The following is a 71,347-nucleotide window of genomic DNA, read 5'->3' as shown; positions in this document are numbered from 1 at the left end:
CTTAATATTGTACTAGACGTCCTTCTCTTTGTAAATTACGATATTACTATAATAAGGATGGGTTTTACAATCTCCTGGAACATAAGTATCCAAAATAGAGTAATACGAGACCTTAATATTGTAAACATCCATGTTTACAATACTAAGGACCCAATTTACATTTCGAAAGTTCTCATTTACCCTAATATTGTACTACATGTCTTTATCTTTGTAAATTACGATATTACAAGATTAATGATGCATTTTACAATCATATGGAACATAACTGTCCAAAACCAAGTAAAACAAGACCTTAATATAGTAAACGTTTGTGTTTACACGTATAAGGACTCAATTTACTTTCCTAATGTCCCTAGTTACCTTAATATTGTACTACACATCCTTCTCTTTGTAAATTACGATATTACTATAATAAGGATGAGTTTTACAATCTCCTGGAACATAAGTATCCAAAATAGAGTAATGCAAGACCTTAATATTGTAAACATTCATGTTTACAATACTAAGGACCCAATTTACCTTCCGAATGTTCCCCTTTACCCTAATATTGTACTACATGTCTTTATCTTTGTAAATTACGATATTACAAGATTAATGATGCATTTTACAATCATATGGAACATAACTGTCCAAAACCGAGTAAAACAAGACCTTAATATAGTAAACGTTTGTGTTTACACGTATAAGGACTCAATTTACTTTCCTAATGTCCCTAGTTATCTTAATATTGTACTAGACGTCCTTCTCTTTGTAAATTACGATATTACTATAATAAGGATGGGTTTTACAATCTCCTGGAACATAAGTATCCAAAATAGAGTAATACGAGACCTTAATATTGTAAACATCCATGTTTACAATACTAAGGACCCAATTTACCTTTCGAATGTTCCCATTTACCCTAATATTGTACTACATGTCTTTATCTTTGTAAATTACGATATTACAAGATTAAGGATGCATTTTACAATCTTCTGTCACATACCTGTCCTAAACAGAGTAATACGATACATTAATAATGTAATTATTTGTGTTTACACCTATAAGGACCCAATTTACTTTACTAATGTCCCTAGTTACCTTAATATTGTACTAGATGTCTTTATCCTTGTAAATTACGATATTACAAGTTTACGGATGGGTTTTACAATTCTATGGAACACAGCATGCACGTTTGCAATTTCAAACTTACGGATTGTCAATTGCATTATTCTTGTTCAATTGTCAACTCACTGTTTGTCTATTGTATTATTCTTTTTCAATTGCCCACTTACTGTTTGTTGATTGCATTATTTCCTTTTCCTCTTAGGTGAGCCAATCTATCAATCCCCTTTCCATCTTATGGTCACTTCCTTTCAAATTAACTCATTCAATCCATTCACAGAGACCAATAGACAATCATATTTGACATCATTATATAATAAGTTTGTAGCATGAAACAAGTTACATAACCTACCAGTTAACATCTACCACAAAATATCACGCAATCTCACTTATGTAATATATATATTTTCCTTTTACTCTTTTAAAAATTGCCCCTTTGTTGAAGAATTATTGGATCCGCCATTGTAGGTATATATATATACATATATTACATATATGTGTATATATGTGTATATATGTACATTATAGTACATGTGTATGTAAGTATAATATAATGTAATAAATAAATATAGGTATATAATAATAATAATAATAATAATAATAATAATAATAATAATAATAATAATAATATAATATATGCATTTTATACATTGGTGAGCATGGGATAAGTTAATCGTCCCTTTTCACATGGGTTTAGTAGTCCCTTCCTAAAGAGGTGCCCGGTATTAGCAATCTCATCTAAGACTAGAATTACATGAAATAAACATGGTACTAAATTTAGTCTAGGCCAAGCCAAGCCAACCGTGTGTAACAAACGACACTTACTCCTCTCACATTCCAAATTAATCTGGTGAGTCGGACATAATGTAAGGTAGTCATGAGCTTTATTTATATTTATATTTTTTTATATCATATTTAAAGCCACATTGTAATAACTTTATGACCTACCATAAATCGACTACCGTAGTAAATCTATATAAACAATACAAATTGATATTTAAAGAATTTTGTGCGAAAATATTTGTTTCAACCTAATTAATAGATTCAAATTATTCAAAGTTAAACGTGCAAGTGCACATTGTGAACAATAGGGCACATATTGAAAAATAGTAAAGGGTGCAAGTAAAGGATCTTGCCCACAAAGATTGGTTGTTAACTATGTCAAATTTGTAGTTTAACAAACACTAAGAATGACTATATCTGACTAACTCAATTAAGAATTTGTACTTTCATGTATCCACCTGCTTGGTCAACCATATAGTCGTATGTCCGATTGGTTTTAATAGAGGCTTTTCTCATAAACATAGATTGTGCTATGTTAGATTCCGTAACACACCTGTGTGAACGAAGAAAAGGCACCTCACGTGAGTTAGCAAGTCAGTGGCTGTGCTCCGTTACAAATTTAGTCACAATATAAGCATCCCGTTTAGGACAATACTTCACAGCAAATGTAGCGTGACAATTCTCTCTAGTCTGTTTCCTTGGTGTACGAACCATATTATCTCTATTCGTCCATTTCTTTGATCTACTCCCTTCTTTTGAGCACACCCATTGTCTTCCCATCACAACCCCACCCTCGCTACGTCTGAAACGACTTCTTCTTATGCTAAAACCAATTGCAAGAGCATAGTTGCAGTAAAATCTTTCTGCTTCCTCAAATTTTGCAAACTCTCTCTCTGCTAAATCAGCAATGCTCATATTTTGGAAGTTTAACCCATCATACTCAAACTGTCCGCTTTTCTCAGTAATTTCTTCTGTTCTACTGTCCAAAATCTGTAAAGATGGGGCATTTTCAGTTTCTTCAAGTGACTCAGCCTCTGCAAAATAAGCTTCACTGTTAGGTACAGAGTTTTGGCCCTGAATTCCATTCGTTTTACTTGCTTCTGCATCCATTTCCTGAAAATAGGCAACATGTCTTCCATGGCATAATTAATATGAACATAAATGGATACACATCAATTGCATTTAGTAGAAATATAAACATACAATTAAATTATGAAGGATTAGTCCTTACTGAGAGATTCTACATTTCATACTTGTGCACATATAATGGCAATTGCGCGACAAGAATGCAAAGAGACTATTCTGTTTGTCAGTTGCAAGACTATAATGCAATTAGACCTAACTGTTTGTCAATTGCAAGACTATAATGCAATTAGACGTAACTGTTTGTCAATTGCATTCACAAATCACATATGTTCTCAAAATGTAAGAGGCTACCAATAACATGGCAATATGGATACAATCATTGCAAAATAGGACTAACCAATTGGTAATTGGATTCAAAATGACATATTGAAGTACCTCTTACATTTCCATTACCAAAATGCAAGGCTACAAATATCATGCCATTTGCATTACAATTAATAAATTATATCTAATGTTTTTCAAATGAGTCACAAACTTTTCAACATCAACAATATGCCCAACATTAAAGAAGAGAAAGATATTGACATTGATCATATTGTGTTTCTTGTCTGTGAAATAACTCAAATTACAATGGTTTTCTTTTCAGCAAATCAAAAACCCATTTACTTCTGCTTAGTTGCTTCCTGGGCTGCATTAATTTCTGCTTAGTTTTTCTGGTTTTCTTTTCATAACATAATTACTTGATTTCATAGAGGGAAAATTACCCATAGAAATAGCTGGTTTTCTTTGAGCAGATCAATATAGCAAAATGTTATATTGCTGGTCTTTGGGAACTCAAGTGTGGACAAGGATAATAAAGCTATTAATTTTACCTTTGCAATGGCCACTTAAATACGTTTTAGCAACAACAACTCGTTTCCATTGGTTTTTTGTGAACCATGCAAAATGCCCAGCCACCGAGATTTAAGATCTTCTCAATTCATCTCCAGAATCAAGCGATTCACATGTAGGGGAAGAGAGGGAGAGATGAAAGAGAGAGTGCCGTTCTTGGAGAAGCCTCAGCAGCAGTTCACGATCTTCCCTTCTCCCTTTCTGTTTCTGTTTTTCTTTTCTTGTTTTCTTTTTCTTTTTCTGTTTAATTTTTATTTTATTCACTTTTACCTACACCAACCCTTTTAATAGGTTACCAGCATTCAATGGTGTGGATTTAACCCTCATCTCCACTTACTCATCCAATGGCTGATATTTTGGGCGCATGGATACACCACGCCCATTGTAGAATTTTCCCTAGTTAACCTACCAAAATTCTTCCGTGGGCTTAAGGATGACGTGGCAAAATCAGGCCAGGATTTTGATGCTCCAGCCCACTGGGGCCCACAGGGACCCACTTACTTTACTTTTGATGAGAAAGTACCTTAGCATTTGTGCAAGCAGATAAGACCTCAAAACTCCAAAGATCCAATAATACGAATTTAAGAATAAATAAATAAACTGGTATTGAACAAGTTCTCTCTACAACTACAATACACTAACATACTCTGTATCTCTCTCGGTCTCTCTTTTCTCTCCGGCTAATTGGTGAGTCAGCTAATACTCTCTCTCTCCTCATATTGATGTGCATACGCTGGGTTTTGTTCTTCCTCCTCTTTAGGGTTTCTTCAATTTCGCGGAAAATATTCTTAGTTCCAGAAACTGAATGGAAAAAGGCAAGAAAATAGTAAGAAAGTAAAACCCATGTAGCCAAACGTGTTTCTTGCTGAACAAGGAGCTGGAAGACGGCGACTTTACCTCATTTTTCTGAATTTTAAGTTGGAACTCTGCGTCTTTGCGTGGTCTTTCTTTAATTTCGCATTTATCTTTCGTTTTAATAGTTTCCTTCGTATATTTGAATGGGTTATTATATTCTCTGCTAATCATTTGGGGTTATTAATCATTGTACCAACACCACATCTCTGTGTTGTAACTGTGAATTCAGCCGAAATTTCCATGAAGTACGCATGTTGTATATCTGCTGTCAATTCAGGCTGCTTTAATTTTCTTAAGTTGTATCCAGTTTGTTAACTCATGGGTTTTCTCTTTGGAAGACCTTTGAACTCTCTGCTTGCGGTGTTTTGCAGTTAAATGCTTTAAAGTGGAGACTGATAGTTCCAGCTCCATTTGTTTCTTGAAGAGTACGTGCCAGTTATTTAAATTTTGACATTATGGCATCTTCTCATGGTAATTCCCACTCTGAAGCAGCAAAAATGGAACAAATAATCACTGAATTCTATGCCAAAAGTCTCCACATCATCCTTGAATCTAGGACTCCATACATGTCCTCGCGTAATTTTAGTGGTGAACAAGCCCTATCATCGCCATCATCATCCTCATCATCCTCATCGAGTGTGAGGCCGAGGGATAAGTGGTTTAATTTAGCTCTAAGGGAATGTCCTGCTGCACTGGAGAATCTTGATCTCTGGCGCCAGAGCCATCTTGAACCTATGGTGGTTGATGTGATTTTGGTCCAGAGACCACTTGATTGTGAGCCCTTGAAGTGTTCACCTAAAAGGGATCTTGTTAGGAACTTTTCATTGAAAGAGCGGTATCCATACTGTTGGAATTATGAGCAGGAGGAATTTGGGTGTGAGGCAAAGAGTGAAAAGATTATAGAGAGATGGGTAGTGCAGTATGACAGTCGGAAGATTAGAGATACAAATTCAGGGAGCAGGAGGTCGAGCAGTAATACTTTACATTCATTGTATAAGAAGTCGATGTTACTTTTGAGGTCTTTGTATGTCACTGTTAGGCTTTTACCTGCTTACAAAGTTTATCGCGACCTCAATTCGTCGGGCCAAATTCGGCCATTTGCTCTTACTCACCGAGTAGCCTCTTTTGCTGAGCCCTTCACTTGTAGAGAAGAGGCAGCAATGCAGCGGTTTGGGTTCACCCCTGTGGATACGGCTTGTGGCAGGCTTTGCCTTTCAGTGTTGTATTGTTCATCACTTTCAGATGTAAGCTCTGAATCATCAACTCCTATGTCTCCACAATTTATTCCGGACTATGTTGGCAGCCCATTGACAGACCCACTTAAAAGGTTCCCATCACTTCCTGTGACAGGATCAGTAGCACATGCCTTTCCACCATCTTCCTCATTCTCAAGGCGACATAGTTGGAGTTTTGACCATTATAGAGCTTCACCACCTTCAGTTTCCTTCTCACCTTCACCTACATATTCAGAACCACATGCTTTAATTTCTAACCAAAGTTCTCGTTTCCCACCTACAATCATGCCACCTTATCCACCTGAAACATCTCTTGTTTATAAGAAGGATACAAGCTTTGATGAGTATTCGCCTGCCTTTTCACCCTCACCATCGTCTGCCTCTCCATCATTGCCAATCTTTATTCCTGGGAGTCATCATTCAAAGCCTCTTTTACAATCTGAGAGCGCATCATTCAGTGAACAGATGGCTAAACTTGCTAATTCCCCTGCATTCTGCAACAAGCTAAATTTGCCTCTTAGAGGTATTGGATCTGGCAGTTCTAAGACTGATAAAACTAGGGGTTTTATGGAGGCTGGTACTGCGGTTGAGAAGGTATTGTATTTGCTCATCATGGTGAGATTTTCATTTGAATTTTCATTTTCTTTATTTAAGGTTTTTTCTTTTTCCAATTTTGAACTGTAGTTTTCCTCCCTTGGGAAAGATGATGCTAGACAATACTCTGAGGTTAAAATATCATCCAGCAGCTCCAGTAGGTCTTTCCCTGACGATTTGGATGATTCTGACTTTCCGTGCCCATTTGATGTGGATGATGAGGATGTGACAGATCCAGGTAGCAGGTAAGATGCAAAGTTCATCAAGTGAATCTAGTATATGTAAATTACTTTTGTTTCTGCGAGTATTTTGCATAAGCTGTTCTACTTGCTTTCTCCTACTTGTTAGTATCTCTGTGCAGTTAGTGTTGTTTTTTGTTTTTAGAAATAATTTGTAAGTGAAGCAAAGGGTTGGTTGTTATGTGAAATATACTCCAAAATTGTAAGGGAGCAAGGAAGGGTAGGGTAGTTGCGCTGTCAACATGTTTTGTACAGGCAAAGTAATGTGAGATTGATTAGTCAGAAATAACAAAGGAACATTCTACAAGATGTATTATTTCTTTTCTTTTGGTTAGTTGGTTTTAAACTTAACAGATGAGTAACTCACAGTTGACACACAGCATCTAATGTGCTCTACCATGCTTAGTAGATGCCGGGGCACCCATGTTAGTAGATGTCCATGAGGTGATTTGGGCCATATGAGCAATAAATACAATATGCTTTCTCAATGCAGGAGGGATCCACCTTAATTGTTGTGCATTACACTCCTTTTCACCCAGAGGGCTTGATATTGCCGTTTGCAGTAGAAATGTGTGCTATGGAGTACAAAACATGATTTGTTGTTAGCTATTTGTTAACTGAACTTATAAGATTTAGCCATAGGACTTCATTCTGTTTTGCAAATTCAATTTTCTGAAAACCGGCATCCTATGTTGGGCACAGGTTAGAAACACTGAATACTAAAAATCTTCTTTCCATAAATTATATGTGGATTAACTGATTTCTGTTACACTATTGTGTAAGATATTTGCTCCAAATGGGTGAGATAGAGAAACATTTAGAAACCACCTAATAGCGCTGACCTTCCCTACGTCTTCTGAAATATTTCCATGCCCTTCGATGATTTGAGATGAGCACCACAAAACCGCCGCTTCTGAAAATTAAATGATCGTTTACGATTGAAATGACTTAGGAATAGCCTAAATAGGTGACCTGTTGGCGATTGGTTGCATAATGGGCATCTTTTTCTTCTTCTTTTTTCTGCGAAAGTAAAACATATATAGAGGGTATTGTTTAGTTCAAAATTCAAATTTTAGGGATGGGATAAGGTTGAAGACCTGAAGTTGTACTCATACAACACTCATTAAGAAGACAGACTGATTCTGTAGATTGTGGTATTATATATACAACCAATGGTAAGTGATAGTATTGGAAACTCAGAATTAGTTTCTTGTAAGTGCATGAGCTTAGGAATTTTGGTTGAATTTTAATATCATTAATATCATTAAAAGTAAACTCTCGCTATGTAAAAATATTAATTACATCCTAAACCGATTCACTCCGATCCATATACCACACTTTCTCTGTGCATGACAGTTTTAGTATATTAAACCAAATGAAAAAGAAAAACGACTTAAACTCTCTCTCTCTCTCTCTCTCTCTCTCTCTCTCTCTCTCTCTCTCTCTCCATGTACATATATTTGTGAGATATTCCTAACTAATTGATGCAACTGTTGGAAATAATGTTGTTTTTGTTCGGGAAGGATGTGATCTATGTAGGATTTTCCTTCCCCTTATCAGTAGAAAGCTTTTTCCATAAATTCAAGTGTTATTCTTTATGCATGGAACTACAAGGAGTCATCTTTTGTATACTCATCAATTCATAAGAGCATGTGAATATTAGTCATGGAGCTACAAGTAGTCAATCTCAAGCTTCAAAATCATCATGCACATTAAACCATTTGTAAGGTTATTTTTGCTGAAATAAGGTTTCTTTAGGTTATGTGTGAGCCACTTTGTTCTCTGCTTCTGGTGTCTTTGTGATCATAGAGTTAATGTGGGGCATTCTTTTAGATTCTCTTGTTTTGCTAATGATATCCATTTGCTGCTTTCAAATCTATTAATTTGGTTTGCTAATGTGATGTGACCTTATCTTTGTGCTGCATCTCAGACCTGAATCTTTTGACAAAAATGTACCTCTGTGTGAGCCACATGTGCCTGGAGGGTTGTTTCCAATTAAAAAATCCCAAGATGCTGCTGTTGGTGCGCTTGTACGAATGTTAAGAAAAGCTCCACCTCTCCGCCAGGATAACTCAAATTCAGTAAAATTTTCACAGGCCTGCAGGCCCGAAATCTGGAGCAACAGTAGCCAAGAGCCTAATCAGCCTTCTAAGGGACAGGCTTCAGTTCAGCGTGATGATTCTTCAAGCGTCATTTCCTCAGGGCTCATTACATCAAAAACTACCACTGTTGCATTAGAAGAGCTCCAAAGTTACAGGGAGATGAAAAATTTGTTACTAGGGCAAGGTAGTAAGTCTCACATGTAGTCCAAAAATGCATCTGCTGTCTTTCTGGATATATGTACAGCATTTTGGTTTTCGAGCGATCATGGTTTCATGTGATATGGCTGAAAGAATTAACTTTTTGGCGTCCACTCTCCTTTTGTACATATATTTGAGAAAATTTGATAATATAAGTTACAAAGATAATGTATATAATCCATTGCAGGTTTTCCTCACTAACTTCTATGTTGCCTTTTATCTTAGTTGTGTAATAATTCTGAACTTTGGCTTAGCTGCGAAGTGGTAATTTTCTTCTGTTTTGATATGCTTACTTTTTTCACAGGATAAGGATACACTTTTCTTTTTAATCAATGATAGGGGGATTTGAGAAATATTTCATTCAACATTGGAAAGAAAATTTTATTACATATAGTTGGTGATATACTTGCTTATTCGTTGATAAGTATTTGTGTACGTAGCACGTAACAGCAGGTTAGCAGTTCACCGAGCATGGATTCCCAACCTCTGAATTAGTTAACCGTATTTCTTTTTTCCTTTTGTAACATAGGATTTTTGACCTAATCATTTTCAGGATTGGAATTCAAAGACGGTCGTCATGTTAATGCACCTCTTAATTTTTTTTCTTTTTTTTAGTCTCATTTTATAGGGAATAGTTTATGGGAAAATAGGGGCTAGACCCAAGGCTCAACCACCATGGGGCTGGACAAAATAGAGGCAGGCAAAAAAATTCAAGGTAATTCTATAGCGAAGGCCTTATAGCTTGACAAAGTAGCTGAGATGTGGCTGAATAGACATAAAGACGAAGCTTATTTGTGTTTTGCGTTAATGTTATTAAATAAAATGTGTTAGGAATCTTGTCCAAATTTTAATTTTTCAGGTTAAAATGTTCATAAAAAAACTAACATAACATAAACCCAAAAAAACAAAAAAAGGGTAAACCAAATTACATCATAAAAAAAGAGATTTTCTATTTAAACACTGCACTTCTCTTTGTTCACTCCAATACTTAAATCATTAAGTTGTAAGTTTTATTATTGTGTAAAAAGACAAAAAAGGTCATCCAACTTAATAATTAACCCTAGTACATTTATACACACACCCCACCACTCTTCATATCAAGTTTTAGAAAAATACAAACTCCTCTACATCCTATTGACAGATTACTCTTCTCTTTTTAAAGACATAGAAAATTGACGAGCCTACCTCTTTAAATATGCGTGGGAGTTGATGGAAAGGCTTGTTGATTATCAACTCAACAATACCCAAGTGTTGGAATTCCAGTTACAGTTCTTGAAGAGAGGTAAAGTTGTTCTCTTTCACTAGAAAGTATTAAATTTCGAGTTTATGGTTCTATTTGTTTGTGTTTTTTTTGTTGGGAACAAAGAAAATTGTGGGGTTTAAATAGAAAATCTCTTTTATTTCTTATTTTTTCAGTTTGGAGTGTATTTAAGGGTAGTTTGGGAAGATAGTGGGGTTTTCTTAGAAATTGTGAAAATTTAAATTAAAGGGTTATTCGCAGCAATGGTCCCTCAACTATACCCATATTTACACTTTGGTCCCTCAATTCAATTATTAGTTGCATGGGTCACTCAACTAGGTGTTATGTTGCACCAGTAGTCCCTCCGTCAAACTCTGTTAAATTTTCTGTCAAAAGTGAGGGTAAATTCAGAAATTTATCCACAACCCTCCATTTTTGAGCTCTGAACAGACCATCAATTGATTCTACTCCATGGAATTGTTCTGCCCTTCAAGGTGCAGCCATCTCCATTGTCGGGCCCAAGCATCCAGATTTACAGGCTCATTGGAGAACCCCAAATCAAAGTTGAAAAACCCTATTCGTGATTACAAATATAAACGAACCTACATAAAAAACCCAAAAGCAATCACAAAATTGAAGAAACCAATACGGGAAAAAAAAAACCCTAATTGGAGTAAACCCAAATCAGAAACTTCATTGACAACACAAATCCGCCATAGCCACCACCAAAACAACCACGTTTGCCACGTCTCCCGCGAACCACCACTCAGCCACCACCCTTCTCACTCTCATCCACCCAACCCAAATCCGCCATAGCCACTGCCCAAATCCACCTTCTCTCTCTATCTCTATCAATCCAAAAACCTCTTCCCAGAACAACCAGATTCATCCTCAGCACAACCCCTCTCTCTCTTCGGCCCTACCAATGGTTAGCCCATCTTTTCTTTGTTTTTTTTTTGTTTTTAATTTAATAACTGTTTATATGTTGTTGGAGTTCCAATTGATCCTACACGCACGCATCACCTGCGTCTTAACTGATGAAATGGGTCATTTGGACTTGATTTGCTGACAATGGAGGGTTGTGGATAAATTTCCGAATTTACCCTTACTTTTGACAGAAAATTTAACAGAGTTTGACGGAGGGACTACTGGTGCAACATAGCACCTAGTTGAGTGACCCCTACAACTAATAATTGAATTGAGGGACCAAAGTGTAAATACAGGTATAGTTGAGGGACCATTGCTACGAATAACCCTAAAATAAAAGATGGGGTGAACTTAGAACATGGGGTGAACTAAGAGAAGTGTGGGGTTTAAATAGAAAATCTCTATAAAAAAATGGGTATACTAGTGATTTACCCCCTGAACTTGCACCTAACTTTCGATTTGCCCCCTATACTTATTTTTTAGAAAATTAAGGATATGAACCTTTTTTTTCGCCAATTTCCCCCCTACCATCTAAATCCTCAACATTTCATCCAATTTGCCGTTAAATATGAGGGCATATTGGTCATTTCATAAATTAAAAATAATAAATATATAATTAAAAATTAAAAATTAAAAAAAAATTGAAATAATAATGATATATTCACCCCCTGTTTGACAGTTGTTAAGGCCCAAAAAATCCACAGTTGGGCCCAAATAAATTCTCGGCTCAGTACAACACCTTATTGAGGAAAAACCCGACTTGGAGCACACAAAAGACTGCCATGCACGAGTCACACTCCACGTGCCATGCCAAATAAATAATCCGTCATGCTAAGAATCGAGATTAAGATTATAAAATGCGTTAGTTCTATAGATCCATGCCAATTATCCCGTCAAGCATCATAATTAAAAAACATGCCAAGCAACATGCTATGCCAAATGGGAAATTGTTACGGTACACCCAACCACACTACAAGCCTAAGTGGGCCCAAGCCACTCAAATGTCCGGGGCTTGCTTGAGTGGGTTGTGGTATGGATGGTAATAAGTTGTCATGAGGCCCATTGATGGACCAAGAAATGGAGGTTCCGGGTCGCTTGGGAGCCTCGGAACTCAGGCCCATTTCTTAGGCCCAAAAACATGGGTAAGCACAAGAGAGAAAATATCCCAACCAAATGGCCCACTAACATCAACCAGAATGGCCCACTAAAATTAACCAAAATAGCCCATTACCTTAGTAAAAATAGTCCATTACCTTAGATAGCCCACGAAGCCCAAATGTTTGGTGAATTTAGCCCACTTATTGGATAACTTGATTTTTCATATTAAAAAACCCATACAATTTGAATAAAGGGGATCCAAAGCCCTCAGCACTTGGCTGAAGAGGAGAGCCACAAAGAAGCCAAGGGATCCACACGTGAAGGGCTAATGGGAGGGAAGGAACAAGTTTTCAAGCAAAGCATCCAAGGGACCAAAAGATATTGGCGCGCAAGGAGCTACCCTTCGAACCAGCATGTATGCCCAGTTCTTTCCCTCTTCAGATCTGACCATGAAAAAGGGAGGGGGAGAGAGGAAGAGGGATATCTGAAAGTAAGAATGCTTCACAGAGGCAGCCGCGGGAAAGGGGGCCTTTAGCTCCCAAAATCCCTGATTTTATGCAAAGGAGCAGAGTAGATTTCACCAAAAGAAGATGATTGAAAGGATGAGGAGAAAAAGGAAGGGAAAGACTTGGCAAAATGGGATGGAAGCCATTAGGGTTTCTTGGGAAAAGATGGTTTCCAGCGGCTATAAATAGGGCCTTTTCTATCCAACGAAAATCAATCCACAACCAGAGAGCAAGCTTCCTCTCTTACTTTCAAAACCAACAATTTTCGTGCTTAGTTCATCTCTTTCCTCAGTTTTCCTTCTTGCCATGCTGTTCTAACACTTGACAGAGCCTTTGTCAAGCTGCTGGAAAATTACCCAAAACACCCCATACTTCACCACTAGCCATAACCACAAATCCAGGAGCAAGCTTCCTCTCCTACCTGCAAGAACTCAGCAAAATTCGTGCTCTACTCGTCCTCCCCTTCATTTTTCCCCTTCTAGCAGGCTGCTCTAGCATTTGACAGAGTTGCTGTCAAGCTGCCGAAAATAATATTCAAGCCACCCATTCCTCTCTTTTTCCTCATTCTCAGCCAAACCTCTCTGCAAACTCTTCATCTCCTACCTTAATATCCCTTTTCCCCCCAGGAATACTTAGTTTTCTCTTCAGTGCTAAACTCATGACAATTTCGCTCCCATGCCACAAGCTTCTCACGCCAAGCTAGAAAATTTATCTGTAAGTTGTTATGTTCATTGGTGAAGGTAACCAAGAAGTTTCCTAAGGCTTCACTACCCTTTCGAGACGTTCTTGGGGCTTGATTTTCAAACTCAGACACAGGGGGATAATTTCATATTTCGCTCCTTACGGCGGCCCAACCCATCTGTAGCTGCCGGAAGAAAAAGACCCTTACATAAATTGGCGACTTCATTGGGGATTAGGCTGATATCTTCACCAATACCTCCAAAGTCGAAGACCATAAGCAATAAACCAAAGAAAATAAAGAGATAAGAACATTCCCTCTTTCTTTCTTTATTTTTTCCTTTTGTTGACAGACTTTGCAGAATAAACATAATATAGATTACTCACATGCTCCATTTGTTTGTAGATCTTCATTCTCAAGCAAAACAAGATCTTGCAAGAAGGCCCTAGAAGCTTTGGCAAATGCATTATTCATGCCATTAAGCAAACTACACATGCAAACCCCAAAATACTTGGGGGCTTCGTGCCAAGCAAAGTTTTTCAAAAAAAAAAAGAGGAAAGGAGCCAAGCATAGGCCAAGCATATGACAAAGAGAATTGAACTTCTTTTTCAGTTTTCTACCTGAGATGTTCTAGTAGTTGAAGAAACGAAAATATGCCATAAGTATCTTCAAGTGCAAAAAGAAAAGCTCCATATCTTGCACAAAGCTACGCATGCTCTTCAACTCAAAAATGAACAAGTCCTCTCCGGAACACTGCTTGCATTGTCTCTGTCTTTGGCACTGCCCACAGAATGCCTCGACTCTCTATGCCAATGTCAATTCCACAATCTACATGCCCCCTGTTGGAAGCCAACAAAAAAGATAAGAAAATCCAATTTTTCCTAGCTTTTTAGATTTCACAATAAAATATATATTATCATGTCATATGTCATTACATTTATACTAGCAAAAACAACACGAGCATGTCATCTATTCAAATGTAAACATGTACTGATAAATTTCTTTCCTGACATATATATATATATATAGATATATCATGTTTTAGGCCAATACCAACATAGTGAAGTTGGACAATTCGGCTTCCTTTATTTCTTGTCTTTCACTCTGCATATTACTGAAAGCTACCTATGTTGGTCATGTAGAAATTATATATCTGTCAAGCACTCTGTTCTTCCCAAGACGATGAGTACATTCCTCTACACTTCAAGCCTCAAGGAGCATACCCATCAGACAAATCTCTCTTTGATGCTAAACTTGTGGGCACTTAGAACAGAGCTTGTCGTAGAAATCCAAACACCATCGCTGGAAGAACCACTGCAAGAAGCACAGAGAAGAAGCCATGCTATCATAGTATCGTGCCAAAATTGCCACAGTTACAACAAAGGGATATCCCAAGTTCAACATGCCATGCAATGACCCAAACAAATACTAAGAAGGCCACGCTGCAAGAGTTTTTGCAGCTTATGCTAATCAAATCTTTTTCTGATGATTATGGTGCACTTGGGGGCTGAGGAAGGAATTCATTGCAATCACCACCACCAGCAATTCCAAAACCCCAAATGAGCTTAAAAATCCATTATTACCAAAAATACTATTCCCAGACTAGAAATCTCCTTGAAATTCCAATTATGTCACTATGACCTCCAAGTTTGCCATCACTTGCAAAGAACTCAAGCTGTTGTAACCCAACACGTTTGTTGCAGTGACCACATGCAAAGCTCAAGCTTCAATAGCCAAGCCCAAGCTTTTGGTTCCTAAAACATGCTCACAACAGCTGCAGCAAACAATACCTAAGTTGCCATAACTGATATGCTTCAACGCCTCAAGCACTTTCTAAGTCATGACCATTCCAATGACCAAGTTTAGGAGTCAAAACCAAAAGGCCATCGGGATGTCTCAATTGCCACAATTCCATAATCAAGCATCATCAAGCATCAAGCCTTACTCAAGAAATCCAAGCACTATGCTTTACTCAAGAAGGAAAACATCTCAATTCATGGCAAATAGAAGGAAAATACTGCGAAGGTAGTGTTATGATACTGCCAGAAGAACCTAAACACTGTCAAGATGAAGTTTCTTTTACCAAGCAATCAAAATTTTTCAAGTGATGTCAAGCTTTCAAGAAAAAGAGAAAGGTCACTATGCAACGCAACAACCAAAATATGCTAGCAATACCAAGATCAGCACTCAATGCTAGGAGAGAGGACATGCCAAATTCTCGAACAAGAGCAACATGCCAAGAAAAACTTATACACAAGCTTTCCAACCATTCTAGCTAGAACATCCCACCTTTAGAAAATCACTATAAATCAAGTTTACATCCAAAAAATCCCAAACTTTCCAGATTAGAACTAGACATACCAAGCCTCATTTTTCCAAAATTTCGAGCTAGGGAATCATGCCAAACAGATTCCCGAAACAGGCCATGCAGCAGAAACTACACTGCTCCAGCAGCTTAACCCTTACTTTGAAATTCCACCGAAAATTCATTTTTGCTTCAAGTGACACAAGACCAATTCCAACATAACCATCGAGAAGTCCATTTTCATGTCTCAAAAGCTCCAACTCGGATTTAAAGAGAAACATTTCAAAAGTTCAAAAAACAGCCAGCAAACTACTCTGAGTCATTTTCACAAACACTTAGCATGCATTACTTAAGTAAGCTAGTGTGAGGTTTGTTTATCACCCAGTTAAAACCTTAAGTCAAAAGCTCAACCTCAGAATTCGATTTATAGTTCACAAATTCTAGGAAATACAGAGGAACTCAAGCATTCAAGCATATTAAGCAAGCATGCAATAAGGGAATCAACATCATGAACATACTTCTGAAAAATGAAGATAGAGAACACTACAATCGTTGGATGATCCTTAATTTTGGATATGTTATGAACAACACACTGTCGAGTAACTTTCATGAAGTAAGCAAAATCATCCGAGCAACAAGTCAAAACAAGTGTAGACTGGCTTTGAGGCATCAGAAAAATTCAAAAAGTTCTCAAATTTTTACAGGCTAAAGTACTCAAGCAAATGAGCAACTTTTATCAAGGAAGTTTTCTGATCCGAGCTTCAAAAATCTGACTTATGTACCAATGAACAATACCCACGGGCTTGGGTCGTGAAGAAGAAGAAAGAAGAGAATGAGAGAAAATCAGAAAATAAAGCAGGCCATGCCAAATGAAAGGAAAAGAGAGCAGCCACTTGCAAATAATTTATAAAAAAAAAAAAAATCAAAATGAAGGGGCAACATAATTTTGCCCACATGAAGGCCAAGCCAGTCAAGGAGACAACGCGCCCAGCTCTCTTATGTTCTCTCAAGCCCGCATCTCTTCTTCAACCCACCATGCACCAATACAAGCATTTGTGAATCAATCCACGCAAACCACGCAACTCAAGCATTTCACTTAATGCAATCATTTCAAGCAAACTAAACCAGATATCACAATATCAAGTTTTCAAGCAATACAGTCATCATAAAAATGACAATGTTAGAACTTGGCAACTCTAGCTCTGGAAGTACAGAGAAGAAGAACATGCAAGTGAGGGAGCTTTCACCCTCACAAACCTTGTTGCAGCCATTCATGCTATGGGAGAAACCCAAAGGGAGATTGTGGACACGATCAAAGAGCTAAAAAGCTCAGTTTCCAAGCCAAGCAAAGAAAATGAAAGACCACACCAAGAGGAGTTTGCCGCTGTCGAAAGGGGTTCTGAACAAAAGAGGCCATCTTTTGTCACCCACGAAGATGTCATCGCCATGCTAGAGAAGAAACTAAGCCAAAGCCAGGATGATTGGAAGTATGTCCCTCAGCCACCATATCCATCAAGCCTACTCCAGCAGCCATACCCCAAAGGATATGAAGCACCAAGCTTTTTCCTTTTCGACGGAAGGAAAGGAAGCCCGAAGGAGCATGTCAACCATTTCATTGATGTTTTGGGACCATACGCTGGAGATCGTAATCTCCTTCTCCAAGAGTTTTCAAAAAGTCTTATCGATCATGCTTATACGTGGTACACAACATTGGCACCAGGTTCCATCCGCTCTTAGGAAGATTTGGCAGGCAGGTTCTGTAAAAAATACTTCCAACATGAGGAAAGAGTTACTACCACTCAACTCAACAACACTCGCCAAAAACATGGGGAAGACCCTGTGGACTTCGTGCGCAGGTTCCGGGACCTGGCTCTAGATTGCTATGACGAGAAGGATGGATGAAGAAGCGCTTTTCGAAATTTGCATAGGTAACATCTTGGCAAATTACAGAGTCTATCTCGAAAATATTGGTATCAGCCAATTCTCTCGGCTGCTGGAAGTAGTGAGGAAAACAAGCATGTCAAACTAACTGGACAGGAAGCTTGGAGGAGTGAAGAGACAGAAGCACACCAGACATTAGATGAGGATGACAAATCATCTAGTTACTACAATTCACCCAAAAGAAAAGAAAATACAAGGAGTTGTACTTGCCACTGCCGTCCAAAGATGAGAATTCCATGCCATTCTTGATACAATGTTTGTTCATGATGCAATCAAACCCCTCAGACCCTACAAAGTCCCAACCAGGGAAGAAAAGGGAGATCTGAGATACTGTCATTATCACCACTTTGTGGGACATCCAACAACCGCTTGTCAAACTTTGAGGAAGATCTTGCATGCCGAGATACATGATGGAACTCTTGAGCTACCCTTTAATAGGCAAGCTATTGACAAAGACCTCTTGCCAAAACGATGGGGAAAGGAGATGGCTGCTGTCATTACATGCTTTGATGACTTGCTCGAGGACGACGTATTGTGCCACCCGTTGAAAAATGACCCAAAGTCATCGGAGGCTATTTGGGAGCCTTGTGGAAACATGGAGAAAGCTTATTGGTGAAAATATTCAAAAACTTCAAGTTATAACATCCTATGGCCACTTGAGGATGGTTCCAGCAGCGAAGTATTCACATAAGAGATGCTGGAAGAATGCCATTTGGGGACTTCATTTGGTGAGCAAGATTATCAAGACACAACTACCGTAACCTCTCATAACCTCACAAAAGTTGAAAAAGGTGCAATGGGTTATGAGCTGCAAATCAATCTTTGATTAGTTGGGTTATGAGCCGCATGCAAGTAAAGCAGTAGCTGTGGCTCTGTTAAATATCTCTACAGAGCATGGCATCCTAGTGCAACACATGCCAAATACATGCCAACCTAAGCCACAAGCTTTCATGCTATTGCAAGTCATGCACACTCCTTGGCCCTTTCATAATTGGGGACTTAATTTGATTGGAGTATTCATCAATGCAAAATGGCTCAAAGCCTTACTACTGCTGAGTTGCTTTTGCACCTATCCTTTTGTTTTTGGCTTTCTCAAATTTATTTCAAACATGAACTCCTTATGTGTTTTCACCCTATGCTTTCACAAATTTTATAGAATGCACCACCATTATGGCATGCCAAGGTGTAAGATGATATTTGCAATGAAAATGGAGTATTTTGGAAAAAGGAAAAAGCCTCTAGAATTCTTTCCTTACTTTTGCCTTCTTCTATTTTGCAAAACATGTTCTTTTATATATATATATATATATGTTTGTGCCTAATAAATCACGGCCATGAACTGGCCGAAGGAGCCCCTTTTCTCGGCCCAAGCATTTCCTCGAGAAGCTAAAGCGCAGCGTTTCGCCAAGGTGTTTTGCCTTCCTGAAAAACAAAAGAAAAGTTGCCAAGGCATGATCATCTCGGCCTCGATTGTAAGCCGAGGCCGAGGCCGAGCAAAATCATGGCCAGAGATATCAGAATCAAATCATCACGTGATATCAGGGTCCCATGCTTCATTTAATGAAGTAATGCCTCTGTTTATTATAGCAAACCCACTGGCCACGAATAAGCATTTAATGCATGAGGGAAGGTGGGAAGTGACTGAAGTCAGGGTTTTGGCGACAGGAAACAGAGTGATTAGACGTGGACATTCTCACAAGAATTCTTGCAGCTTGAGAGATTAGGTCACCAGCTATCAGAACAATAAATGCGTCTCCACGGCCAGAAGCGCAGAGCCCACGATCAAGGCGGCGGATTTTCAGCCTCGAGTACTCCTCCAAGAACCCTTCCTATAAATACGAGGCTCAAGCTACATTCAAAGGGTTCAAACACCAAACCAAAGCCTCCCACGGAGCAACTTATATTTTCCTGTAATGCACTTTCAATATCTTTACTTGTTTTCCTAGGAGTAGTGTTAGACTGTAAGGAAAATTCATTCATCAATATATCATACGACCCTTGATTTTCAAGGCGCCGGAGCATCATCCTTGTTATTCGCTCATTCACCCCATATATCATACGACCGTCGCTCCCTGAGCAGCGCGCCGGAGCACCGCCCAAAACCCACCAACACCATCACTAAACGGCCTTGTAGCTCATGCCGTGAACCTAACAGCCAAGATTAGTTCCTCTCTCGGCTACAATCGTTTGATTAGAAGACGAGTCCAAACAGGCGCACCACTTAACCATTCTATCCACATCAACCACCTCGACGCACGGTAGACCGTGCTGGCACGCCCGCGCACAAACGCACCGCACCCAAAAGCAGGAAGCCACGTGTCAACGCATATCCCCTTGGCACGGAAACCCAGGCCGTGAGATCTGCGCGGTAGACACTTTTGGCACGCCCGGTGGGACACTTGTCAAAACTTATGGTGGAAACTAGGGCACAGGCAAAGCTAAAAAACAAAGCAGTCGAAATGACTTCTAAGACTCCTGAGTGCACCTCACCAATCACTATCACCGAGACCGAGCATACGGTTGGGATCTCGGCTAGCGTTCTAGTAACAATGGATCGTACGGCCGAGTCCATGCAAGAACAGGCAGTGGTGGAGGATCTGATATCCAAGCAGGCCCACAGGATAGAAACATCCTTTATGGCCGCAATGGACAGATTCTCCTCAGAGCTGCAAACGCTTTTTCAGGAGAGGATGCCGGTAGCCTCGCCTCCGACACCTCCCAGAGCCAGACAGAGGAGCCAAGAGCGCGAGAGAATCGAGCCTTACGGCGAAAGCAGCAGCCTCGGTATCTCGGCCCACACCCAAGCATCAGGCTACGGCCAGCATTCTTTGCCGCCGACAAACAGCTGGGGGCAGTCCCAGCCCACATGGGCGAATTCTGGGCCAACCTACTCGGCGGAGACAGCGCGCAGCCCACTCCACGTTTTGGCCAAAGCATTAGGGCGGGGTAGCCCTGCATCGTCCACGGTCCAACGTCTCGGCCCGACCCAGACTTTGGCCGACCGGGCACAGTCCGGCCAGAGCAACGTGACCGAAGCGTCACCACAACAATGCGATCAGAAAGGCTTGACTGCTGCACTGCCATTACGAATACACGATCCGGCCATTCCGACGACAACACAGACACACCTAGGTTCCCATTAGGATGCAATCCAACGGAACCAGGTGGCCATACCTCGATGGCCAGGGGGCCAAACGAACCTCGGTCAAATCTGTGGCTTTCCTCTAATACCACCCGGCTCGATCGCAGCGGCCGAGCCCTTTACTCAAACAACCCAGCATGTAAGGCCGCGAAATGATGACCAACAGGAGAGGTCCCCTCGAGGGTTTAAGGTTAGAGGTACCCGGTACATGACCGAGGACGGCTTCATTCAGCGATGGCCGGGGACGCCAGTCTACGCTAAGCCATGTTCATCAAGGAAACCTGGAGTTTAGCGAAATTTACTTCCTAAAGCTTTCTAGGCACGCCGCGCTTCAGAAAAACCGACCGTGGGCAGATCTCCTTATGTCTCGGCCAACGGCCATGACACTAATAAGCTATTGAGGTTGAGGGTTCGAGTTCTTCAAGTTATCGGGCAACATAGCCGAAGGAGAAAGGATTACTCGCAGATGGTGCCCAGAAGTTCAAAAAATTTGCAACAGTCGAAACTCGATGCCTACAACTCGGCGCAAGTTCAAAAGAAAATGGCGCCGAGGACCTACGACAAAAAGGTCAAGAAAAAGAAAAGAGGAAAGTAGGCAGACGGGCTAAACAAAAGGACGGCCAACATATAGAGAAGGAAAGTATACATTTAATCTTTCAGAAAAGAAGGCCCTCGCCTTACATTTAGATAAAAAGGGTCATTTCTTACAAGAGGAGAGAACGGCCAGTCACGGCCGAAATAGCGTATACATATATCTGTTTGTGGTCATGAACAAAAGAGAAAGTATATGTGTAAATATAGAAATAAAATGTGTGTGTATAGTTAATTATTACATCCCAAAAAGAAACAAATATTTAAAACTGGCTGCTCGCCGCTCGCCTAGACCCCCTCGTTGAACATGCCCCAGATCAAGCACGTGATCCTCCTCCAGGCGATGTCCCCGCCGTCTATGTCCACCTGCCACCTCGCCCGGATCAGCTTCCTCTCGGCCAAAGCTTTCTTCATCTCGGTCGCCGCTTTGAGGATTTGCTTGGCCGAAGATTTCAGTTCGGCTCCGACCGCAACTGCACCATTTCGGCGTTGGAGTATGAGATCTCGACGAGCCTGGAGCTCGGTAATATGAGCCTGTCTGCCGCGCAAATCTCACGGCCTGGGGTTCCGGGCCGAGGGGACGTGCGTTAACACGGGGTTTCCTGCTTTTGGGTGCGGTGCGGTTGTGCGCGGGCGTGCCAGCACGGTTTACCGTGCGTTGATGTTTTGGTGAGCGTTGGATGAGTGAATGGTGCGCCTGTTTGATCTGTCTTCTTGGTCAAACGATTGTAGCCGAGAGAGGAACTGGTCTCGGCTGTTAGGTTCACGGCCTGAACTACAAGGCCATTGAGTGATGGTGTTGGTGGTGGGTTTTGGGCGGTGCTCCGGCGCGCTGCTCAGGGAGCGACGGTCGTGTGATATATGGGGTGAGTGAGCGAACAAACAGAGATGGTGCTCCAGCGCCTTGAAAATCAAGGGTCGTATGATATATTGATGAATGGATTCTGCTTACAACCTAACACTACTCCTAGGAAAGCAAGTAAAGATATTGAAAGTGCATTACAGAAGAAAATAAGTTGCTCCGTGGGAGGCTTGTTTTGGTGTTTGAACCCTTTGAATGTAGCTTGAGTCTTGTATTTATAGGAAGAGTCCCTGGATGAGTAATCGAGGCTGAATTTACGCATAGTGGAGTCTGATTAGCGCAAGTGGGCAATCCAATCGACATTTGGGATCGTGAAGTATGGTGATGAGACCCAGAAATCCTGGTGAATCTCGGCCTCCGCGTTTAATCGTGGGTTCTGAACCTCTGGCCGTGGAGACGCATTTATTGCCTGGATAGCTGGTGAACCAACATCTCAAGCTGTCAGAATCTTCGTGAGAATGTCCACGTCTAATCACTCTGATCTTCATCACCAAATCCTGACTTCAGTCATTTCCCACCTTCCCTCATGCATTAAATGCTACTTTGTGGCCAATGTGTTTGCTGCATTAAACAGGCACTACTTCATTAAATGAAGGCTGGGACCCTGCTGTCACGTGATGATTTGCCTTTAATGCCTTGGCCGCAAATTTGTTCGGCCTCGGCCTCGGCCTATGCTTGAGGCCAAGATGATCATGCCTTAGCATTTCCTTCTTTTATTTTTAAGAAGGCGAAGTACCCTGGCGAAACGCTGCGTTTCAGCCTCTGCAAACAAGTGCCAGGGCCGAGATAAAGGGTTCCCTCGGCCAACTCGTGGCCGTGATTTATCAGGCACAAACAGAGCCTCGACCTGCGCAAGTTCTTCATTCTCCCGCTGGACGACGAGATCATTCTCTTTCAATCGGGCCATCGCAGGTCGGACTTGTTCCTTTATCTCCACCAGATCCTGCTTGAGCGAGCTCCCCTCGGCCATCCGCGTAACAGATTCAGCATACCGGCCGATCATTTCCTCGCCTTCGGCCAGGCGGGCTTACAATTCATCCAGCTGAGCCGAGTTTAGCAGACCGATCGCCATAGCCGTATCCAGGCAGGACCTAAACTCCATAAGCGCCCCGGCGGCGGTCATTTAATGAACTCCAAGGAGGAGGAACTCTCGGAGCCGTTCAACGACGGTCTTGGAATCCTCGTCCAAGGGAGCCGAGGCCGAGCTGCCCCCTTCCTCATGGAGGCTGGCGTATAGCTCCTCGAGATCATCAGAGGAGGTGGCCTCCTGAACATGAGAGAGTTTGGGTGAGAAACAATTAGCTAGGACATAAGCAAATAACAAAAAGAAAGGGCTGAATACTCACGGCGAGCAAAAGCTTGGTTCTGACCGCCGAAGTAGTCCTCAGGAGACTCGGCACACTCACGACTGTGGCCCCAGTTACCGCCGGCTCGGTCACGATCGTCGAGTCCTGGGACAACGGCGCAAGGGGCATGGTTACAGCAACCGTGGACAGTGGCAGCGACGACTGGGGAGGCTGAAGATAAAAATTCGGTTAGGAGTGCAGTGCAATTCTGAAAAGAGAACAATAGAGCTAAGTATAGGGAAAGCGAATTCTTACTGAGCGGAAGGAAATGCCGCTTGGACGACGAGGAGTGGACGGCGACGGCTCGACAGGTACATCCGCAGTGGCCTCTTCGGCGGCAGCTTCAGCGGCCTCCTCAGTAGCCTCTTCGGCGCCCTCGTCGGCAGTATCCTCGGCGGCCTCCTCTGCGGCCTCCTCGGTAATCTCCTCGGCGGCTGACACTTCTGTGGACGCTGTCTCGGCAGCAGTTGGCCCCTCCACCACCACTTCCTCAGCGGCCGCCTCCTGAATCACCATCTCGGCCATGGCCTCCTCTTCGACTACCATCTCAGTAGCGACTGCTTCCTCGACCGGTACGTCGGCCTTGGCTTCTTCCTCGACCACCACTTCCTCCTAAGAAAAAAAAACTGAATTACCAAAATGTATAAAGAAGGGAGGGGGTGACCTGGAAAAGGAGGGAGGGAGTCAAGAAATACTTACTACCACGGGGGGGGCTTCGCTCACAACCACGGGAGGGACCTCCTCCTCACCTTCACCCTCCAAGGAAATAATGAGGGCCCTTTTCTTCGGCCGCACTGGGGCCGCCGTCTCAACCGCAATACTCCCGGCCGGCACTTGGGGCCTCTCGACCCCTCTTGCGACCCAGGGCTATGTATACAAAGGAAAAATAGAGTGAGATAAATAAGGACAGAGGTGGCTCAGGGAGGCTGAGGAAAATAAAACGGATAAAGAGAAAGAAGGTGGAGGATACTTACTAGCGGCGGCACTCGACCGAGCAGGAGGAGAGGACGGCACGGTCCTGTGCGCTAGCGTCTTTCGCGCCCCCACTGCAGGCGTCGCCCTGGGGATTGGGGCCGCGGTTGAAGATGGGGCCATGGTAGAGGCCACAACTGGTGCTCCAGTCACGGGAGGGGCCACCACCTTGGGCACGGTCGCGGCCGGGGTACTCAGGCGAGGAGGCCCGGTCGATACCTTCTTCACTTTGCTGCCCTTGGGGGTAAGAGGGTCCCAATCTGCGTTCTTCAAGGCCCCCCTCACGGCCTCTTCAATGGGCCGAATAAATCTAGCCAAGATACATTCCTCGTACCAGACCCTCCCATCCTCGTCATAGGCATTACGACGCAGCCATGGCGTCAGAGTCAGGAAGGTCATCCCCCTTTGAAGTTGGAAGGAAATGCCAGCTACGCCGTGCTGCTGGGAGACATCGGCCCTCCAGGACGAGAGCCGGTTAGTCGACAAGGGGGGAAGTGGGGCCGTCTGGATCAGGCGGAATTGCCGCGCCACGAAGTTTGGCAGATAAACTTTGGCACTAGCCTTGGACAAGCCACAGTGAAGATCGCGCGAAACCAGGAAGGAGCCCCAGATCTCCTTCAGATCGTTCTCCGTCTCGCCATCAGGAATAACAGAGAGGTCGTGAGCTAGGAACAGGGGGTACAGCTGAGGAAGGCAGGCTCGGAACTGCGTACCAGTCCTTTCGGTCAAGCCGTAGAAAAATTTGTAGCAGAAGGCCGTGGCATTATGCTTCCTGGGGGCTCATGCGAAGGCGTTGGCCAGCGGCTCGGTATCGGTAACATTGGCCACCCCTCTCAACTCTGGGAAGTAGGCTTGCAGCCAGAACTGGAAAGCCCAGAGCGGACCACCGTGCTTCGGCTTCATCCCATCGGTGACGATGTAGCGAAGCGTGCGGTAGATATGGCCGAGCAGGAATGGGCCGAGTGCTAATCTTCCTCCCTGCGCAAGGTAATCGGCCAAGTGGGCGAACTCCAGGGTGACCTTGTTCGCCTGGGTGCAGAACACAAACTTGCACAGCCAGTACAGCAAGAATGCGGCGTGCTCAACTTCGCCGAGGGGGGCGATAGCGTCATCTTCGACGCTGTCCTCTACGCCGAAGTTGCCATAGAAACTGAATAGTTGAGCATATTCTTCGCCTTGCTCCCGGCGACTCTCGTGAGAGTGGGCCATGTGGCTTTGAAACTCCCCTCCACCTCGGGAGCAACAAGTGCGGCGTTCACTTCCACGCCGAGAGGAGAAACGCCAAACAGGGCGGCCATGTCTAGAACGGTCGGCGTCATCATGCCGAATCGAAAATTCATGGTATTGGTGGCTGACGACCAGAAACACAAGGCCGCGGCCAAGAGCGACCGATCCATGACGAGCGGCCGATCGAACAGCTTGATCAAGTGGTCGATGCCTTGATCTTTCCATTGCTGGCCGAAGAAGTGCTCCATCCTCGGCAGCCATTTTTCCCAATTCGGGGTCACGGTTGGCCATTGCTGTTGCGGCCTGACGACATTCCAATCTTGGAAATCCCCTCCGTCAAAGGCCGAGAGGTCTACCAGATTGTTCTTCAAATGGGCCACGAGCCTCTCTAGCATTCCGCCATCAATAGAGGGGCTGAGGACGCAGGAATCAGTGGCAGCGCCATCATCGTCAGCCCAGGGTGAAATAATGTTGGGCAGGACCGAGCCCTGGATTTCTCGGCATATGTCTTCAAACTCCGTCTGGAAGGCTTGAGACCGAGCTTCAACAGATGTGGAGGTACTGGAGGCCATTAAAACAGATATAGGTCGGGGGTCTAAGAGGAAAATGCAGAGAAAAGGGGATGAACGTGAAGAGCACTAGAGGAAAATTCAGAAAAGGTGAGGATTTTGTAGGTTCTGGAAAGGGCGAGACTCAAGAATGAAAGAGAGTCGCGAGTTCAGGCAAGATTCTCTGGTAAACTTGGAGGTTTAAGAACTTGGTAGGCTTGAAGGCTTGAGGGAGGGGTTTTTGGCAAGACTTGGGCGTCTGAGGATTCTGAAAGCGTAAAGAAGAAACAAAGAAGTTTGGATTTTTATATTGGCGCTAGAATTCGAAACGAAAGGGTATGTCTCTCGAGAGAGACGTAACGTTCCGTCAACACGCTCAACAGGCGCGATGACGTGTCAAAAGCCCAGAGGCCGTCGGTTCCTCTGACAAAACGAAGCGACGCCTTGGGCAATGATGGCCTACGCGACGTGCTTGAAGCATTAAATGCGCTGACTGACTTGCGCATTTAATGCTCCAGTTGTCAATCACTTCAGGAGGAATGCTAAGGGTCCATCCCTTGGAATCCATTCGGCCCCTACCTACGCCGAGACCGAAGGATCCAGGGATGTGGGGGCAATGTTTGTGCCTAATAAATCACGGCCATGAACTGGCCGAAGGAGCCCCTTTTCTCGGCCCAAGCACTTCCTCGAGAAGCTAAAGCGCAGCGTTTCGCCAAGGTGTTTTGCCTTCCTGAAAAACAAAAGAAAAGTTGCCAAGGCATGATCATCTCGGCCTTGATTGTAAGCCGAGGTCGAGGCCGAGCAAAATCACGGCCAGAGATTTCAGAATCAAATCATCACGTGATATCAAGGTCCCATGCTTCATTTAATGAAGTAATGCCTCTGTTTATTACAGCAAACCCACTGGCCACGAATAAGCATTTAATGCATGAGAGAAGGTGGGAAGTGACTGAAGTCAGGGTTTTGGCGACAGGAAACAGAGTGATTAGACGTGGACATTCTCACAAGAATTCTTGCAGCTTGAGAGATTAGGTCACCAGCTATCAGAACAATAAATGCATCTCCACGGCCAGAAGCGCAGAGCCCACGATCAAGGCGGCGGCCGAGATTCACCAGGATTTATGGGGTCACACCACCATACTTCATGATCCCAAATGTCGATTAGACTGCCCACTTGCTCTAATCAGGCTCCACCATGCGGATTTTCAGCCTCGAGTACTCCTCCAAGAACCCTTCCTATAAATACGAGGCTCAAGCTACATTCAAAGGGTTCAAACACCAAACCAAAGCCTCCCACGGAGCAACTTATATTTTCCTGTAATGCACTTTCAATATCTTTACTTGTTTTCCTAGGAGTAGTGTTAGACTGTAAGGAAAATTCATTCATCAATATATCATACGACCCTTGATTTTCAAGGCGCCGGAGCATCATCCTTGTTATTCGCTCATTCACCCCATATATCATACGACCGTCGCTCCCTGAGCAGCGCGCCGGAGCACCGCCCAAAACCCACCAACACCATCACTAAACGGCCTTGTAGCTCAAGCCGTGAACCTAACAGCCAGATTAGTTCCTCTCTCGGCTACAATCGTTTGATTAGAAAACGAGTCCAAACAGGCGCACCACTTAACCATTCTATCCACATCAACCACCTCGACGCACGGTAGACCGTGCTGGCACGCCCGCGCACAAACGCACTGCACCCAAAAGCAGGAAGCCGCGTGTCAACGCATATCCCCTCGGCCCGGAAACCCAGGCCGTAAGATCTGCGCGGTAGACAATATATAAAACATAGAGATGGGGCAAACATCTTTGTGATCTTAAAAAATAAAAAAATAAAAAAATAAAATAAAAAATTGGCAGCATGTGCCTTGTACTACCACAATCCAACCTGTTAAAATCTCGAGCAACTCATGCATTTCATCATTTACAATCAGGCGAAGTGTACAGAACAAGCTGGAAATCATTATCTCAATGCATTTCAAAACCCAACAATTCATGCATTTCATTATTTCCAACCAAGCGAAGTGTGCAGAACAAGCTGGAAATCATTCCAAACCATGTATTCCATCATTTCCAACCAAGCAAAGTGTACAAATCAAGCCGAAGCTTAATATCTCAAGCATTCTAAATCGAAAGTTTCGGCAGAAAGTATGTAGCAATACTGTGTCTCAAGGTTCCAACAACATGAGCTTTAGGCTCTCCAAAAAAAAAAAAGGGTGCAACTCAAGCCCAAGTGCAATCAACTATGCTAAAGATTGATACACCCTGCGGTTTCAAAAGGAAAAGCTACTATGCACCAAGCCAGCCAGCCCCCCACAATAAAGAAATGCGACCTGCAAGTCCGAATAAGGATATGTGTTAGAGAGAGATGGTGCTGGAAGATATAGCCCTGCTAAAAAAAAAAATGCACATCACGGTGCAGAGAAGGAGAATTGGGTACCTCAACTAGAGCACAGTGCATGACTAAAACAGAATAGAAGAAGCACGGAGAGATGATCCTTTCGATGTTTCCACCATGCACCAAGCACCATTATCAGTAGCTCATTTGTCAAGGAGGAGGTATCGTAGCTTACGGAACTGGCTCTCCAATTCATGTTCCTTAAGGCTCAACGCATTAACAACAACTCTTGTTTAAGGGGATCGGGCATACATCTTTATGCTACAAGCAACTTGTGCTCTAAAAACAACGTGTGCGATAACTTCTTCTGAGTATCAAGCGTGAAGTCCATGCGAGGTCCTAATAAGACACATGCTCATACCCTTTTAGCAGACTGCTGTAAGGTTGAAAATGATGTTTCCTTTGCAACCTTCAATCATTCGCAAAACATCTTCAGTAGTTGGGTCTGCCCACTTGTTGCGTAGATACAGCTGCACCAAAATGGATTCAGTTGCATCCTCAACTTGTGATACTCGCAAGTGCACGAGCCGTTTGGTAGTATAGCATATGTAAGTGCGAGGTCGATCCCACGAGGATTGGTGATTGAATGATCCAATTCATTTTCCCTATACAAAACAGAAACAAAAACAAAGAACATGAAAGAAGGAAAAAAGAAAATAAGAAAGTAACTCAAGCAAATAAGTTCCCAAGTTCAATTAGATTAATGGATTGATTCTAGCTAAAGTATGGTTAAGCCATGGTGTGTGGTCATAACCTTGTGTTCCTAATTCCCTAATTTGATCATTTGTTGTCTAACCTAAAATTAAGCATTAGGAACCCATTAAGCATAGAAGAACAATTTAAACAACCAAGCATGTATCTAATCCCTGTTGTCGAATGTCCATACATACTCTTCCTATTCATAGTTCAATTCGAATTAAAGCATGGTGTCTACTCTTAATTCAAACCAAGATAGCTAACATGCAAGCCTAAATGGTGATCAATCATTCAAACTAGCATATTAACTTATAAGCATAATGAATAAGAACAAAAACCATAATTGAAACTTGGAAACTAATCAAACTTGAAACTAAAGAAAAGAATTTACATAATGAAAAGTAAAGTGGAACTAAGAAAAACTTAAGGAGAATTTCAGCACAAAGATCTCATTATAACAATTGAAAACTAGAAAGGAAAACTAAGAGAATTTGAGGGAGAGAAGGGAAGGGAGCTCTAGAGAAGTGTTTGAGAGCTCCCCCCCTTGGGGTGTGTTTACAAGCTTGGGAAACCTCACTATATATAGGCCTAAGGAAGCTGAAAATCTGAATTAAGTATGGCTAATGCATACAACACTTGTTTTATAAAATCTGAAATGGTTGATGCACTTCACTAATGCATACAACACTTCCATTATAAAATCTGAAATGGTTGATGCACTTCACTAATAAATCCCACCAGCAGCCCTAGCTCATCTTCATGTCACCATGACCAAGCTTCCAACCAGAAATAATAGCTCATCCTGAGGTCAGCATGACCAGCAACTTCAAGGGCTTACGAATTGGGCTTCCCTTAAGCAAATTAAGACTTTAAGCACTCAAACTTGAAGTTCAGAATGTCTTCTTTCCAGCCATATATCATTTGGGCCAATCCAAGGTCGGAGGAGGAAGTTAAGGCCAAAACAAATTGCTAACTCATTTTGCGCGCTGATAAAATCCATCCTGAGCATGGCTCTGTGTTTGCTAGGTAACAGACTCCATATTTATCCAATGGGGCTGAATTTTGGATATGTTATATTACACACCCATTGGAACAACTTTCATGAAGAATGTGGCCTCATCCGAGTTATGTAGGTTGCTGAAACAAAGCTTGCAATATGACCTACGAAACTGGGCTGGCAGGGGACTGTAGCCAAAATTGAGTTTGTCTTTAAGCTCTTCATCCATTCATCCAAATTAGGCCCTAACATGCATGGATTGCATCATTTACTATCCAAAGCCCTCATTATTACCTAAAGCTCAATGAACTGAAAGATAAACACAAAAAGGATTAAAAGCACAAGTTTAACTCAAAAACATAACCAAATCATAAGCTAGAAGGGTACAAAATGATATGTAAATATGCACCGATCAAATACCCCCAAACCTAGATTTTGCTAGTCCTCGAGCAAAACAAAAGGAAAACAAAGATAAAAACAAACAAGAAGTTAACTAGACCACTTTCGTAGGTAACTCGATTGCATTGAGCATATGCAACAAGCCTTTAAACCTCTAGGCATCCCTAGTAGGAGGAGTTGTGTCTCCTGAGGGTTTAACAGATACGATACCCACAAACGTTTTACTGACTCTGTAAAACAAGGTAATTAGAAAACTTAAAAGATTGTTAGTCCTTAAGCAAAATAAAAAACAAAAAAAAAAAAAAAAAAAAATAATTACATTAACAAAAACAAAACAAAAAAAACAAAACAAAACAAAACAAAACAAAAAAATTACAAAAATAAAAAGAACTCAAAACAATCTTTCCGAACATTTTCTGAAGAGAAATGACTCATGCACATGACTCAAAAGTTTTAACAATAAAAGCTCAATTTTAAACATTATTCACAAAGCGGCAAAGTTCAAAACATAATATGCTCAAAGTGTGGTAGTGTGATAGCCAAATGCAACAAATTCCCCAATCTTAGTTTTCACACAATTTCAAAAATCATACAAAGCACAAGTTCAACTTCAAATCTCACCAAAGTTGTCCTCTCACAAAGGAATCACTCGGAAGAGGGCTATAATGCAACACTCAGTTATAAACATGAGATTAGAGTTAAACCATAAAGACTTAACTCGAAATAGAAAGATGAAGAACTTGCATTAATATGATCTCAAGAAGGATGCCAAACACTTAAAAGTAGAAAAATGAATGCAATTCAACCACATGACATTTAAGATCAATTTAGGTCTTTAATATAGGTTGTAATGGGGCCAAGGGTGTAAGGTGAGTAAGAAATGAAAGGTATGGATAAAACAAAGTCCAAGGAACTCAAAATATAAGAGCATAAAACAATTGTTTACAAGACTTCGAATCATCACAATGAGAATTTATTTTTCTTTTACATGATCAAAACTCCTTATACCTTCATTTACATTGATTCACTCCTTTCCTTAAACACCAATTTATTTTGAAGGCCCAAAAATGAAACCCAAAAATGAAATTTCATTCAACCACCACTTAATCACAACTTTTCTCTTTTCTTTCACCAATTGTGTGATTTTTTTTTTTTTTTCCTTCAAAATGTAACACCAATTCCTAAACTTAGTATGAAAAACACATCCCAATTAAAGCTCATGAGTTCCTTAGAAAGGTAAATATTTGTTTTTCAGGCTAAGGCGAGGAAATATAATTGGTAAATGAAAGAAAAGGTTTACATGTAGGCTCAAAATGGTTAACAATGGAAAATCATGCTTAAGCATGCATAAGGTTAGCTTGAAAGGTACAAACGATCCAAAGAGGGCCTAATATCATTTCTTAAATGTCATGAAATCGAATTGCAAAAGAATGAATGACTTTTAAGTATTCAACCAAATCAATGAATAATGAGATCAAACAACAACTTTGATGACAAGAAAATAAGAGTATGTGTATAACACTCATGAAATGAAGCACAAGGCTCAAAAGCTCACATTTATGGTTATATAAGTCTAATTTATGCTTGATACAATTCTTTGGGTCATGCAAATCCTTTAATTGGAGAATTATGAAACAAATGGCAAGTGCAAAGAAGGTTTCGAACATATCATGCTAGAACGATGCCAAATTAATCAATTAATTAAATTTTTTTTTTTTACAATAAAAATTTACAAGGAAAAAAAATAAATAATAAATAAAATTCAATTTTCATTTAAGTCATGCAAACATTTATCACAATCTCATCAAATGTGTTCGGAAAGTGAATAAAATCAAAATCAAAATAAAAGCAAGACTTAACAAAATAAAATAAAAATAAAAACAAGCAAATAAAAAAAATAATAAATAAAATTAAGGAAAAACCAATTTTACATGCTAAACTCCAATACCCCCAAACCTAGAAATGAACATTGTCCTCAATGTTTAAAAATTAGGAACAAGCAATGTCATAATAAGAAATGAAAGGTACTAAAGTAAATATAAACCACACAAAAAAAAAAAAAAAAAAAACACAAATAAAATAATTACAAAAATAAAAATTACAAAACAAACAAACAAATAAACAAAAAAGAAAAAAAATGAAACAGTAAAACACTCGAAACAGAAAGCCCTAAACAGACAAAACAGTAAGCCCTAAACAGACAGTCTTACGCAAACCAAAACCCAAACAATTGAAAGCCCAACCCAAAAGAAAGTTAACCCACCTTGAAACCTAAACAACGGTGAAAACCCGACCCACAATGAAATCCGAAGCCCACACGTTTTTTTATTATTATTTTTTATTTTTAAGAGAACATGGGTCATGATGTCTCGGTTCAGTGTAAGGGACCAACTGACAGGGCGAGACACGTGTTGACGCGTAGAGGCGCCGCAGACTCCACAAGCAAAAATTACGGGCTCATGGAAAGGCGCGAAGACTTTACTGAACGCGTTCGTTCAGAAAAGACACGTCGTGATAAATGAGTTGGGTATGGTTGGAAGGCGAGAAGGTTGTGGGACTCAAGGAATGCTGGAGATTCAGAAAATGCTCAGATGCTATAATGGCTAGGGTTTGTCAAAGACTAAGTCTATAAGAAAGGGTGAAAAAAAAACGCAAACTCAGAAACACACAAAAGAGAAAAGAAAGAAAGAAGAAAAGAGAGTGAGAAATCAAATGGCCTCTAACTACCCATTTTCGTTGGATCTCAACCTAGCTCCACCGACTCAGACACGAGGCCAAGCAGCGGCACCAGTATGGATGCCCTACTTTGCTTCCGCACGGGGGCCTGTGACAGTAACTGACTCAATACTCCTGGACAACGATGTTGCCATTGGAGTGGCTAGAAATTTAGTGACCCCTAAAGATATACGTGTTCTGGGGACAAGGGATGACAACCGGGTCGTGAGCGATGCCCTGGCACTGAGCGTGCAGAGTACAGCAACAGTCGCAAGTTTGGGTCATCGCCTACTTGCGAAGTCCCATGAGGTAGAGGTGCTGAAAGGTCAGTTGGCGGCGGAGCGAAGTATGGTTGAGGAGTGTCAGACTGCTATAAAAAGCTTGAAAAGGGAGAGGTCAAGGATAGTGGAGGTGAATCGACACCAGCTAGAAGTATTGCGGGACGAGAATAAAAACCTATCAAAAATGGTAGAGTTGTACTCTCGCGACATGCGAAAACAGCTGGAAGACCTAGACCGACCGGGTAAACGCAAACAAGCAGATCGCGAGAGTAGTTACGCTCAAGCTAAGATTGCGATCTTTGGGAGCTCAAGTGATGAGCCCCAAGAAGCTATGCGTGAAGCCCCGGAAGAGGACAGCCAGAGGGCCAAACTCAAAGCTCCAATGGTCGAGACACCAAGCATCGAGAAGAAATGATTTCCTACTGCATTATTGTTGTTTTTATTTTCTTTTGTTGTTTTTGTATTTTCGTTATTTTGTTTCGGAAATAAAAGAGTAAGGTTGCAGAAAGAAAAAGAAAAAGAAAAAGAAAAAGAAAAAAAAACGACAAACGGAAAAGAAAACACATTTCCCTAACTAAAATAAGATAAAGATGATAGCCGAAAGGGAAAAGCAAAAACACAAAGCTCTAGAAAATGAAAGTAACGGGCAAAAACATTAAACACCAGAAAACACGGAAAAAAGAAAAGTAAAGTAAAAGTAAAGGTGCTCCCCCTTGAAGCGATTAGGTCGAGCATGCCCGGGAAATCCGAAATGGTGTTGGCTCTCTCTCATCAGCATATGTCTATTTAAACCACACCTCTGCAAGCGGATGATACCCAGCATTTCTTCCTGCAAACTCAAGGAAAAACATCAAAAAATTTAGAAGCAAAACAAATGGCATCCTCATGCACTCACCTTGATGATCTCAACCTTGAGCTCTCACTTGCACCACCAAATGCCCAGACAAGGGCTCCTCCAACTCCTGTCTTCCCAAACTCCACATATCATCACGGTACGGCCTCAAACTTTGCTGAGATAATACCGAACTTTTCTGAGGCAATGCCGAACAGAGCAGCGCTGCTGGGAGGCATGATTGGTAACAAGCTCACACCGACAGATCATCTGCATGTGGCACAGAGGTCTGACAAGGCAGCGGTGGAGGAGTCCCACAATTTAACTGTACTCCACGCGGTCTCGGCTACCAATTTGGGCATGCGATTGCTGGCGAGAACACGGGAGTGTGCCGCGATGAGCGAGGAAATAACTTCCTTGAAGGCTATGGTGGCGGACTTGCAGAAGCGGCTCTATTGTGCCAATCAGCACATGGAAGCACTGCAGAGAAAAAATGAGGACCATGTGGAGCTGCTGCAGATTCTGCAAGTAAGAGAAAACAGAGGCATGCCATGAAGATGAAGATGAAGATGAAGAAGTTGTTTTTATTTTTAATTTACTTGAATGTTTTTTTTTTTTTTTTTTGTTTTGTTTTGTTTTGTTTTTTTTTGTTTTTTGTTTTTTTTAAACTTTTTATCTTTTTGAATGCAATGTTTGAATAAAAATGTGTTTTTAACACTCAGAAATAAACTAATTAACCACACCACGTAAATAAATAAACTAACCTAATAAAACAACAAAAAAACATAAAAGAAAACAAAGAAGTTCCAAATTGCAATTTACAAAATAAAAACCCAATTTTCAATTTTCAATTTTATTATTTTTTATATTTATTATTATTGTTTTTAAAACACACAAATATACAAGCAACTCACGGATGACCAGTTAAGGGCCTCAGAAAACACAGCCAGGGGATCCGGGAAGGTTGGAGGGGTCACAATGGTCCCGCTTAAAACCCAAACTTCTTAGACACCGAAGGTGTCGCCTATAGAACTCCTAGACACTGTATTGACGGAAGTGCTCACTGGAGTTACCATAAGTCAGCTCATATGAAAAATCTTTTTAAAATTTTTAAGATAAGAAACAAAAACAAATTAAGATAAAATGGAACAACAAACCATAAACGAAAATGAACTAAGTACTCTAAACAAATTCAAACAAACAACATAAATTGTTGTACTAAAAGAAACAAACCAAGAAACCAAAGAAAAAAAAAAACAAACAGCACTTGCTATCACCCGTTTATCACCATTTGGACAGATTCGTTTCTATGTTTTTCAGCTTCGACCTCTGTTCAGTTTTTAGGCTATAACTTTCCAACCGTAAGTCCAAATTTTACGTTCTTTATATAGTTGGATTCAGCATAGAAAAACAAAGAACTCAACGCGGACCAAAAGGCAAAAACAACTATGAAAATAAACAGAATTCAAAGAAGAGAAAGGATTGAAATGCTCCCTCTTGAAGCGATTAGCTGGAGAGTGGTTGGCCATAGCAGCTGGAGGTCGACTTCTCCGCTACTCCATACTCCATGTCTCTATGGATTGGGTTGTCTCCTCTCTCTCCCTCTATCTTATTGAGCTACTTCAGAAATGCTTAAAGAAAGACAAGGAAACTTGAAACAGATTTTTAGATTTATTGGATTAGGAAACCATAACTTAAATGAAAAGGATAAACTAAACTAAAACATCAAGATTAGGGATCTTGACCACAAACATCTAATTCCATGCTTCAAAGTAATAAGCACCAATGGGTTGTGTAAGCTGGGACTTAAACCCAGTTCTCTTGCTTGTTGGGCAATTGTCCTTTTCTGTTGGACTACAAACACAACTTGTCCATCAATGGCATTAACTTTAAAACAAGAAATTGTCTAGAAAAACATGAAACTGAAAAATAAAAATAAAACAAGGGAAAAGAAATAGAACCAAACTATGTTGCCAATCCCCGGCAACGGCGCCAAAAACTTGTTGCGTAGATACAGCTGCACCAAAATGGATTCAGTTGCATCCTCAACTTGTGATACTCGCAAGTGCACGAGCCGTTTGGTAGTATAGCATATGTAAGTGCGAGGTCGATCCCACGAGGATTGGTGATTGAATGATCCAATTCATTTTCCCTATACAAAACAGAAACAAAAACAAAGAACATGAAAGAAGGAAAAAAGAAAATAAGAAAGTAACTCAAGCAAATAAGTTCCCAAGTTCAATTAGATTAATGGATTGATTCTAGCTAAAGTATGGTTAAGCCATGGTGTGTGGTCATAACCTTGTGTTCCTAATTCCCTAATTTGATCATTTGTTGTCTAACCTAAAATTAAGCATTAGGAACCCATTAAGCATAGAAGAACAATTTAAACAACCAAGCATGTATCTAATCCCTGTTGTCGAATGTCCATACATACTCTTCCTATTCATAGTTCAATTCGAATTAAAGCATGGTGTCTACTCTTAATTCAAACCAAGATAGCTAACATGCAAGCCTAAATGGTGATCAATCATTCAAACTAGCATATTAACTTATAAGCATAATGAATAAGAACAAAAACCATAATTGAAACTTGGAAACTAATCAAACTTGAAACTAAAGAAAAGAATTTACATAATGAAAAGTAAAGTGGAACTAAGAAAAACTTAAGGAGAATTTCAGCACAAAGATCTCATTATAACAATTGAAAACTAGAAAGGAAAACTAAGAGAATTTGAGGGAGAGAAGGGAAGGGAGCTCTAGAGAAGTGTTTGAGAGCTCCCCCCCTTGGGGTGTGTTTACAAGCTTGGGAAACCTCACTATATATAGGCCTAAGGAAGCTGAAAATCTGAATTAAGTATGGCTAATGCATACAACACTTGTTTTATAAAATCTGAAATGGTTGATGCACTTCACTAATGCATACAACACTTCCATTATAAAATCTGAAATGGTTGATGCACTTCACTAATAAATCCCACCAGCAGCCCTAGCTCATCTTCATGTCACCATGACCAAGCTTCCAACCAGAAATAATAGCTCATCCTGAGGTCAGCATGACCAGCAACTTCAAGGGCTTACGAATTGGGCTTCCCTTAAGCAAATTAAGACTTTAAGCACTCAAACTTGAAGTTCAGAATGTCTTCTTTCCAGCCATATATCATTTGGGCCAATCCAAGGTCGGAGGAGGAAGTTAAGGCCAAAACAAATTGCTAACTCATTTTGCGCGCTGATAAAATCCATCCTGAGCATGGCTCTGTGTTTGCTAGGTAACAGACTCCATATTTATCCAATGGGGCTGAATTTTGGATATGTTATATTACACACCCATTGGAACAACTTTCATGAAGAATGTGGCCTCATCCGAGTTATGTAGGTTGCTGAAACAAAGCTTGCAATATGACCTACGAAACTGGGCTGGCAGGGGACTGTAGCCAAAATTGAGTTTGTCTTTAAGCTCTTCATCCATTCATCCAAATTAGGCCCTAACATGCATGGATTGCATCATTTACTATCCAAAGCCCTCATTATTACCTAAAGCTCAATGAACTGAAAGATAAACACAAAAAGGATTAAAAGCACAAGTTTAACTCAAAAACATAACCAAATCATAAGCTAGAAGGGTACAAAATGATATGTAAATATGCACCGATCACCACTCACAATCGAACCACTCTTGCCAACCCTTAGTGATGCTGGAAGGGTATTGAAAAAAATCAAGAGGCCGCCAGAAACATGCATTTCTTCTATACAGCACCTGGAAATGAGAGTAGCTTCCAAAGCTTAACAAGTGCCTATGATCAAGTCTAGGCAGGTGTTTCTAAGTGATGATGGTAGTCATCTCTTCTTCAACCCATCGTGCAAGGGGAAATAGGCCATCACCCATCACAGAGGTCATTATGACTTATTACGTGAATCCCTGCTAGAATTGCCAACAAAGAATATGCTAAAAAAGGGCAAAGCATAAAGCCAGTTCTTTGTGTTAAAGCCAAGTAATCTCCACACTAGCATGCAAGCAATATGAACTTCACAGGCCAAGCAAAGCAAGCTATCTCATGCCAAGCGAAATGCATAAACAAAAATATTTTCGAAGAATCATGCAATCTGTTACTCGAGCTCATGACAAGCAAAGTTCCCATTCCATGCTTAATCAATCATTCCAACAGACCCTTTTTCATAAAGCAAGTGTTACAAACTTAACACTATTTACCTCCTAGTAACCTTTTTTCACAAAAACAAAATCCTTATGAGTTACACGGCATCCTTGCAAACCCATCATACACATGTTTCTGTCTATCCCTATAAAGTAAAAATAAATAGCTATCCATGACCAAGCTCTAAGCTCATAAGAAAGAAACCAATGGTGCTTTCCTCAGGCTTTCAAACAGCCTCTGATCTTACGTATTAATCATGCAGTTACAAGCAAACGCTCTTGATGCATATAATTCAACAACAATCAAGAAGGGGGCCAAGAACGTAGCACACGCAAAATGTACGCCAAGCATGGCAAGCCAAGCTCACGTCAAAGGGAACGATTAAGTAAATGTCCTGTCTGCCGCGCAAATCTCACGGCCTGGAGTTCCGGGCGGAGGGGATATGCGTTAACACGCGGTTTCCTGCTTTTGGGTGCGGTGCGGTTGTGCGCGGGGGTGCCAGCACGGTCTACCGTGCGTCGATGTGTTGATGAGTGTTGGATGGATAAGTGGTGCGCCTGTTTGGACTCGTCTTCCTAATCAAACGATTGTAGCCGAGAGAGGAACTGGTCTCGGCTATTAGGTTCACGGCCTGAACTACAAGGCCGTTGAGTGATGGTGTTGGTGGTGGGTTTTGGGCGGTGCTCCGACGCGCTGCTCAGGGAGCGACGGTCGTGTGATATATGGGGTGAGTGAACGAACAACAAGGATGGTGCTCCGGCGCCTTGAAAATCAAGGGTCGTATGATATATTGATGAATGGATTTTCCTTACAATCTAACACTACTCCTAGGAAAGCAAGTAAAGATATTGAAAGTGCATTACAGGAAAAAATAAGTTGCTCCGTGGGAGGCTTTGTTTTGGTGTTGAACCCTTTGAATGTAGCTCGAGTCTTGTATTTATAGGAAGAGTCTCTGGAGGAGTAATCGAGCCTAAAAATCTGCATGGTGGAGCCTGATTGGAGCAAGTGGGCAGTCCAATCGACATTTGGGATCGTGAAGTATGGTGGTGTGACCCCAGAAATCCCGGTATCTCGGCCGCCGCTCTTGATCGTGGGTTCTGAGCTTCTGGCCGTGGAGACGCATTTATGGCCTGGATAGCTGGTGAACCAATATCTCAGGCTGTCAGAATTCTTGTGAGAATGTCCACGTCTAATCACTCTGATCCTCATCACCAAATCCTGACTTCAGTCACTTCCCACCTTCCCTCATGCATTAAATGCTTCTTTGTGGCCAGTGGGTTTGCTGCATTAAACATGCACTACTTCATTAAATGAAGCCTGGGACCCTGCTGTCACGTGATGATTTGCCTTTAATGCCTTGGCCGTGATTTTGTTCGACCTCGGCCTCGGCCTGCGCTTGAGGCCGAGATGATCATGCCTTAGCATTTCTTCTTTTGTCTTTAGGAAAGCGAAGTACCCTAGCGAAACGCTGCGTTTCAGTTTTTACGAACAAGTGCCAGGGCCGAGAGAAGGGGCTCCTTCGGCCAGCTTATGGCCGTAATTTATCAGGCACAAACATGTCCAAGCAACATGCAATTTATTACTCAAGCCGTTGACAAGCAAAATGCTCAAGCAATTTTCATGGCCAGCAAAATTCTCATTCCATGACCGACAAGCAATTCCCATGGCAAGCAAAATTCTCTCTCAAAAATGCAAAAAATTCAAGCATTGCAAAACATGCATTCTGTCAGTTTCTATTTCCCACAACATAAACGAAGATCCAAGGTTAATCAAGCATGTGTTCACAAGAAAGCTGAGCCTAGGCCAAACACCAGTCTATGTTTATTCCTACAAAGCCAAAAGAAAGACTCACGATTCCAGCAAAGGAGCAGAACTATTTACCGAGAAATCGAGATAGAAATCCAAATTGCCACTTTGTCAAATTGGTACACTCAAAGCTTCTAGCAGCAGGCTTCCGGCACCTTCCCCTGCCTATGCCAGAGACGTATACACCTACATAGAAAAAACACATCGTGCAAAGTTCAGCGTTTTTCACCAGCACAAAGAGGGCCAACATATGATAAAAGGGGGAAGAAAAATGGAGAAGAGGAAAAGATGCAATCCATACCAGTGATTTCTTCTCGCAAATTTTGGCACCCTTCCAGCAGTTTGCCCGAAAACTGACACAGAGCAACTATGCAGTGGGTACTCTCGTCGGCGACAACAAAGAATGGATAGGTCGAGAGGTCTAGCGCTTGGCTACCAAAACAAGAAAAGAAAAACCCCATGAGGATGAAGAACCCATCTGTAGCTGCTGGAAGAAAAATACCCCCACAACAGTCACCAACATCACCACCCTCTCTTCGATCTCTTTCCCCCTCCTCTTCAACATCCACCAACATCAACATCCTCCACCCTCTGTCTCTTCTCCCCTTATGTGCCCACCCCATCCTCCTTCTCCCTCCCACTTTCTCTCTTTTCGCGTCTCTCTTTCTCCCCTTGTCAAGGTTGCAAAGAGGAAAACAAAATTTAATAATAAACATCTTGAGATTTTTTGGGTGGCTTCTTAGGATTTTGATCTTGAATTTTTTTTTTTTTTTTTTTTTGGTGGGTGTTTGTTTGGGTTTCCTGGGGAGTAAGGTGAGGTTAATAATAAAGATCTTGAATTTTTTTGGGTGGCTATTTAGGGTTTTGATCTTGAATAATTTTTTTTGGGTGGCTGTTTGGGTTTTCTGGGAGGTGATGTTGTGGATGTCGAAGAAAGAGGGAGACAGAAGGAGGAGGGGGCAGGTGAAGGGTGGGCAGTGCTGATGTCTGTGAAGAGAGAGAAGGGGTAAGAGAGAAGAGAGAGAGGGAGACACACTTTGTAGAGAACAAAAGGAAGAAAAACAAAAAAGATCAAAACCCTAAAGCCTAAGGGAATGGGGCGACGAGAGAGAGAGAAGGAGGCGGGAGGAGGTGCGTCGGGGGTGGGGCTGGTTGGCCTCGGGAGAAGCATCAGGCAGAGGAGGAGGGGGAGAAAAAAACCATAGGGGAGGGGGAAGAAAAAAAAACAGAGGAGATAAGGTTTTTATTTTGTGTTATCTTTTTCTTCTTTTTTTCCAATTTTTTTTTAATGATTTAACATAAAATTGGATGAAATGTTGAGGATGTAGACGGCAGGGGGGAAATTGGCAAAAATAAAAAATTCATATCCTTAATTTAAATTTTTTTTAAAAAAGGATAGGGGGCAAATTGAAAGTTAGGTACAAGTTCAGGGGGTAAATCACTAGTATACCCTAAAAAAATATAGAGCACGGAATGATTTAGAGCCCCTAATTGTAGATGAAAAATATTTAAAGCCCCGGGCTCTACATAGGGCTAAGGGCTTCACCAATGAGTTCTCTAAAAAGGGCTCAACCACCATGGGAGCCTTATATTAGATGACAGGACCCTACCCGTGTCCAACACCTGGCAGGTGCCGGGCACACTTAACCAAATTTCCCTTAAACTAAAACTCAAAAATTCTTTTAAGGTTTAACTTCTGCCGAAACATGGGCAGTCTCCCCTGTAAATCCCTCATTTCCCAAAATTTACACCCGTGCAAAATGCAATTCATATATCCACAAACGTTCAGCATGCACAATGTTAGGTCACACAAAATCCAACAACTCTGTGTGGCCTCAAGCCTTATAGAAATCCTAGGGCAATATCAGAGCATACTAATTAATATAATTTACAAAAGATAGTGTGGTTACAGTCGAATATCCTACATAATGGAAGTGGATGAGTGGTAGGTGATGAATGCTTGGTGGTGGTGCTCCGATACTCGATTACTGCCTGGGGGCGCAAAACATTAAAAACGTGAGTGAACAAAAGAAAGTTTTGCAAAATATAACATCAACATATTAACCCCACAGTTAAAACCATTTGAAAATTCATTTAATCCATGTTCTATATTCATACAAAAATCAAGCATGCATATTAATATTCATATAACTGTTCATATGAATATAATGGAGACCAATCAAGTCTCAGAAGTTTTGTTTGGCTTTTAGCACATTGGATTGGAGCTGCCTTTTATGATATTGGGATGAGTCATTTTATGGTGAGGGTCTTATTTAATGTTCTTAGATGAGGTCTTATCTCTTAATCGTTAGATTAAACTAACTAATTTGATTCAATGGTTAATCAATTTTATCCAAAATGCTGGAGTGATGGGTAGAGTTTTTTGAATTATGTGAAAATATTTTTTTCTTATTATTTTTTTTATCTTTTAATTATTAGAATATTTAATTATATTTTTATCCATGTGGAGAAGGTGGGCTCCACTGCCACGTCACTCACCTAATTGGTGGATGATGTTCAAGTGTACGAACTTACAAAAATACCCCTACCACGTCATCAAAGTTAACAGACTTTTACATGGAGTTGACGGTAGGGGGCAAAGTGAGTCACCGAACCTCGATCAAGGGATAAAAGTGGGTCATTTTAAGTTTGAGGGGCAAAGTGAGATTTGACCTAAGTTTCAGGGGGTACTACAGTAAATAAGCCTAAAATATTCAACGCATTAAGTTAAAGTTGTAGTAACTTACCATACTTTGGATGGTCTCCAGACCACCTAAACACTGTCCCCATGTGAAGTCTCTTTGTAAACACTTTGTAAACACCGAAACACTGTCACTTTCGATTGTCCAAAAATCGAACCCTAAAATCTTCAATAATGCACTAATACTTCAATCAACACTGTTTACCTTTCAAACATCACACTTTCGACCACAAATCGCACTTTGAAACATCGCAATAAAGAAACCCTACCCCTTTTCCCCTTCCCCTTTCGCTCGCTTTTTCCTCTGTTCGATGTCGAACTTCTATAACTTTCACTTTCAAAATCGGCGTAATCCTTTTCATCTGTGAAAAGCCATTTTTGCCCATGCCAAGGTTTCACTTTCAAAATCGGCTTAATCATGTTAATGTGTGAAAAGACATTTTTTGTAACGACCCGGTCCTAAATTAATAGTTAAATATTAAATTATTCAAGAAAAAGACAATTTTACCCCCGGAATTTAATTAAATGATTGAAGAGTTGAATTTTTATTGGGGGAAGATTAAATAATTAAAATAAGAGGAAATAAGTTTAAATGAGGAAAGAAGTGGACATAAATAATCAAATAAAATGATTTGAATTAATTAAGGTTTTTTTTTTGGAAATTAAAGTATTATTTAATATTAAAGGGGCAAAAAGGTCATTTTAAGTTCGAGAGGGAATTTGGAAATTTTGATTGGACCGCTGCGTAGGGCACGTCGAGACGAGTCCGTAGACACGTAGTGGGCTCGAATCGGAGTTGTAACGAAGAAATGGCGAGTAAGAATAGGCCAATGGCAGAACCGTAAATATTTTGAAATTCAGTTTTTTAAAAACCCAGATTTTTCCTCACTTAGGCAGCTCAACCAGCCGATTTCAAGAGGTGATTTCTCTCTACTCCGAGCACCAATTCACGCAAGACCGGTCCCGTTGGCCCAAGAGGTAATTTCAAGAGGTAATTAAATCCCGGGGGTAAAATTGTCTTTTTCTTGAATAATTTAATATTTAACTATTAATTTAGGACCGGGTCGTTACATTTTTGCCCATGCCAAGTAGGACTTGTCCATGTCATAACATCAAATTTAACAGAAAAGTGGACTGAGATAACGGAAAGGACGGTTTTTGAAACTGGAGGCATAATTAAAGTACCACAATAACAATTTAGCAATATGAGGGACAAAAAGTAAAGTTGGGCCTTAGTCGAGGGACCATTGCTACAATTTTGCCTTTATTTAAGAGTGTTGCTATTTTCACCCCCCAATCCTATTTCCCCATCCACCTTATCTTCCCACCCACCATGTAAATTTGAAAAAACATAATCCTATTTTTACACCCACTATTATTCCTAAAATACCCTTTAATTATTAATTCAAGCAAATTCTCCTTACTTTCATTCAAAGCATGCTTCAAACCTTCAACCCCTGTCAATCAAAACACGTGGGATCCTCTGTAAAGTATTATTAAAAATAAATAAAAAATAAAGAAAATCGCTCTCAATGTTCATCGTCTCTCCACCGAACGAAAACAATAACGGAGAGAAATTCCAGAATTAGAAAGAAGACGAAGAGCAAACTGAGCAAATGGAACAGAAAGTGTGTGCCCTCGGGTTTAGAAACTGAGGAGAAATCTGATGGAATTGGATTGGACCCAGCTGGAAATTTTGAAGCTTTATTGGAATTTTGATTTGGGTTTGGTCGGGATGAGGGAGAGAGGGATGGGTTGGGGTTTGACAAGGATGAAGGAGAATAGGTGTTTTTTTTAATCTAAAGTCCTTAAAAGTCATTTTACAAATGGATAAATTTGTTTTTAAATTTTGAAGATAAGGTGGGTGGGGAAATAGGACAGGTGGGTGAAAATATTAGCACTCTTATTTAATTACGATTACATTTATGGCCCTCCCATGGGCTCGACCCTCAGGACTGGAAAAACCCTTGACTGAGTAGGGCCTAAGCTAACCCCTCTTAGTGCAAAGCTAGTGTGGGGCCAGGCTAGTGTAGGGCTAGGCTAGCTCGACATTGCACGCATTTTACAGGCCTACTTTCAACATCCCAAATTCAGATCCACTAGTCTTCCTATTATATGGTATATATAAATAAATAAAAAGGAGCATTTTTATTCACCACTTTAACCCAATGTGTACCCTTACCACCCTCTTAAAAACTTGACACATGTGTTTGACTGTAACTATAATTAACTCTCTATTTTCAATTTTAAAAGTATTTGAAAACAAAAAAATAAAGTCAAATAATAATAAAATAAATTTTAAAAAAACTCTCTCTTTCTCTCTCCCCATTGCCCACCCACCCACCCCCACCCCCTGAGGCTCTATTCTCTACAGCCACTACCCTTAGAAACTCTAGCCACCATTCATCTGCAGCAACTCCAGAGTCCAGACCCCCCCCCCCCCCCCCACCCCTTCAACTCCACAATTTCCTTCATTACACGCATAAATTAAATTATTAACTCGTCACATCCCCTCTTTCAATAAACAAACCCCAAATACCAAACCCATCTCCCATCTCTGTCTCTGAAAATAGAGGAATCCAATAAAATAGCTTGTTTTCTCTTTATTTGTATATTTCTTTGTGGTGTCGTGGGGGTGGCTAGGGTTTTGGGGTTTCGGTGTGGATGGTTGTTGTGGTGGGGGCGTGGTGGAGGGTGAACAAGGTGGATGAGTGAATGGTGGTTGGGGTGGCTAGGGTGGCTATAGAGAATAGATCCCCAGTGGTAGGGTGGGTCGGCAAGGGGGAAGAGAAAGAGACAATTTTTTGAAGAAAAAAAAAATTATTATTATTTGACTTAATTTTTTGTTTTCAAATACTTTGAAAAATTGAAAATAGAGAGTTAACTATGGTTACAATTATAGACATGTGTCAAGTTTTCAAGAGGGCAACAAGGGTACACATTGGGTTAAAGTATTGAGTTAAAGTATTGAGTAAAAATACTTTCATTAAACAAATCAACTATTGCATAACACCCTGATTACACGGCATTCCACCTGCAGTCTGTGGGGGTCTTTTTCTTCTGGCAGCTACAGATGGGCTGGGCCGCCGTAAGGAGCAAAATATGAAATTATCCCCCTGTGTCTGAGTTCGAAAATCAAGCCCCAAGAACATCTCGAAAGGGTAGTGAAGCCTTAGGAAACTTCTTGGTTACCTTCACCAATGAAAATAGCAACAACTTACAGATAAATTTTCTAGCTTGGCATGAGAAACTTGTGGCATGGGAGCAAAATTGTCATGAGTTTAGCACTGAAGAGAAAACTAAGTATTCCTGGGGGAAAAGGGATATTAAGGTAGGAGATGAAGAGTTTGCAGAGAGGTTTGGTTGAGAATGAGGAAAAAGAGAGGAACGTGTGGCTTGAATATTATTTCCGGAAGCTTGACGGTGACTCTGTCAAATGCTAGAGCAGCCTTCCAGAAAGGGAAAAATGAGGGGGAGGAGGAGTAGATCATGAATTTTGTTGAGTTCTTACAGGTAGGAGAGGAAGCTTGCTCCTGGATTTGTGGTTATGGCTAGTGGTGAAGCATGGGGTGTTTTGGGTAATTTTCCAGCAACTTGACAGAGGCTCTGTCAAGTGTTAGAACAGCATGGGAAGAAGGAAAACTGAGGAAAGAGATGAACTAAGCACAAGAATTGTTGGTTTTGAAAGTAAGAGAGGAAGCTTGCTCTCTGGTTATGGATGATTTTCGTTGGGTAGAAGAGGCCCTATTTATAGCCGCTGGAAGCCATCTGTTTCCAAGAAACCCTAATGACTTCTATCCTATTTTGCCAAGTTTTTCCCTTCCCTTCTCTCCTCATCCTTTCAATCATCTTCTTTTGGTGAAATCTACTCTGCTCATTTACATAAAATCAGGGATTTTGGGAGCTCAAGGCCCCCTTTCCCGCGGCTGCCTCTGTGAAGCATTCATATTTCCAAATATCTTTCTTCCTCTCTTTCCCTCCTTCTTTTAAGGTCAGATCTGAAGAGGGAGAGAAACGGGTATGTATGCTGGTTCAAAAGATGGCATCCTTCACTGTGCGCCCATATCCCTTGGTCCCTTGAATATTTTTGCTTGGAACTTGTTCCTTCCCACGTGCTAGAGCCTCCCAGGAGCTTTGCACACATGGCCTTTCAATCTTCACCCGTGGCTTTGTTTTCTATCCAGCTGTTGGGGTTTTGCTGCCTTTTTATCCTAATTGTATGGGCCTTCTAAGACAAAATGTTGATCTATCAAATAAATGGGCTAACTTTATCAAGTGTTGGGCTATTTTGGTTGGGTTATTTTTGCTTGGAGTGATGGGCTATTCTTTTCTCTCTTGTGCTTGCCCACATATTTGGGCCTATGAAATGGGCTTGAGTCCCGAGGCTCCCAAGCAACCCGAGACTTCCATTTCTCGGCCCATTAATGGGTCTCATGACAATTTATTACCATCCATACCACAACCCACTCAAGCAAGCCCCGAGTATTTGAGTGGCTTGGGGCCCACTTAAGCTTGTGGCGTGACTGAGTGCGGAATAATAATTCCTTGCTTGGCGTGGCATGTCGCTTGGCGTGCTTCAATTTTATCGTCTTTAGAGAGGGACACGGTGCTTAGTTTAGCATGGGCTTTGTATTTTATAATATTATTTCAGTCTTTGGCATGACAAATTATTTATTTAGCATGGCATGTGGACTATGACTTGTATATGACGAGCCTTCGTGTACTCCGATATGTGTGACTTTTCTTAATACAGTATCATATTGGGCCAGAAACTTATTTGGGCCTAACAATGGACTTTTTGGGCCTCAACACAGTCATTAGTAACATAGCAGAAAAACTTATGTGAAACAGTAACTTTTACACTTGGCATACCGTGATTCGCGGGATAACAAACAACGATGGGAAAGAACGCAGTGAAGAAAACCCAGAACGCTGTCATTACAGAGCAGGCAAAGCAAAGTCTTCAGAGCTCAAAAATATCAATATGGAACCTGAAAGCAAGCCAAGTCTCTCTGAACTCAGCAGCACAGCAGCATTAGGAGATTACGTTATGATATCAGAGGTTGGGGAAGGCTCTTTCTCCAGAGTGTGGAAAGCCGTGCACAGAGAAAGTGGGGAGGTGGTGGCTCTGAAGCAGGTCTTCCTCTCGCGGCTCAACAGGCACCTCAAGAATTGCTTGGATTGCGAGATCAAATTCTTGTCCTCTGTTTGCCACCCCAACATCGTTCGTCTCCTCAAAGCTTTCCAGGTACTTGATCATCCTCCTTTCCTTCAATTTCTTCGATTAATTTTTATTTTGTGGTTTTTTTAATTTTTAATTTTTTTCCATATACCCATTTTATGTGACTGGTGATTGGTTTAGTGGTGAATGTTATTTATAGGTTTTTGCCTAAAATATTTGAGGAATAATATTAGTAATTCATTCCTCCATCCACCCGGTAGTAGCCGTGGTGATTTTTGAGTATGAAGGATTTATTATGCTTGCATTGTGAATGCAGAGAAGCCTTTGCCATAGATTAAGTTCTGAGCTGGTTTTTTTAAATTTTTGATTGGTCGTTGGATTGAATTTTACGCCCTCCAAGTAGGTTTTATTTTTCTCTCGCCTATGGATGATTGAAGTCTCAAACCTAAGTGCTGCCCACCCCACTCCACCAGTTTCGCATCTATGCTGGCTCTCTGGCCCTTAATCTCCTTCCACCATTCTGTTTGATGATCTTCATGTTGTCAGATACCTCTTCATTCTATTTAGTTAAATTATCCTTTGTTGGATTGTAGGGGAAACAAAGTGATTTTATTATATTGGAGGAGAATAGTACAAGGCTTGTGTAGGCTAATTGGCCTCCTTAGCATATTGGCTTATTGGCCACCACACTTGATCTAGATTAGTTTGGGCTATTTGGCCCTTCACAAAGATTGGTGAGCTCATTGGCTCCCTCAACATATCTTTGTTTGGGTAGCTCTTGGCTCCCTAATAGTTTGGGAGTTTGCTTCTTTACCCCCACATGGATTGGGAGTTGATTGGTTCACTCCCCATAAGACTTGGGTTGGGTAGCCTTTTTTGCTCCACCTTGTATGATCACTTGCATGTCTATTTATAGACTTGATCCACCGCCATACCTTGGTCCACCGACTTAGGACATTTTCTCCCAACCACATGTTTGTATGCTCTAGAGATTTCTTCCACCGACTTGATTTCTTTACTCCACAAGTGTGTGGCTTTCTGGAATAATCTTCATAGTTGCATGTAGTTGCTGACTTCCCACCAAGCTTCTAGATTTTTCTATTCAAATGTGTATTAATTTCAACATCCTTCACAGCCCAAAGGACCTTTGCTAGAATTATCCTAAGAAATCCTTGGAAATTGGTTATTATCCCAGCAATCTTCATTCTATCTACAGAACCTTCTAAAAGATATATGGAATTGGCATGTCACTATACCCCTAGCTAAGATCCAAATATAATGGATAAAAAACCTAGAGGGGGTGGATAGGTTTCTGTTGACTTTCCTAAATACTGGCACACTAATTTGTTTTTTACAAATACAACAAAAATTCTCATCTCACATGAGTACTTTCAGATATACACGTGTTTGGATGAATACAAGGATATCTTTATCTTCGATTCAATTTTTTAGTTAAACTTTTAATGCAGAAAACCTAAGCAAGAAACATGGGTCCGAGTCAGGATTCAACTGTTTAGACTTACACTTACTAACCTACTTGATTCTAGGACTGTTATGCACCATTGTTATCGTTGTCTACATGATTAGTATAATGCCTCATGTAGATTTGAGTGATCCTCAATACACTCTTTCCAGCCTTCACTGTCACGAATCACCTACTTATCTTTTAAACATGTCAAGGTGTGAGTATTTTATTTAAGAATATTGTTTACCAGTAACTGGCCCAAACCTCTCAAGTTCTATCGCTAAGCATGTTTCATACAAACGTAAAAGTAGGCATGAGATCATCCTCTAAACACTAAACTACTTTCACAGCAGATTTTGAATGCAGGGGTTGTTCTTGAGGGATTCCATAATCACAACTCAAGCTTTTAGAACCCCAAATTCTCAACCTCTATCTTTATGAATTTTCATAGAAGTTTGGAAGTGAACATGGGATTGTCTCTAAACATCAAACTACTTTCACAGTATATTTTACGTGCAAGGACTGTAATTGATCTGATTCCTAGTTTTGAGGGTATTTGATTACAGATTTTAAAATGGAACCCACATAATTTTTTATTCCTTATGTGTTGGTAAACATAGGGGAAGTCATGAATTGGAATTATTCCAATACCCATTCTTGATAAGTAAACATGCCATAATGGAATTGCGTACAGAGGGAAATGGAAGGGGAAGAGAGTGTGATTATATAAATGAAGATATCCAGGCACCAAACCTTTTAACTGTTGGAAACCAGCGTGTTATTTGGCTATTATTTAGCATGTTATTCATGTCTTCAACCCAGAACGAAGGTTGCATATTCCTGGTCCTGGAATTCTGCAATGGGGGAAATTTGGCAGCCTATATTCGGCAACATGGGAGAGTTCAAGAACAGATTGCTAGAAAATTTATGCAGCAGCTTGGTAGCTTCTTATTTTCATTTTAATTTGTAATAAGGCTTTACACTGCTTCTACAGTCTGCATCTAATCAAATTCTTGTTGTACAGGGGCTGGTTTGGAAATACTACATTCTCACCACATCATTCATAGAGACTTAAAACCAGAGGTAAAAACAGGATTTTATAGGACAATGGCAACAAAAGTAAATTTTCCTATTTGTAGCCATTATTTTCTTTTGCCGGGGAAGTTATGGGTTATATGGGCCCTGTGGTTAAATATCCACAGAAGTCAACTTTCAGTTTGCACCCGGGTGTTTGTCTCACAATGCTGGAGAAGCAAGAACCCAAGAGGACATCCTTAATCTGATTTTGATATTCACCATTATGAATCTTATATGAACTTGATTTTATTGAATTTTAAACTCATATATAAATCTACATTATAGGATCGAATTTTGTGAATTGAATCTATATTGGTTGAACTTTGATCCTTACCTAATTCATTGCCCCCTTACGTGTAAATTGCATTAGTAGATTGGAGTGACCCTGTTTTTAAACTTCACCAATGGTTTCCACTCAACAACTAGGATTTGAAAAAACAAAAACCAAAAATTACTTCTAAATATTAACAGATTCTTTTGGGTTTGGAGTCTTCAAATTGGAAACTTCCATGTCTTTTTTTCTTGAAGCTTTTTGAAATTTCTAGTCTTAGTGATGTCTTGTCGCATAAAATGCTACTTCAGAATTTTACATGTCAACTAATTGTTCTGACAATGCTGTAATTTTCTGAAGTAGAGTAGAAAAGTTGCAATTTATTTTCTGGTTTTCTACATAGTACCTGCAAATGCAGTGTTTTACCTATGGTTTGACAACATCATAATTCTCAAATTTCCTGAGTTCTTTTGTTTTGTTGGACTAGAACATTCTACTCTCTTGCAGTGACGATGATGCGGTGGTAAAGGTAGCTGATTTCGGTCTCTCAAGGTAAACTCTAGCATAGAGGGCCGTATGTGGAAATTCATCCTGTAACCCTTTTTATTATATATTATTTACTATGATTTAAAGCAATTAAATTTGGAAGTTTCATTTTTCACCTTTTCTTTTCTACTATGGACAGAAGTTTACATCCAGGTGATTACGCAGAGATAGTTTGTGGATCCCCATTATACATGGCACCTGAAGTTCTTCAGTTTGAAAGATATGATGGAAAGGTATGATCTTGTCCAGAGCTCATGCCATTTTCCCTTTTCAATCAGGATGAACAGAAATGAAGGGTTTGATTTTTATAGGTCGACATGTGGAGTGTTGGTGTAATTCTTTTTGAGCTTCTTAATGGTTGCCCTCCTTTTCCTGGTAGGACTAATGTTCAGGTATCAACGAACTACTTTTTGCCATAAAAACTCCTTTAAACATGCTCGCTGAAATAGTGATAAATTTTTTACTTTCCAGGTGCTTAAGAACATCAATTCATCTACATGTCTCCCTTTTGACCAACTCATCCTTTCTCGGTTGCATCCAGACTCAGTTGATATGTGTTCAAAACTGTTGTCTCGAAATCCAGGTCTAGCATTATACCTTCCTCAATTTCATATATTCTTATTGTACCCTTCACCAAAACTAGCTATATATTTTGCTTCTATGTTAGGACCAGGATTCTCTACCAGGTTGGGATTTTATCTGGTTATACCAGGGTATTAATTGTTCTATTCTTTAAGGAGTTTATGCACCTTCTCCAAGCACTCAGTCCTTCACCCCTGCTGATAGTTACTACCTAGAGCTAAGATCAAATCCCATTATCTCTACAAATCAATTCTCTGAATGCATGTAAGGGTGAATAACCTCTAAATTTTGACTTCGTAAAAGGAAAACAAAATTATTATAAATAAAAAACTCAATCTGTCTGACACCCAAATTTCCCACATCGAAACCCTATTTCAATTGTTGAGCCATTCAATTTTTTTTTTTCTTTGACTCTGAACTGTTAATGTTAAGAAGGGGACTTCGTAAAAGGAAAACAAAATTATTATAAATAAAAAACTCAATCTGTCTGACACCCAAATTTCCCACATCGAAACCCTATTTCAATTGTTGAGCCATTCAAATTTTTTTTTTCTTTGACTCTGAACTGTTAATGTTAAGAAGGGCTGATAGATTGAAAACAGAAGATACCCGATCTGCCTAAATAACTACATAACGAAAAACCGTCATGGAATCCACTGCATATAGATTCAAACTAAAGCTTTCTTATTAACCATCTAGAAGAACAGTTGCACGTTGAAGATGAGTGAAATTTTAGGGTATACAAGTAGAATTCGTAAAAGGTTTTCATTGTTTGAATTTTCATTAGTCAAATTTTATTGAGTCTTACATATCAGGTTCAATACCTTGCTGTTGCATGTTGAGGATAATTGAGTGATTTGAATTTTGATTAAAGAAAATCAATATAGATGAGATTTTTGCATCTGCTCTTCCCAATTTCAGTTTATTGTCTTTGTGAGCATAAAGTTAAAGTTTTATTCATTCGGTGTTGTGGTTTTCATGGAGATGTAATGTAACCTAAAAATGTTGGTGAGACATTGGTTTGATGGCTCTAGCCATAGGGACCATGAATTTAGATGATTTTTCTCTTTTATAGTTGTAGGGAAACAATATGGGAGGCTGAGTGTTCTCTTCAAGGTCAAGGAGGAGCATGAAAGAAGAGGATAAGGGCTGTGAGACAGTGCAAATGTCATTGTAGTCATTAACCGAAAATAAAATTAAACATTGCAGATATGGCACAATCCAAACCATAGAAGATTCTGGTACATGGGTTAAAAGCATGGTATAACCATGTAGGATCCCAATCTGGTAGAGGCTCTTGATCCTTTGTCTTTATGAGGAAGCCCCTGACTGATTGATGCATTATTGCAGTTCACCGCCTGTCCTTCCATGAATTTTATTCACATAGGTTTTTCAAGGTTTTTGAGAAGAGTTGAGTTGTAAAAACAATTATGGGAACTCAGATGCAGTTTGAAATCTATATGGAAAGTGCTTTTACTGATGAGTTTGATTCCCAAAAGGCGACAAGGCACCAGTTGAGCTCAAGTTCCAAAAAGAAAAATTGTGTTAGAAGGGGTTTCCTGATTGGGAACGTCAGGATCTTCAAGCTCCATCACTTTTCCATGGATCGTGATGTTTTTAGGCTCATTCCTTTTGTTTTGGTAGTAACTATGAGCTTAGAAGTTGGCATTGAATTTCAAAAGTCTGCCTTGATTGTAATATCTTGAGTCATTTGGTTCCATAAAGGGCATGTTCATGATATTATAGAAATCCTCCTACGAAAATGAGATTGCTCGAGCTCTGTTTTTGTTGCTCCTCTTCTTGGATGCTCAAGACCAAAAGCATTAGTTAAAAGAGGTATTAATACGTAATATTGATTTTGCAAGCATAGTTCTTAGGTGTGTATTTTAGTGAAGGATCCTATTTCACCAATGAAACAACGCTAACAGTTAGTTCTTTCTCATGTGGAATTTTTTACATTTCTCATTTCATCACATGCACATTGCCTTTCCTTAACTGGTCTGTCAATTTTCTATTATGTCTGAACTTATTGATGTGTATGAGTGCATATTGTGTATTGGGGGGAACAAACAAAAAGGAATACATAAATGAAATAATGTTGGAAATTTCCAATCTTTCTTTATATAATTTTCATATTAAATGAGAAAGAAAATTCTAGAGGAAGACAGATTAGTCAATAAAATAATGTATGGAATTTCCATTCTTTCTTTATGTAATTTTCATATTAAATGACGAAGAAAATTCTAGAGGTAGATTTATCAGAAAAGGATATACATGTGCTCATAATGATAAAGGAAAACACCTGTCCTCCTCCTTTGTTCTGAGGAGTGGGACAAAAGTAGGTGTTTACCAATCAATCAATGAAGACTAGAGGAAGACTTTTACCAATCAATCAATGAAGACTAGAGGAAGACTTTTACCAATATCAATGAAGACTAGAGGAAGACTTTACCAATCAATCAATGGAGACTAGAGGAAGACTTAAATACCAATGAATGGCTCCTTTTTTGGTTGGGGGAACGTGTTTGTGGGTGTTGAAACTCGTTGGAGAAAGACTAGAAGACTATACCACATCATGTGGTAGATAATGTGTCAATTTGCAAATAACTTTAGTAGCAAGTGGACTTTACTAGCCACCTACAGCTTTAAGCCTAATCATTCAGATAATGCTTGCATCCTCTGGTTTACCGCGACTGCTAGCGCAAAGAAAGCCGATGCTTTCGTTGCCTCTTCTACCTCCAAGCGGCATTGCTCTGTCGGGCTTTCTCCCAGTGCGGAGGATTCCCTGCTACTGCCTTCGGTAGGAGTATGGGTTGTGTCTCAGTTAGTGTGGTTGATCTTCCTAATTGCCTTAGTTAGCTTTGACTTACCAACTACCTAATCATACACAAGGCCCCTCCTCGGAGAGAAAGTTACTAGCAGAACTATACAAGACTTTTAACAACTGTCACATATGATTATGTGTGTTAAACCCCTTTCAACCTTAACCCCAGAATTACACAGAATAACAAGTATTCTTTATTGAATTATCAAAACAGTACAATATTCTCAACAACTCATTCTTGATACAATAATTGCCTAATATAGCTGTGAAGCTCTCATTAACCAATTCGGTTAGAAACTAATTTCTTAACTAATCTATTAACAAACTGACTATGCCAGCTCATCACTAATCCAGCTCACCAATGATGAAGGTTCCTAACAATGTAATCAGCCGATGTGACGTTGTAGTGTTATTGATTAAAATATAGCCATCCCTACCACCTCATGTAAATCCCACACACAAGACTCCCATTCACGGAGGGAAAGAAAGTAGTAATAGAAACAAGAACATGCTTGCATGGTTTTCAAGTGTATAGAAAACTGAAGATAATTATTTTGATCTCATAATGAGAAGTACAGGCTTATCAAACTATAAATTGGTTTCGGGACCGGCTTCATTGAATCAAATTCAAACCCAGTTAACGTCTTGAAAGAATATTTTGTGTAATCATTGTGCGAGACGAAAGAGGGTGCAGATGAAGGGAGATTTTTGAGTTTTGATATAGAAGTAAGTTGTGTTGATGCGGAGAGACTAAGCCATTGCATTAATTAAATGGCTAAGATAGTTGAAAATGCAGAGAACTGCATTAGAGTTACCCAAATTAAATATAGAAAATATGCTTGAATTAAATTTATACAATGAACCATATTGATGAGAATAATCATTTGCCCATGAGAGACTCTTGATTCAAGGAGTCTTTGATTCTAGATACTTTAGTACAACAATGTAACCGGTATAGGATACCATACCCTTTAGCAATCTTGCTTATTCTTTTAACAAACTGCATACAAGAAGAAAGGCATTTGCTCACAGGCTAATAGTTACATGGAGGTAGCAGTTGGACATGGTGGAATAGCTATATCAGTAATACCTTGTAACATCAACACAACAGACTTCATTGAAGGACGCAGAGCTGGTTCATCTTGTATACACCATAATCCCACCTTAACCATGTTCTCCAACGTCTTTTTATCGACCTCTTCACCACCCACGAGCTTATGCAGCTCTCTACCAACAAAGCACTTGTAGACCCAAGTGGATAGAATAATCTCCTCTGCTCTAACATTGACGTCCATGTTCCGCCTGCCACATACAATTTCGAGAAGCACTATTCCATAACTATAAACATCTGCCTTCACTGAGATTGGAATGTTCTTTTGCCATTCTGGGGCCAAGTACCCTCTTGTCCCTCTGACCCCTGTGAAAGTCCTCGTTTGATCCGGCATCAACAATTTTGCAAGTCCAAAGTCAGAGATTTTAGCATTCCAGAATTCATCCATCAGAATGTTTTGAGGCTTTATGTCACAATGGATGATAGGGGCCTTGCACTCTTCATGCAGATAGAGGAGGCCTCTTGCGACATCAAGTGCAATTGTTACTCTTTCACTCCAAGCAGGATGCCATTCATCCCTGAAAAGGAGATCTGCAAGGGAGCCATTGCTCATATATTCATACACAAGCAGCCTTTTTGAGTCCTCGGCGGAGTAACCAAGCAATCGAACTAAGTTCTTGTGGTGAGTTCTTCCGATTGCTTGCATCTCCGCACGAAACTCCCTCTCACCTTCTTCGACTAGCTTCTCTAATCTTTTCACTGCAATGATTTTTTTTCCTTTGTTTAAAGCCCCTTTGTAAACTGCTCCAAACGAGCCCTTTCCCAATTCTTCTTTGAACCCATTGGTGGCTCTTCTCAGCTCATTGTATGAAAAAGCTCTCAAAGTAAGTTCTTCATCAGCCAGCCCCAAATCCCTATTAATCTCCGTCAACCTTTTGTACTTCAGAAGTCGGATTTGGAAAATGTAAAATCCAGAAACTGCAAGGGCCGCACAGGAGAATATGATGAGAGCTAAAGTTAAAACAAGAATTTGCTTTATCACCTTCTTGTCTGTGGTAGTAACGACCGTGGTAATTGGATTTGGCGGGATGGCTAGATTAGTATTGTTGTGGTTGTTGCCAATGGGACCACTTGTTATGTTGCCAATCTTGAAGACAGCTGTGCTGGACTCCTTGGGATCCCTCCGGACATATCTGAGTGGTAAGTTTTGTTTGGCACAGAGATTACTCCCACTGTCGAACTCAGCTGCCCCGCAGTTGCAGTCTTCCAGACAAGACCTGCTGCATTCTTTCACGGTCGGCATTTGTGCTTCATAGTAAGCTATATCTTCCAATACCATATTCTCCATGGTGCTCATTTGATAACTTGATATGTTTTCTTTCCCATCATTACACTCTACTTTAGTATAGTTTCTCAAGCAACCGAGGGTCCTTTGGTCGGAGTCAGCGTAATCCGTTCCAGGAAGGCAAAGGCAGTTTGGTTGAGTGTCATACAATGTGCAGTAGCTGTTAAGGCCACAAAAGCCTTTAACTTGGCAAGGATCCTGCAGTGCTTGCCACAGAATAAGGGATGGCTGGAATTTTCCGGTACTCTCATCATATTCATGAGAATACAACCGGAAATTTCCATCCACATCAACAGTCACACGATATATGGTACCGTTTTTGTAGTTGGTTTTGGACGATTCATCATAATGTAAAACATGGGATTCTTCCCAACTAGTGCTGTTGATGAGAACTAGACGACCTGTAGCGTTAAGATAAAGTTGAAGCTTAGGTTGGACAAAGGTTCCAGAGCTCCAATAGGAATCTGCAGACGAGTTTTCGCTGTTTGCCGAGTATAGAACCAGGTTTCCATCAGCCTGCATGTCGAGATGGAACCGTCCTGTTGAACGGTCATTTTCCGATAAACTGGAGAAGAGTGAACCCCCAACAGGCAGAATCTGACCTCCAAGGAGAGTATCAGTAGGATGATTAAAGCTCTCCCAGATGAAATCGCGTGTTTCGTTATACAGAACAAAATTTCCAGAGTCGAGCATGGAGGCAGAGGAAGCTGCAGAGTCCGTTGGTGAATTAGTACCTGTAGTGACGATGAGGTTCTTTTGTCGTTCTCTATCACTTAGAACAAGCTTGCCGTCACTTGTTAAAAGCAGCATTGCATTTGAGGTAACTGGGAGATCGTCGCGATTTGCTGTCCAGACAATTGTTTGCTTGTCTGTTCCCACCAGCCAAATTCCGACTGCAAATCCTGCTCCTTTTTTATAAAACCCAAATGCAAAATGGCCAGAAGGAGAAGGCCATGAGCTTGGGTGGGGAGTACTTATAGGAGAAAGTGAAGAGCCTGGGCTTATTAGTTGGGTAGAATTATTTTGTCGAGCTCCTTCACCTCCCAGAGAAAATACAGAAAGGAGAAAGGCAACAATCCGAATACTGGAAGCCATACTCAGAGATGAAAATCTTGGATTATTTTCACTCCTTAATTTGAATTGATAGGGAATGAGAGAGAAATACCGTGGTTTAACTTTAAGGTGTGTTGACTGAGCAAGTCTTCTTGTTGAGTCAAGTTAACCACAAATGAAAATCATTGCCTGATGATAGAACCCACGCAATCCTAATCTTTACCATGACACAGAATATATTGCTTTATAATTTATCTGTATAATGTCAAAGTAAAGATTTTATAGTAGAAATTACCTTCCCATCTTTATGTTTCAAGAATAGATTATGATCAAAGTTACTTTCTATGTAGATTTGAACACAAAACTTCGGGTGCACAGATAATTACTATTAAGTTATTAATCACTTGAGCTATAAGCCCAGTTGATAAATGCTAATTTTTCAAAAAAGTAAAAAGCTTTTTCGTTTTAATTCCTTATGGCAAAAAATTTAGTGGGGGCTTCTTTATGGCAGAAAATTTAGTGGGGGCAGGCCAGCTGCCCCTGGTGGCCCCATCCTTCCTTCTCCTTGTCCCTAATGAATAAGTCTAAAGAGACTTTGGCGTAAGAATGAGAAAATGAGGCGTACCACAGGATTCTCTACCTAATCAAAATCCTAGACTTTAAGGGAATGAAGATGCTTTAAGAGCCCCAAAGATTTATAAAGATTTCCCTCTATAAAGTAGTGGATAGAGACCCAATTTGAAAACCACCATCTTAAGTTTGGATCTACTTAACATTAAAAGTATAATCAATTAAAGTCTAGAAACGTTTTATTTGACATGATACAAACAGCAGAAAATTAAAAAGAAAGAAATCAATCTAGAGATTTTCCAAGCTACACCAAATTAAAATATGAATGACTCTAGCTATATCCATATATCAAATCAAGATTATTTGATTCCCTTAACATGCATATACATTACTTCAATGCTTAAAACAAAGATAAATCAACAGTCAACAGGCTTGGGGAAGCTCTGGAGATGGAGGGACTGGTATATCCTTTGTCCCTTCCAACATCAAGATTACGTTCTTCATGAGGGGACGCAGAGCTGGGTCGTCCTGAACACACCACAGCCCCACTTTTACCATTCTTTCTAGTGTCTTCAAATCCACATTTTGTTCGTCATCTTCTACAAGCTTGTATAACTTTCCGGCCTTAAAGCATTTATATGCCCAACTAGAAAGAATCATCTCATCTGGAACTGAAACTTTTAACTCTATGTTTTTTCTGCAGCATACAGTCTCCAAAAGCACAATACCAAAACTATAGATGTCTGATTTTACTGATATCAGGGCGTTCTTCTGCCATTCAGGTGCCAAGTAACCGCTTCTCTGTTCGACTCCGGCAGCTATTTTTGTTTGATCATTTGGCACTAACAGCCTCGCCAAACCGAAATCGGAGATCTTGGCAGTCCAAGAGTGATCCAGAAGTATGTTTTGGGGTTTCAAATTGCAGTGTATAATATGCACACCGCACTCTTCGTGTAAATAGAGCACCCCTTTAGCCACATCCAACACAATTCCTACTCTTTCTCTCCAGGAAGGGCGCATGGTCGCGGCCTTATTAAAAAGAAGATGTGCAAGCGAGCCATTGCTCATGTATTCATATACAAGAAGCTTTCGGGAGCCTTCGATACAGAAACCAAGCAACTGAACCAAGTTTCTGTGATGAGTTCGTCCAATAGTAGTGATTTCAGCTTTGAATTCCCTCACTCCTTCTTCCACAACTTTCTCGAGCCTTTTAACAGCAACCATTTTGTTGCTAGTTGACAGAGTTCCTTTGTAAACAGCTCCAAAAGTGCCCCTTCCTAACTCTTCCTTGAAGCCATGAGTTGCGTCTTCAAGCTCTGTGTAAGAAAACGATTGTAAACTGAATAATTCTTCAGCCAATCCCACTTTGGTATGATCCAACAGCTTCTTGTACCTCTGCAGTCGGTGCATGTATATGGTGAAACTGGAGACTGCAAAGGAAAAACATACGCATGCAATGGAACCCAGACTCACAGCAAGAATTACAATCAAGCCATGACTATTCTTGGTTTCGTATTTCACCAATGTCAAATTTCTGGGAGCCATTGGATTATGAAACTGCAGATTGTGTGTTGCAGCTACCTTGATTAATCCTGTTGCTGATATATCTGGGCTTCTTCTACCATATCTAAGTGGTAGCTTGTATTTGTGGCAATTGCCATTAGTGTATAGCGCTGCCTTACAACTACAGTCTTCCAGGCAAGAGTCGCTACAAACTTGCAGGTTCTTTAATGGCACCACTAAATAAGGATGGTCAATGAGCCATAATATATTGTCGACGGAAGCTACCTTGTACCGCAGCCCTGGGTCTTCATTGCCAGTGCAGCCATCGTCACTAGCATTCTGATAGCAGCCTGGAAACATATCAATGGGGTTGATTACAAAACCGGGATAACATTGACACTCAGTTTTGTTCGTCTTTTCCAGGACTGCACAATAACTGTTTAAGCCACAGAAACCTTTGACATCACACTGGTCATGCAAATTGGACCAAACAATCGACACCCTTGAGCTGGGGCTCATCACAGAGTAATTGTGCAAGTACAATCTGAAAATCCCATCGGCATCCAGCGTTGCACGGTGGATAATAGTTCCGTCATCATGGGCATGGTATGAGCCAGTTGCTAAGGGATGTGCAGAACCTGCTCCAGTTTCAGGAAGCAAAACGAGAAAACCTGATACGTTCAGACTGAGCAGCTGCGCGGAACCAACAGTGTTGGAAGACCAATAAGAATTTTCGGGAATGGTGGAGCTATTTACTGGGTAAGAAACGAGGTTTCCATCACCCTGCATCTGCAGCGAAAATCGTCCGCTAGAGTGGTTGGATGCAGACACACTAGATACCAAATATCTTTCATCAGTCAGAGTTTGACCCCCCAGTATGGTATCAGTTGGGGAATCAAAGCTCTGCCAGATAACCTCAGAACGATAATCATAGACTACAAAGTTTCCATAATCAAGCATAGCAGCTGAACTTGCTGTTGTTGACAAATCACGGGCAATGGGTACTTGTTCACCTTGCTCAGTTTGAAGAAGCAGACCGTCTACCGTTAGCAGTAGCGTAGAGTTGGAGGAGACAAGCGGATCATCTCGCCGTGCAGTCCAGACGACTATGCTTTGCTCAGTCTGATTATGGTCATTAACAAGCCATATCCCAACAGTGAAGCCGTTGCCTTGTCGATAGAAACCAAAGGCAAACCGGCCAGAAGGTGAGAGCCATGACCTCAGGTTAGAATCCGGGGATAGAGAGGAACCCAATTCAATGACATGGGACTCATTTCTTGCAGCTTCTACAATAATATTATCATTGATCAAGATAATTAAAGCAGAGAGTAAGAACAGAACTGCCGGTACATAAGCCATGTATGAGAGAGAGAACCTATCAAAGATTAAGTAACTCTTTGTTTTCGCATTACAATGCCAGGCCAATTAAACAAAACAAGAATAGAAAAATAAATATTTGAGTAATCTATTTTCGTCCCTGCTGATCAGTTAGACTTGACTTACATATTGTCTTGTCAATTACGGCAATTAGTGAAAGCAACTGGGTCCTACCGTGGAAATTTCCTCCAAATGCGTAAATGTACTAGTCCCTACTTGCTATACTCGACCAATAATACAATGTTATGTGGAAGTGTTGTCACGCATGTCAAAACGTCATTGGTCGGAAATAGCAAACTAGTGCTATACCCATTTCATGGAAGTCTTTTCTCCAAGTAGGACTTGATGAAAAAAAAGATGCACAGCCCAGATGGTTGACGCTACTCTCAACTAAAAGGTGGCCATTTTTCAGCTAAGAAAGACCAGACGGTGGCCATTTTTCAAAGAGTATATCTTTCAAATGTAAGGAAAGGATTGTCTGGTATCAAGGTTCCAGTTTAATTGGTATAAAGATTGTATGATAGAATTTCAATATTTGATTGATGGTTTGTTCTTTTTAATTGGACTATTGTATCACTCGGATGAATTCAGATGATTTTGGATTGCATTTTCGAGAATTGTATTCATTATTTTAATTATTTTGTTTTTGTTTTTGTTTTTGTTTTTTTTTAAATTTTCCAGTCCTACAATCTCAACTTGGTGTTTATTGCACCAGACAATTGCTTCAAATCCAGTTATATCCTAACTTGTCCAGTGTAATATATCCAATCCAGTCCAGTCTAGCCTACCAAACGGGGCCTAAGGGAATAGAAAAGGAAGACTTTATAGTCCATAGTAATAAGTTATGTAATTTGAAGTCTAAATGGCATATAATATTCTATAGGAAGACTTGCCGGTAAAGAATATGCATATGGTCATAAAATGAAAAGGAGAAGAATTACTATGGAGTGGCGCATCAGTGCGCCTGGCACACTGTAGAATTTTCCTGGGGTGGGTGGGTGTTATGAAGACTGGGGGAAGACTTATCAATCAATCAAGAAAGACTAGAAGAGACTAAAATAAAGGAGAAACAGTTGCGTGTCACAGTTGGTGTCCCTCATGTAATTGGTATTCCCTAAAGAAAATAATCAATGAGACGCTTTAAGTCACACTCTACTATTCTTTCAAAAAATTATTGTTACCGCCTATGAAGCATGGATACCAGGATTTGATACACGGGGTCATATACGTGGATATTTGGGGCATATGCTTAGGTACGTCCAATATGCGGGCGAAGGGGGTATGCAAGGGAAATGAACATGAGCGATACACACAAAATACAAGAGAGGGTTAATTTTGCAACTTTTCTTAAACCACAAAACTCATAACTCCACTGCCCAACTACATCCCAAGTTATTTGAACAAAAAAAAAAATATTTTAGATCCCAAGCTCAGTCCCACAGTTTGAAAATTTAGGGTTTCACTTATGTTGTATTGACTCCAATGTCGATATCTCTTCCCCGTTGTGCCAATTTCTCTTCCCTGCTGCGCTTTAATGCAAGTGTGAATGAGAAAATTATGTTTACCACTGTTTTTATTTTATTTTATATAAATGTTTATCACCTAATGCTCTCACTTTAGGGACCTCACATGCACACCACTTACACATCACATGCACTGTTTTACACAAACAATCAAGCAAATTCATATACACACAAATAAACAAGAAAATTCATATACACACTACAAAAATGCATTATCTTCGGTGGAGTGAAAGGAGCAAGACTTGCAAGTCTTTTTATTTGGAAGCATGCAGGACGGATTTAGAAGCATCTTGTATTTTAAGGACCTTTTTATCATTTCCCCATATTTATATCCGAAGGTCAAATTTGTAATATTAATCAATCGAGATCAAATGCTACCCAAAAACCATCACAAATTCTAAAAATACTCCTCCATTTGTTCATAAATGGACACCAAAAACTTCCTCATATGTCTCCAAAGTTATTAATGGGCCTTAAATGTCCAAAGTTTTTAGTGGGCCTTTAACTCTCGAACCAAGAACCCTGAGACCAATGCCGCCCAGGGCAACCCTGCCGATGAAGTTTTGCTTCTGAAGCGGGAGAGAGAGAAGAAAAACAAGAACAAAAAACATAAAAATGGCACCAGCCAAGAAGGCCAAGGCCAACCTGGCCGAGTCAACTCAGCCCGTAAACCCCAACAACAATTTCCCAACCTCTATTCGGTACATACCTCCCTCCTCAGTCGCCATCACCATCCACGCCAAGCCTGGCTCCAAAATCGCCTCCATCACTGGTCCTTCTCTTTCTCTCTCTATTTTTATATGTATTTATAGAATATAATTTTCTATTTTTTTGAAATGAAGATTTCAGTGATGAGGCGTTGGGGGTGCAAACAGACGTGCCTGCGAAGGACGGGGAAGCTAATGCAGCGCTACTTGACTACATCAGCTCGGTTGGTCCTGTTTCTTTTTGGGTTATCCCTTTTCAACCTTTTTTGTTTTTGTTTTTTGAGCTTTTTTATATGGAATGCCAAATTAAAGTTTGATTTGAGAATTCTTAGGTTCATTGGTGCATCATCCTATTATTGTTAGTGGGTTGGAGACTTGGAGTGCATTTACTTGTTTTGGGTTTTTGTGATTAGTGTGTTGTGTCTTAAGAAGATTGTGTGGTTCTTGAAAGATCCTAACATTCATTGTGATTGCGTATGTTATTTCAATTGGGGAAGTGATGCTTTAATTTGTAATTTGTTGGTCTAGTGCTGTTGCTCTAACCGAGCTTTGTTGGGGAAGTGATGTTTTGTTTGTATCTTTTTGGTTGAGATTGTCGTTGCTTTAACCAACCCTTGATTTTGAAGTGATTTGGTGTTGCAAAGGAGAGAAATATTGAGCCAAACTAGAGAAAAGTGAGGTGAAGTGGTGATCTGAAATGGTGAAACAAACTTACTCATGGGATGAGCTTGTGGAAAGGCACAAGGGGTGGACGTGAGCTCTTCTAAGGTGTCCTTATGTCTAATTTATTCTTTTCAAGATGATGTGTGGTGTGGCCAAGAATAGCCACAGTGCAGAGTGTGAAGGGTGGATTTCTTCTTTCTCCCCCAAGCATAAAATGTCTATTCTTGGACCACTTCGTACCACCCGTCCATCCTATCTACACCGCAGTTAGCTAGTAAGAAAGAATAGATTTGATAGATTATTTGGTCAAACACTGATTTGCATTTTGGGTAGATTATATACTTCAGCTGGTATTGTTTCTAGAGATATATTTTTGTTATCATTTTTCAGTTACTCGTCTATGACTATAAGTATGTTGAACTTCTACGTTCAAATACGTTCTAAAGTCGTGCACACACATATACATGAAAATATACTTCTGTACCCATCATTTGTTTATAAGTTGGCAAGATAAGGTGGCTCGGTAGCTTTGTGGCAGGGTTGGCAAAGGATTTGTGACAGAACAGATTCTTGAGAAAGTTCGAAGGGAAGATTAATTTCACTTTAAATGATGGGTACAGAATGAATCCTATACTTTTGAGGGTCTAATTTGTATTATTATGAGTGAAATGTAGCATGGTTTTCTAATAATTTTTTAGCAAGAATATAAAGTTTCATATTGGGCATTCTAAGCCGTGCATCGTACTATAGAAATCCTAAGGCCTCTACACCCATTGCCAAATAGTTTTGAGTTGCATGCACCAAATTTATCAATTTTGTTTTGACGTCTTAACCCCTCAGTTTATTTGGTCTACTCAACCGTTTATGCTTGGAAACTTCAAATTCTCATTCTTCCCAAATTACAGGTTTTAGGGGTAAAAAGAAGGCAGGTTTCTATTCATTCTGGCTCCAAATCCAGAGACAAGGTTGTTATTGTGGAGGAGATGACTCTACAAAGTGTTTTTGACATCCTGGACAAAGCTTTGAAATCCACCTAATAGAGTGAGATGAATTTGATCCTTGAATGAGACGTGAAGCTTGATTGTACTGTAGCAGCTAACCGAGTCGCTTGTGTTTATTGGAAATTGTCTTGTTGATGTTCCGGGTACTTCAAAACTGGCATTGTTTGCGTTGTCTACACACAAATGACTACTAACAAATGCATCTTTTAATACACTTATACCACAATGAGTACATTACGTCATATGAATAATGAATTGTGATCATACTTATATTTCTTGCCCTTGTAACAGATGTTCTATCTTTTCCTTCGTCTCGTAAACAAGCATGAATGCAATGCCCTTAGCCTCTTATTTCCATAATATTTGGAAACTTAAGTTTCCTCCTGAAATGATAAAATCTAGGTTTTGCATCGTCATTCCTTCTGAAAAAAAACTTAACAATCGGGCATGTTTGCTCATCATCAGTCTATTTCAGGTATTCCCTCGGTAATACAGATCCAGAAAGTCTCTCCTAACTGTTTACCCGTTTTGATGTAGTTCCTATGGTGGTAGGGTAAAATTCCCCATTGATTGGTGGTCAACAAGTCAACTTTGTTTTTGTGTGCAAGTGTGCCACTATTAACGGTTAAAACCTTGACAGACTATGAAACATAATAACTTGAGCCCCAAGCTACTAACTTTGATCAAGTGACTAAGAATTTGGGTGAGGAATATCTCCCAAGTAAGTTCTTTTCTTTCCTCAGACGGATGAGGACTTTATAATTTCCCACAATAAAACTAGCAAGTCTAGCCAGAATAAGTGTTTGAAAAATAAAATAAACTAGCTCAAAATGAAACTGTCTATTACACAATCAAACAAAAGAAAAACTGCCAAGTCCAAAAGGACATCAAAACATTATACTTTGATTTCTGCTTGGATTGTTGCTTGCAATGCAAGCTGGACTGGATAATTCTGTGCTAGAATTGCACGTCAGTGCCTTCAACTAATGGGGTTCAGTTGGAAATCGATACCAATGTTGAGATTGGCAGAGCTTAAATCAAGTTTGGCCATGAGGAGGCTTTTCAAATGGGCAGAACTAAGATCTCTTCAGTCTGGACTGGACTGGAAGTGGCTGGATTGGCGATTGCTGCTGGCCTGGAGCTGTACTTTAGTACCTGTTCTTCTTAATTGTGGTTCACCTGAGAGCTATTCTGGTGATTCTACGACATCAAAGCATCTCTGTAAATTTGTTGAGGTTTTCATATTATGAAAACCTGAATTCTGCTTGATTCACTTGCGCTGAACCAAATTTGTAATGAGAGAAGTCTCATCTCCTTTGTGAACTGTTTCCTTGAGCTGAGCTGAAGTCAAAAGTCTGAGTTCCGCTTGTTTTGTTTAGGAGATGGATGACTTTTCAAACCAAATGGCTTGATTGCTTCAGAGTTTGAAAGCTTTTGAGATCGTATGATCTTGCTTGATTTTGTCAGTATGACTGAGAGTTTAGTTTTGATTGGATTTTTTGTTGCCCTCTATTCTCTTCACATCCTCCTATATTTATAGGAGATTTGCATGAGTGATTATTTCTTAATATCTAGAGGACACATTGTTGAGAGGATCCTCTGTTCCAGCGCAGAAAAGTGTGGTGGTTTTTCTGCCTCCTTTTTGTGGATGTCTTGTCATTGGGGCCACGTGGGCACTGTGGAGAGAAAAATCCTCCCCATTATTTGTTGATTTGATTTCTGAATTGTGATCAACGGTGATGATCAGACTTTGAGCCCTTTTGGAAAAGATTTGGAAGCTAGGTAACAGTTAAGGTAATTAAAATTGGCTTTTTCCAGATTAAATTACCACTAATGGTAATTAACTTTTAACTTGTGGAAATTTATTTTGCAATTGGTTTTGATTCCTATCTTTCTTTTTCGAAATGGTCTAGGCTTCTTTAAAATATCATGGGCTGACTGCCAATTTGGTGAAACAAAACCCAAACCCCTGTCGTCGATATGGGCCAATAGCTAGATGGGTTGGTGCGTGGAAATTAGGCACAAACAATGCCCCCTAAGTCTGAATCATTTTGAAACAGTTTCAAACTTAATGATTGGCCACTTAATGATGCGCGCCAATTTGTTCCGTTAGCTCTATCCCACGTCTGCCAATTGATTTGGACTTCGTAGGGAAGTGGGCATTTAACGGCTAGTTTATCTGGGCAACCCCTCTTCTTCCACAATCTTCTTCCTTTCTGAGTTTATAAGAACTCCTTCACTATTCATTCAAAACCTAACTTTTTCCAGCTCTTGATTACTCTTAGAAACTTCTGTCTTTCTTCGACTACCTTTCAATTCTTCTTTGATTCTGCTCAAAATAAAAAATGTCCTCCAAAAACTTGCGCCAAAAGCTCCTCTGCTTCACTTCCTCCTCCTTACATTTCAGGAGCAGGCATCGATAAACATGCGATTGAGATTTGCAACAAGTGTCACCCGTACACCCAGAAGAATCTAGATGAAAACGTCCTCCATATGTTTGGGAATACCCTTGTTCTAGGTCCTCACCGATTTAGGAAAATTCCTGAAGAAATGGTCGAGCTCTTCGAGAAAGATGCCGAGGCTCCTTTCTGCTACCAGAGTTCTTCTCTGGCCTCTCATTCCTGGGTCAACAAGCATCTAAGCTGGTCGTACCCTTCAAGTGAAGTGAGGAACAGTGTTGTGAAATGGTCAGACTAGATTGACAAGCTTCTTCCGAAGTATGGGGCGCACTAGAAGAGGGCTGGCATCTACAATGCCCTTCTTCTGTCCAAGCAGTCTATGAATAGGGACGAGAACTTCCTACCTGCTGCTCTCTGCTTCTGGAATTCTGCCAGCAACACCTTCGACTTCCGCGTGGGCCCAATGTCCCCAACTCTGTTGGACATGGCCCAAATCTTTGGGTTCAGGCCTCATGGAAGACTTGCTGATGTTGTCGATGATTATCACAGGAGGAAGAATGGCGAGAAGGTGGCCAAGAAGTTTATCATCTCCTCTGCCATAATAAACCAGAACTGCTCCTTCTCCAATTTTCTAAAAAAGTTTAGTTCTGATAAGGATAAGGATCAGCAGCACATGTTGTTCCTTCTGTATTGGCTGAACAAGTTTTTCTTTCCAAACCGCTCCTCAGCAGTTCTGCTTGAATATAGGCATCTGGTGGAGGCTCTGCATATTCACACAGATGTAGGGCTTGGTCCCACAATTCTGGCACACATATACAAGAATCTTCACAATGCTACTCTGGATAACCCTCTGAACATCTCAGCCCTCGGTGCATTCTGGATGATACAGATCTGGCTGCAGGTATACTTCACAGAACTGAGGTTTCCTGACATAGTTCTGCCTAAAGACCAGGCATGACGCTTCCTCTCATGTCGGCAGAAGTGCCCAAGAGGTCTTTTGAAGAATATCTTATGTTCTTTAGGCATTGCTAGAAGAGGTCTGCTGCACAGTGGCAAATGGTGCTCAGAAGAAGCTACCCTTGGTTCCAGCCCCGATACAGACTTTTTGAAAAGGAGCTTGAAGATGAAGCGGCCAGAATTGACTTCAAGAAGAGGTTCATCAGTGTTATGCTGACCCGGGATCTGCCCTTTGGTGGAGGCAAGCCTCCCAACTCTCATCTGGGTGGGGAGGTCTATCAACTGAACTTCTGTGCCAGCAAATTTGGTTGCCCCTACCTGATTCCACTAAAATTTTACAAAGGCTACAACCGGGGTGTTAGATATATGCCCTAGAAGCCAATAAAAAATAGATAATTCTAAGGAAATAATATATAATAGTAAAGGGGCAAGAACATTGCTTAGATACATAACGTACACGAAGTAACAAGTCCATGGATTAAGATATAAATGGAAAGTGGTCTAAAGAAGTTAGATGTACGAGATCTTTCCATACATATAAATATTGTATCCGAAAATGTTCCTACTCATAGGATCAGCAATTGGACAATGGTGACCCGCAAAGACTGGTACACATTATGTCTGCTCAATTGGGAGGATGACTAATCTCAAGTCGAATGACGCTAAGACAGATGTGTAGGTGCTTTATAGAAGATGGAGTCCACTGAATACGATCAACTCTAGAATTCTTGTATGGAAGTCTTACTCACAAGTGTCAAACAAAGAATTCTAAGTTGAGATAATGCGAATTAATCCTTAGACTTGAGACATCACAGTTGTCTTATGTATATATTGTTTCTCTTTGAGAGCACTATACAGTCGTATCAAAATGATGTGACTTAAAGTTGTTCTTCAGGATTCTTAGCATGTACGCAGAGACAGGTGAATGTACAACAAGGAATCTCTGCTTTTAGTAAGAAAAGAGAATATTTTAAAGATATGATTCGTGAATCTTTAGCCAAAGTACTGGATGGAAATTGAAACAAGAACGTTTGCAATTTCATCAAATTGAATCATATAATCAAGAGATGTCATATTAGGGATTTTGACACAAGTTTACCATATCCCGAGAATATGACATAGAGTATTGAATTAGAAAATGATCGAATTGCATTGTAATCACAAACTGACTAGGTTCTCTAAATGAATTCTTTTTAGCTTGGGTAGCCATGACATACTGCTAGGTGTCACTCATGGCTTATGGAAGCCCTGTAAGGACTAATTATAATTAGCCTTCGCCAATAGGGAGAATTGTATGGAGGGATACAATTCACACTTGATTCAAAGTGAATCATTCATACCCACTACCTCGCTAATTAGAACCTATAAGATCGCACACTGAAAAAGAATCGATTGGGAAATTATGAAAAGAATGAATGATTTTGTGACTTGGTCAAAGTCAATGTGAAAGTCAAATTGACCCAACATTTTACACGGTCAACTAAATGATCGGGACCAACACTCGTTAGATAAGTGAGTGATTGAATTAGTCAAGTCACTAGAGTAATTAAATTAATTATTTAATTAAAGTTATATGACTTGGAAATTCAAAAGGGATTTGACCATATGGACTTAGGCACATATGTGATACATTATAGGATTAATGTGTTGGACCAAGATACCAAAAGATGACACACAAAAGGGGGGGTGTGGCTACACTAGGGCTTGGGGGCAATTTTGTCACTCTTGTGACATTTTTGATCCTATAAGTGTGTAGCTATGGAATCCTATCATCCTAGAGTTTTTCAAGTTGGTGAA

At 40.5% G+C, this 71,347-nt stretch overlaps 5 protein-coding genes across 12 annotated transcripts; 3 read left to right on the top strand and 2 right to left on the bottom strand.

Moving 5' to 3' along the window:
• The first annotated feature begins 4,562 nt into the window (after positions 1-4,562).
• LOC110770050 (Autophagy-related protein 13) lies at positions 4,563-9,373 on the top strand. The gene is made up of 3 exons (XM_021974131.2): positions 4,563-6,548; positions 6,639-6,793; positions 8,718-9,373. Exons 1-3 carry the CDS (start codon positions 5,175-5,177, stop codon positions 9,091-9,093), a joined length of 1,905 nt encoding a protein of 634 aa, XP_021829823.2. The 5' UTR covers positions 4,563-5,174; the 3' UTR covers positions 9,094-9,373.
• Positions 9,374-48,365: 38,992 nt separating this feature from the next.
• LOC110773027 (protein kinase family protein) lies at positions 48,366-54,367 on the top strand. Of its 8 annotated transcripts, none has more exons than XM_088254758.1 (8): positions 48,369-48,702; positions 50,924-51,041; positions 51,126-51,184; positions 51,937-52,001; positions 52,135-52,228; positions 52,307-52,387; positions 52,467-52,578; positions 52,663-54,367. In XM_088254758.1, the coding sequence occupies exons 1-8, from the start codon at positions 48,439-48,441 to the stop codon at positions 52,713-52,715; spliced, it is 846 nt and encodes a 281-aa protein (XP_088110884.1). In that variant the 5' UTR covers positions 48,369-48,438; the 3' UTR covers positions 52,716-54,367. The 8 variants fall into 8 exon arrangements, with proteins under 8 accessions (XP_088110887.1, XP_088110881.1, XP_088110886.1 ...); XM_088254757.1 differs by having other exon boundaries at positions 48,370-48,702; positions 53,928-54,367; XM_088254756.1 differs by having other exon boundaries at positions 48,370-48,702; positions 53,653-54,367.
• A 1,878-nt stretch (positions 54,368-56,245) lies between these two features.
• LOC148293835 (G-type lectin S-receptor-like serine/threonine-protein kinase LECRK2) lies at positions 56,246-58,993 on the bottom strand. The gene has a single exon (XM_088254753.1). It carries the CDS (start codon positions 58,890-58,892, stop codon positions 56,442-56,444), a length of 2,451 nt encoding a protein of 816 aa, XP_088110879.1. The 5' UTR covers positions 58,893-58,993; the 3' UTR covers positions 56,246-56,441.
• A 648-nt stretch (positions 58,994-59,641) lies between these two features.
• LOC110773031 (G-type lectin S-receptor-like serine/threonine-protein kinase LECRK2) lies at positions 59,642-62,374 on the bottom strand. Its single transcript, XM_021977519.2, has one exon. The coding sequence runs from the start codon at positions 62,280-62,282 to the stop codon at positions 59,844-59,846; it is 2,439 nt and encodes an 812-aa protein (XP_021833211.2). The 5' UTR covers positions 62,283-62,374; the 3' UTR covers positions 59,642-59,843.
• Positions 62,375-64,355: 1,981 nt separating this feature from the next.
• Positions 64,356-66,469, top strand: LOC110745128 (uncharacterized). The gene is made up of 3 exons (XM_088254076.1): positions 64,356-64,595; positions 64,666-64,754; positions 66,099-66,469. Exons 1-3 carry the CDS (start codon positions 64,439-64,441, stop codon positions 66,228-66,230), a joined length of 378 nt encoding a protein of 125 aa, XP_088110202.1. The 5' UTR covers positions 64,356-64,438; the 3' UTR covers positions 66,231-66,469.
• Positions 66,470-71,347: the final 4,878 nt, after the last annotated feature.

The sequence above is a fragment of the Prunus avium genome, chromosome 6, assembly GCF_965620075.1.
Source record: "Prunus avium chromosome 6, drPruAviu1.hap1.1, whole genome shotgun sequence".
Classification (NCBI taxonomy): Eukaryota; Viridiplantae; Streptophyta; class Magnoliopsida; order Rosales; family Rosaceae; genus Prunus; species Prunus avium.
Note: the sequence above shows the minus strand (reverse complement) of the source record. Positions and strands in the feature narration are given on the sequence as shown.

Excerpts from the sequence above, each read along its gene's own strand:
- LOC110773027 (XM_088254754.1), top strand. The coding sequence starts at position 48,439 with ATGGAACCTGAAAGCAAGCCAAGTCTCTCTGAACTCAGCAGCACAGCA. Across the intron at positions 51,185-51,936 it reads ATAGAGACTTAAAACCAGAG|AACATTCTACTCTCTTGCAG; the intron begins GTAAAAACAGGA and ends TTGTTGGACTAG. Across the intron at positions 52,388-52,466 it reads CTGGTAGGACTAATGTTCAG|GTGCTTAAGAACATCAATTC; the intron begins GTATCAACGAAC and ends TTTACTTTCCAG.
- LOC110773031 (XM_021977519.2), bottom strand. The coding sequence starts at position 62,282 with ATGGCTTATGTACCGGCAGTTCTGTTCTTACTCTCTGCTTTAATTATC.
- LOC110745128 (XM_088254076.1), top strand. The coding sequence starts at position 64,439 with ATGGCACCAGCCAAGAAGGCCAAGGCCAACCTGGCCGAGTCAACTCAG. Across the intron at positions 64,596-64,665 it reads CAAAATCGCCTCCATCACTG|ATTTCAGTGATGAGGCGTTG; the intron begins GTCCTTCTCTTT and ends TTTGAAATGAAG. Across the intron at positions 64,755-66,098 it reads TACTTGACTACATCAGCTCG|GTTTTAGGGGTAAAAAGAAG; the intron begins GTTGGTCCTGTT and ends CCCAAATTACAG.
- LOC110770050 (XM_021974131.2), top strand. The coding sequence starts at position 5,175 with ATGGCATCTTCTCATGGTAATTCCCACTCTGAAGCAGCAAAAATGGAA. Across the intron at positions 6,549-6,638 it reads CTGGTACTGCGGTTGAGAAG|TTTTCCTCCCTTGGGAAAGA; the intron begins GTATTGTATTTG and ends TTTGAACTGTAG. Across the intron at positions 6,794-8,717 it reads GTGACAGATCCAGGTAGCAG|ACCTGAATCTTTTGACAAAA; the intron begins GTAAGATGCAAA and ends GCTGCATCTCAG.
- LOC148293835 (XM_088254753.1), bottom strand. The coding sequence starts at position 58,892 with ATGGCTTCCAGTATTCGGATTGTTGCCTTTCTCCTTTCTGTATTTTCT.